This window comes from Vespa velutina, chromosome 1, assembly GCF_912470025.1.
Source record: "Vespa velutina chromosome 1, iVesVel2.1, whole genome shotgun sequence".
Classification (NCBI taxonomy): Eukaryota; Metazoa; Arthropoda; class Insecta; order Hymenoptera; family Vespidae; genus Vespa; species Vespa velutina.
In genome coordinates, this window is record NC_062188.1 from 10,662,828 (window position 1) to 10,734,916 (window position 72,089).

General features: G+C 32.1%; 4 protein-coding genes across 9 annotated transcripts in view; 3 read left to right on the forward strand and 1 right to left on the reverse strand.

The window, feature by feature from the left end:
* Nucleotides 1-382: 382 nt before the first annotated feature.
* Nucleotides 383-15,334, forward strand: LOC124947031 (organic cation transporter protein-like). 3 transcript variants are annotated; one of them, XM_047488621.1, is made up of 10 exons: nt 394-1,174; nt 6,835-6,939; nt 12,654-12,982; nt 13,047-13,150; nt 13,237-13,391; nt 13,483-13,793; nt 13,888-14,200; nt 14,415-14,596; nt 14,692-14,828; nt 14,913-15,334. In XM_047488621.1, exons 2-10 carry the CDS (start codon nt 6,912-6,914, stop codon nt 14,992-14,994), a joined length of 1,641 nt encoding a protein of 546 aa, XP_047344577.1. In that variant the 5' UTR covers nt 394-1,174; nt 6,835-6,911; the 3' UTR covers nt 14,995-15,334. The 3 variants fall into 3 exon arrangements, with proteins under 3 accessions (XP_047344587.1, XP_047344567.1, XP_047344577.1); XM_047488611.1 differs by lacking the exon at nt 6,835-6,939 and having other exon boundaries at nt 392-1,174; XM_047488631.1 differs by lacking the exons at nt 6,835-6,939; nt 14,415-14,596 and having other exon boundaries at nt 383-1,174.
* Nucleotides 15,335-15,890: 556 nt separating this feature from the next.
* LOC124950139 (protein yellow-like) lies at nt 15,891-19,828 on the forward strand. The gene is made up of 6 exons (XM_047496452.1): nt 15,891-16,015; nt 17,578-17,841; nt 17,951-18,150; nt 18,254-18,461; nt 18,726-19,061; nt 19,491-19,828. The coding sequence occupies exons 2-6, from the start codon at nt 17,583-17,585 to the stop codon at nt 19,673-19,675; spliced, it is 1,188 nt and encodes a 395-aa protein (XP_047352408.1). The 5' UTR covers nt 15,891-16,015; nt 17,578-17,582; the 3' UTR covers nt 19,676-19,828.
* Nucleotides 19,829-20,163: 335 nt separating this feature from the next.
* LOC124950143 (torsin-1A-like) lies at nt 20,164-21,855 on the forward strand. The gene is made up of 3 exons (XM_047496466.1): nt 20,164-20,761; nt 20,861-21,126; nt 21,216-21,855. The coding sequence occupies exons 1-3, from the start codon at nt 20,578-20,580 to the stop codon at nt 21,777-21,779; spliced, it is 1,014 nt and encodes a 337-aa protein (XP_047352422.1). The 5' UTR covers nt 20,164-20,577; the 3' UTR covers nt 21,780-21,855.
* Nucleotides 21,856-47,476: 25,621 nt separating this feature from the next.
* LOC124950106 (inhibitory POU protein) overlaps nt 47,477-72,089 on the reverse strand; it is a 40,099-nt gene continuing 15,486 nt past the window's right edge. Inside the window, exons 2-4 of one of the 4 annotated variants that reach the window (XM_047496369.1) lie at nt 64,167-64,223; nt 56,546-56,734; nt 47,477-49,303 (exon numbers count right to left, since the gene is read on the reverse strand). In XM_047496369.1, the coding sequence (XP_047352325.1) occupies nt 48,539-49,303; nt 56,546-56,734; nt 64,167-64,223 (1,011 nt within the window). In that variant the 3' untranslated portion in view covers nt 47,477-48,538. Of the gene's footprint in view, nt 49,325-56,527; nt 56,735-64,166; nt 64,224-72,089 lie in introns of all 4 variants that reach the window. The other 3 variants (XM_047496350.1, XM_047496360.1, XM_047496377.1) reach the window with 3 other exon arrangements.

Sequence of the window (72,089 nt, forward strand, 5' to 3'; positions counted from 1 at the left end):
GGTACACATACACATATACATACACATACACATACACATACACATACACATACACATACACATACAAATATACATACAAATATACATACACATACACATACAAATATACATACACATACACATACACATACACATATATATAGACACATAAATAACTCATATAAAGAGATCCCGTTTCCTCGAATGTCGCGACGCCAAGATGGACTCCACTGGTGGCGACGCCTCGTCGCGTTCTCCGTCGAGGCGCCTTCGTATAGCTTCGATTCTTCCCTCCGTCCTCTTCGCCTTTCACAAGCATCCAGCAACCACCACCACATCACCACCACCACCACCACCTTCTCTATCTCCACCTCTCAATACTCTCCGGCGGCCGCGGATGGTGAACGCGCATTAGTATAAGCAAAAGCAGCACAAAACTCACGAAGAATCGTCGTTGAAAAGCCTTCTCGTTCGTCAGTTTCGCACGAGCTAGCAACGCGAGTTAACGCATCAACTTACTCGTTCGCTTAATCGCATTATTTTTCTTTTTTAACAAATATTAAGTATTCAATCAATTTCTTCTTCTTGTTCTTCTTCGTTTTTTTCTTATCTTCTTTATTTTATCCGTTCTTTTTATTTTTTTGTTGTTGTTCTTCTTCTTTATTTTTCGATTGAATTTATTTTTATATTCTTGTATTTATTTTGTTTTTATTATTTTTTTTTTTTTCTTTACTTTTTTGTTTGAATGAAAGAAATTTTATCGAAGACAATAACTATACTGGTTGATACACTGTCGTGAACCTGAACACTTTCTCTTCTTGCTTTTTTCGAGCAAGGTGACTTTCGTCCGCATTTAGACGCTTTATCGTTCACCAAACTCTCTTCGTGCAGCGTCGTGTTTATATCTTCTTTGTTCACGTTTATTCAAAGTTTAACGTGCGATGAATTTAAGAACTTGAACGTATAGCATGTAAACTTTCTTCTACGTAAAAAAGAAAATCGATCAAAAGATACATTAGTATTTTGATTCGTAACTTCGGTTGAATCAGAATCGGTTAATCATTTTCTACAAGAATCAATCGAATGTCCTTCGTTGACATTTATAGTGATCTTCGGTCTGAAAACAGAAGAGGAAAAAACCTATCGAAAATAAAAAATATTTGTGATCAACGTTGGTCTTCAAGCAATAAATCAGGTGATGTAATATCGTATAATATTTTATCTGTTCTTCAATATTATTGATGCCACTGGAAATTAAAAAAAAAAAAAAACACGTGATTAAAATCATATACATCATAACAACTTTTTTTATTCACCCGAATTACGTACACAATTACGTTTCAAGCTTACGTTAAGCTGATAATAAATATTTTTAAACGGGCACATGATTAAATCTACTTATAAGATAAATTTCTTAATATATTAACTTATAATATACTCTGATAAAATAAAAGAAAGAAAACATTAGATTTTCTTAACTAATCGATCGATCGAACATGCGTAGTATCATAGATACATGCAAAGTAAAGGCATAAAGTTGACCGATGTATTACAGAAAAAACAGTCGTTACTACTTTTCTAATTGGCTGTACGATAAGTTGCACGACTGAAGCAACTGTATACACTCGAAGAATAAATATAATCGTTGAATGAGTCAGCGCGTTCCAAAAAGTGTAATTGAACCAATCGTTTTCTTCGAATTCTTTTCCAGATTTTACCATTCAACTTATTTAGATCGTGGCTTTTCCGATATAAAATTACCTGAATAGATCTTTTGCTTTTATTAAATAATATAACTGTTGACGATGTAACGTAATTATCTCATCAAATTATTTATTAGATAAATTTTTTCAGTATGACAATGGACTAAGTTAAAAAATTGAAAAAAATGATTTCATTGTTTATTTCATATTATAATTATTTTAATAATTTAAAAGAACTTAGAAAAAAAACATTTTTTAATGTACCATTTAATAATTGTAGGGTCGGTCAATAAACATCAGTTTTTATTTATTTTGATAGTTGACTGAGTTACTTACTTTTCAGTATACTTAGTTTTTCTAGAAAAGTGCTTGTACTTACCTGGTTTTTCTGATCACTTAGACAGGATAAACATAAGAATATAATAGATCTGTTATCATACATTTCACCAATTATCCATGAATATTTTTGCATTCTTAAAACATTAAAAAAAAGGAAATACTTTTATTGAAGAAGATAAAAAAATCTCTAGTATCATTCTAAATTAAGTTAACATGATTATAATTACAAAATACAAGTAATATTAATTTTGTTTATAATTTTCTTTTTTGAATAACAGTGAAATATTTTTTGTTATAAGTCATTTCAAGATGTTCGAACAATTTTGAAAATAGTCTGTCATATGAAGTATCAAGGAACATATTTTTTGTTTTTACATGATACTTGTAAAAATTCATAACAACTTTTTAATTCGTAAAAATTTATACTTACATAAAAGATTTACATTATAAGACTAAGTACTTCGGAAAATATATTCTTACATAGTGAAAGTATATTTTATTACACATAAACGCAAAAATCTAAATATATAAATAAAAAAAATTAATCCATTATCATAATTACAAGCTCAATTAACAATAATATTATTTAACTCAAGCGTATTGATAGAAACGATAACACTAACAATTTCGCAAAATGTTCTTCCCCATGTCGCGTGCAACCTCGATATTTAAAAACTCAGCATGTGACTATTTGGATGAATGGAATGATAGAATAATGAGTGCCAAATTTATCTGCCACCATCCGCGCATTACATCTCGCGAAACTTGAACGAAACATTTCATTATATATATATTTTTATAATTTCATATTATGATAGATTTTTTTTTGTAATAAAACTTGCGATATCTCCTTCTCTCCTTCTCTCCTTCTCTCTCTCTCTCTCTCTCTCTCTCTCTCTCTCTCTCTCTCTCTCTCTCTCTCTCTCTTTCTCTCTCTTTCTCTTTCCAAATTTCGTTTAGCACATATTGCCAATCTCAAGTAAGTCGTCTCAGTGATTCTATAATTATGTTTATTTTAAAGTTTCGTTTATAATCTGTTAATTAATGAAAACGGATTAATTTGTCACGAAGATTTAACTTCTTTTATAATAAAAGAATAAATCAATTTTTTTTTCTCATTTCTATTAAATCTACAATCGTAATACCTTTTAGCATATTGGTTGAAATTATATTTGCTCACAAAGCCGATGGCGTACACTGAATTAATTAAAGTTGTACCTAAAATAACTATCTATTTTACAAAAGAAGAGAAGTTATGAAATAAAAAGAACACTTTCATGGCATGATATTACTATATGTTTAAAAAGAAAAGAAAATATGTTTATTTCGAAATGAATAAAAAGAAAACGAAAGCTTCAAACTTGTATTACAAGTTTCTACGTATAGATCGTCAGTGTCTCTACAGATTTCAAAACGATCTGTTGCTTCTCGGTATACACGTTCAAGTATATCAAGGACTATCTTCAGAACAACCTTGATTAATTCTCAAGATCAGCTACATTTCTTATTCTTTCAGGATAAACTTCAGAATTAATGAATTACCAAATCTTAATATAGAAAAATCCACGTAATTTCCAAGCATATTAAAAGACATTTCTTATTGTTTTGCAAGAAAATGAGATTGTTATTGAATCAAATCGTGTGTTAATCATTCGATTAAAAAATTTTTGCTTTAATTTAACATATTAATTACATACATCTGTTTTATCATGTTTTTCCTTTTACACTAGATAACAAATCCACTAATTTATAACACATCATATACAAATACTTTTGTAAATAATCTTTCTTCATTCTTCTTGGTTATTACGAAATTTGTGTATTATCGAGTAAGTTTCTCGGAAGAATAAGTCGTTTTATCGAAAAACCAACATCAATCGATGAGCATTATTAAATAGCTGTTGATGAGAAATTTCATCTTTTACACCACTACTAAAAAACAAATCAACTAATCATTATTTCGGCCTTATCATTGAATTCTAAGAAATATGATATCACTGTGCAAGAAGAAATTGCAGAGAAATAAATTTTATAATATAAATTATTAGGTTGATTAAAAAATATGTAACTATTATAAATAAAAATTTTATTAAAATTAAACAACACTTATTTACGAATTAGTCCAATATATACGATAATTTATAAATAAAATTTCTTATTTTACCATTTCGTATAAATATTGAGTTGATTCGTAAATAACTATCATTTCATTGTAATAAACTCACTTTTTGTTACTTATTACACTTATAAATTAATTATATATAAATCATATATAGTATACTTATTATATAAATCAGCATACATATAAATCTTATATATAAATCTATTTTAAATCTAACTTTAATTTAATCTAATTTATAATTCGTTTATAAATAAAAAATATTCAAGTATCAAAAAAAAAAAAAAGAAAAAATATAAGAAAAAAAGAAATCAAAAAACAGTCAATTATCACCGTTACGATACAATACTTTCATTGTATTACAATATTCTCAGTACATATATTCGTTTCGATTCTTATGCTTTATCATTTATTTATCAGATATTTCATTAATAAACTCGAAAAACGTGCTTCACGAAGGTACTCAATATGAACCGCATAATGGATACGCGCTCAAGATTACTTTACGCATCGCACTAAACATCGCGTCGGAGTGCAAAGATATTCTTTCGCATAGATAAATGTATTAACGAGTACATTTGATCTAATCTTGTATATATGTATATATATATATATATATATATATATATATATGTGTGTATGCATGTAATATTTGTCAAATGAAATACGAGGCAGGTCGATGTAAAACTTCGCTTTAACTCGTGTCGGTCAAGATGCAAGGACGTAACTATACGAACAAGATTCTAATCAAATATTGCGTTATTACTTTATCTCTCTATTTCTATCTGTTGTTCTTCCTCTGTCTCTCTCTCTCTTTCTCTCTCTCTTTCTCTCTCTCTCTCTCTCTCTCTCTCTCTCTCTCTCTCTCTCTCTCTCTTTGTTTGTCTCTTCATTTAGTTATCGTATAACAACGCATTTAATTAATAAAGCGTATGTTTTGACGAGGTTAATTACGTCTTGATCAATTACGAGTTGTTCGTCTTCTCTTAATTGATTCTACTTTGAACGAAGTCTTGTTTAGAATAATATCTGATTGAAATTTTCAAGATAAAATATTTTTTAAATTTCTTCTTTTTTTCTTTTCTTTTTTCTTTATTTCCAATTAATACGTATGTGTGTAATATTGATTGAAAGAATTTTTAAATAAATTTTTTTTAGTAATTAATTTTATTATATTTTACTTGAAAATAATTTTATATATATTATAATTCATGCGCTCAAAGAAGACAGAACTTTTCGGTAAATCTGATATATTATTTTTATTTTAAAATAAATTATATATTAAATTTTAATTTAATAAATTATATAATAAAATTTTAATTTAACAGAATTATTTTCAACTTATATATATCTTATAATATATTTATAATCTATATTTATTATAATATCGTTTTCTTTTTACATTTTTATATCATAAAAATATCAACATTTTCTTTAGTGAACGGTAAGTAAGATCGAGGCGCCTACCTCGGAAAAAGCAGGACATTAAAGTTGTCTGCAAAAATTCACTGGAGTACTAGGGGGGCTTTGATTGTAGCTCGACGCCAATCTTGCACAGATTCCGCGCTAGTTGTTAGTCGTAATTAACGTTCAGCGGGCGTGATAACTGTAATCAAGAAGTAGGTAATAACGGATGGAACACCTTCCTTCGTTGGGGATTGTTAAGTGTTGCCATTCGTTGGTGTCTGCAGATAACTGCAATTGTAAAACCGTCTCTCTCTCTCTCTCTCTCTCTCTCTCACTCTCTCTCTCTCTCTTTCACTTGTTTTTTTCTTGTCCCTTTTTCGCTCTCTCTCTCTTTTTTTTTCTTTGTCTCTTTTTTCACTGCTATCCAACGCTTTCGAATAGGTCGTTAACTTCGAGCTCGAATGAATGAAGCGTTCGTTGCCATTACTGAAGTCCTTCACCACGTTAAATCGATAACGCTTATGTATATAATTAAAAGGAAAAAAAAAGAAAAAGAAAAAAAATTAAGAAATTCTTCGACTCGCAAAATAAATTGAGAAAGTACGATTATTTTCCAATAAATAAAAAACAACTTGTCGATTAACATATATAACATATATTAACATATAAAGACAACAGTAAACAAAATGTAAATGATTCGACAGAAGTAAGCGTTGATTCTTTCATTACAAAGAAAATAAAGAAAAACAAATATAGATAAAAATTTATTCAAAGGTCAATGTGATGTTACGACAAATAATATTTTTCATTTTATAACACTCCTTCGATGTTGGGCAAGGCACCGTTAGAATTATCGGTCACATCACTTTTAAGAAACTCGTTTGCATATACATATTTATATAATGAGTCCTGCTTATACAACAAAAATGTAACTTGTTGTTTCGTATGGGATAAAAAATAAGATAAATAATATGCAAGTGTAGGTAGGGCTTCTAATAAAAAATTCAATATTCAAATAGAAGAAATAAATGAGACTTAATGAAATATAGAACTTTCAAAACAAAATTAAATATAGAACTTTGTACTATGTCTCTTTAAACGTTAGACATCGTTTCATTTAAAACACATTTAAATATTTAACATTTAACATTTAACATTTAACATTTAACATTTTAAACATTTAAACATTTAAGACATTTTTATTTTTCTTCGTTTTTATTATTTTTTATCTGAAAATACCTGCAGATCATCAATCATTGAACCTATTCGTTCTTCCTTATGTTACAGATAACGAATTATCGTGAAAAGTAGGGCGTGATTTTAACGCACTAACAAGTGAAATATCAACAAAACCAAACAGTGATATGAAGAATACGCAAACCAATGGATATGGTATGGATTTTTTTTTCGAACAAAAAAATATTTTGTTCCTATTTCTTTTCTTCTTCTTTTCTTATCTATAACATTTGGACGCATCGCCGTAAAAAGAAAAAAAAAGAAAAAAATATGTATATATATATGTAACTATTTGTGTCGAATTGGTGGGAAGAAAAAATTATTATCGATCAAATCCAATTAATCGAGACAAGTTACGATGAGAGATCGCGAAGTACGCATCGATTCCAGGAAAATCGATCTTGAATCGAGGAGGAGGACATGCGCAACAAGAATATATATGTACGTGTGTATGTGGTAGATCGACCTTTTACGTCTCCAAAGAAGGAAAACGAAATATGTGTTACACTTGGGATGCGAAGGTTGAGTATTTCGAGGTTAACGTGCATATTATAGTTTGTATGCACCTCGTACATTGCTTTTCTTTTTATCTTCTTTTATCTTTTTTTTTTTTTTTTTTTTTTTTTTTTTTTTTTTATATTTTTTACGACGAAGAACTTTTTTCTTACAAACTATTTCCTATGGATTGCATTAATTTTAAACGATCATATTTCTTTTTCGATAACAAACACTAGGAAAATTCGAATTTTACATTAAACTCGAACTCGATATTTAGAAATACATGTATGTCATAGGAAATATATTTATCTTTTCGTCGAAGGAAATCAGGTTTTTCTTTGTTTTTCTCAACGATTCTTTTGAATTTCTGATGCAATTTCGTTGGAACGTGTTATCATACGGATTATAATCCATTATTATCATTCTTTCTTTTTTTTTTATTGTTAATGTGTTTTTTGCATAAACTATTGTTTTTAATGTCCAGATACGCCTGAAGTTATTTTCCTCTATTTCTTTTTCTTTTTTTGCATTTGTTTAATATACACTTTTTCTTAACATTTGTTACACTCTTGATAGATGATATTAGGCAATATAAAGGAAAACACAGAAACGTATGACATTGATAATGAGTAATGACTATGGATAGCCCCCTTTATTCTTGAACTTACTTTGACAAAGATCAATTTAATTGAATGATTTATACGAATGTTGCAGTATTTTTCGCAGAAAAAAACTAATTATATATGATAAATGATCAGAAATAATCAAAGTATCAGAATATATAGTAAAATAAAATGAAAATTTTTACAATTTACAAACTAAATGCATCGAGAATGTGCAACGTATTGAATATAACGTTTCGTAACATTTGATCGATTACGACGATTCTTCTACTTTGTATTCTTTTACTATAGCTATAAGATATTATGTACCTTTGTTAAACAATACTACGTGCATCGAAAAAGATCTTTTCTATCGTAATTTGAATAACGCGGCCTTACGTTCTGAGTCACGTGGACACGCGTTGCGAATGCAAATTCGATCTACGAGGCCGTCGGACATTTGTCTGGTCTCAACAATGAGAAACACTGTGATTAACGAGTAAAATCGAGTCAACCTTCCGGGAAAGTATCTTTTCTAGATTTATATGGATCATGATTTTTAGATTTATATAGATTTTAAATATCAAACGAACTCGAATTCCTTATTCTTTTTCCAATGACTTCTTCTTTTTCTTCTTTTATATTCCAATAGACAAATAAAGATAAATGCAAATAAAAAGATTTGTAAAATATGAGCAAGGATGGAAGTGAAGACAACAAGTAAAAAATAAAAAATACTCTCTGTCTTTCTTCTCGAACCAAAACTCAATATTGTTACTCGTCACAAAATATTTTTATATTTACATATATTTTTTTTTTTTTTGCACTTTCGAGAACACCATCTTTTGCCTTTAGATAACGTAATAACAATAATAATTATCGTCAAGTAACATTACTCGTTCATACAAGTTATCACCAGTTAATTACTGCTTCCGGCGAGTTTATGTGTTAGACTAGTGGTGAACACTACATCGGCGAGCTCTTTCACGAATGATAAATCGTGGACATGTGCGAAAAAGTAGTCGTGTCAATGATAAGCACTCGGTGGTTATAAAATCGACCAATCCTGAGACTTTCTTGTACGCACACCCACTTGTTGCGCAAGAAAACGACGTTTTCTGACGTCAATGACACTCCTTCCACGCTTCATAATACATTCATCGTATGTACATTGCTATATTATACATATGTATACATACACACGTAGATGATGACGAGTAAATAAAATGCGATTTTAAAGGGCGAATATTCGATAGTAAATAAATGAATTTAGATCATTTTATAGTTATTATATTTTATAAAAGATAATTGTATTTTTCATTGAATCGTTCACGCTGAGAACAATGTGTGCGTGTATATATATGTATGTAATCGATCTTTCGAACGTTAATATCTAGATGAAAATTTATGTTACATAACAAAGCATTTGTTAATTGTTAATATTTGCCAATGATTCAGAATTTTCAAATAAATTGATCATGGTCAGGATAAAAAATTACATTTCAAGAAAGATCGTTGTATTATCTTATGTGGAAATTTCTTATATAGAAGTAATAATAATCTTTTTTCATCAGATCGATCATGTTAAAAACAATGATCCTATAATATATGTGATACATCTTTCGAACGTTAATATATAAAAACAAATTTTGTTTATATACATAACAATATATAATAATATATTAAAATATATGTATATAATATAATAATATATATATATATATATAATAATATAATTTTCTTTATACTTATACAATAATAGCATTGTTAATTATATTATTTATCGATCCAAAGTTTACAGATAAATTGATTGAGATCAAGGGAAAAAAGTATTTCTTAAGAACGATCATTGTGTACTAACATATTGAAATTTCTTATATAAAAATGATAACAAGAAAGTTTTTCTAATAGAAACTATGGCAAGATAACAACAATAAATTTACAATAGATTAACTATATCTTTCATCTATCAAATGATCTTAAATAAATTGATCAGGGTCAAGGAAAAAATAAAATACATTTCGAGAATCATCATAACAGGTTGAAATTTTGTATGTAAAAGTGATAAGAAGAAATTTTTTTATGATAGGTACTTTACTTGATAGGTACTTTATGTTGTGAGGCTTTAAATAAGTTAATCTTGATCGTAGCGTTATCGTTGACACTTCAAAAATATATAGGTGCGTCCTTAATCATACCACATTACAAGGATTAAATTTAATTACTAAGATAATATTTTTAATCCAAGTAAGGGTTCTACGCTTGTCTCGAGTCTCGAATTATTTTTCCTACTATGATACCGAGCGTAAGATTATCAAATTGTACTGAAAAAGTCATTCGATATCGAAGTAATATATATTTACCTAGCATACATTTGCAAATAGTTTTTTTCTATCTTTACATTTACACATAGCTATTGTTAAGCTTAGGAATCTTAATCATAAAATGGTTAAGATGACAATAAATCTAATACTGACAATAAGCCTGACAAACACTTTCTATAATTAAATTTAATCCATTCGAGATTTTACATGCTTAATAACTTTATTACATGGCCGTCATGGGCGCAAGATTGAAATACAGGATTGAAAATCTTATCAGTGCATTCAGACTTACATTTAAATTACCAATATGATGAAAATAAACAAGTATTATATGCTTATTGAGAGAAACAGAATCTTTCTAAATCCTTACTAATTATATAGAACCAGTGTTCGAGCTAAAGTCACAGCTTAGCTACCAAGCTCCAACCCACGATATGGAGTTCCCATCGATAGGTTTACCCATGACTAGAAACAAGATTTACTCAGTAGTCCCGTAGTAGCAGCTTAAATCGTCTTCATGAACTTTTCGTAGCAATTGTTGAGATTCGTACTGTGGTAAGGATAATCCAACTTGGATACGTGGAGTTGCTATTCTCCAAAGACTTGCACCGAAAATAGCCGTAATTTTTAGTATTCAGAAATCTCTTACGAGTTTTCTTTATCTATAGTACAATGTCATAAATACATAAAAGACCTTGCTGGAAAGGAGTTATCAAACAGAAGTCTTTATCGAGCATGCATTATAAATTCTTGCGAATTAAGGGATTTTTTTTAACCTAAAAACATCATTTACGATGTTAATTGCGTTAATACCATAGGCAAGTCCAGTCTGAGTAAAAAAATAATCAATTAGCTTGCACTATTTTTATTTAAATTCTACTCTCACGTCTTTGAGAGAAGGAGGAATAATTCTTGACAAAGTGATTTATTGTACAACTGAGAAAAATTCGTCTGTTAAAAATAAAAATTTAGCGAACGACACAGGCCGAATGGTCATACTAAGGTTACTAAAAAATAACTTTAAAAAAGCAACATTTGTAGGATCCACTAAGAAGGAAAAAACTTATCAAAAAGGAGATCAAACTCGGCAAATCTCTTTAATATGAGATGGAAAAATCATAGTCTCATTATTTTTGAATGCATAACAGCTATATGATAATTGTTGTTTATCTCACGAATTTATAAATTCTTCTTCTTTTATATAAAAAAACAAAAATTGAAACAATTTCCTTTATTTTTATCCATATTGCCTTATTTCTGTGAATTATTACTTATTTTGAATTATAACTTATTTCTTTCAACGATCTCTCATATAACATAATGATGATGAAGGTGATGATGATGATGATGATGATGATGATGATGATGATGATGATGATGATGATGATGATGATGATGATGATGATGATGATGATGATGATGATGATGATGATGATGATGATGATGATGATGATGATGATGATGATGATGATGATGATGATGATGATGATGATAATGATGATGATACGATATAACCTCCATTATCCGATCTAATAGGAAGACTACAAGATCATTCTTTTATGAGAATTTTCGAATAATGAAACACAAGCTTTTCTTTTAGATGAATTATTCCATATTTTAAAGAAAGTAATACGTTTATTTATCACAAAATTGATATAATGGTAAAAAAAAAATAGTTTTTATTATGAATTTAGGAATTGCATTCTTTTTTAACTGTCAAATTGCATAAATTATTTAATGTACAAAGCTGAATATAATTGCATTCCGTCTGATCTTCGAATCAACGAAATCCTTTTTTTAGTATCACGAATGATTAAACATAAGAAAGCATATCTTCACTGTTGATATATACCTCTACTATTTCGCTATTAGAATTTAAAATATTCTTAATAATATCCTTCTCATTATAGTTTTTATCGCATAGGAGTCAACCTTTGACATCAATGTTATCGCATTTTCCACATCCTGATATTCTATGTAATATCATAATATCGTTTTCTAATTTATTAAATATTTCTGCTTTTTCTCCAATAGTTACCACTTTCGATGTCATTATGTGCTATATGCTATGTGAACATGAGTTCAAAATAAATGTGCTACGACATCTATTTCGAATTAAATTTTATTTCTATTGCTGTAATAAAAACAGGTGTCTGTTTGCATTGTTGTGCCTGGAGATAGTGTACAGTACGAATAATAGAAGTTCGTTTAATAGAACGTTTGGATGTTAAGATATTTTGATAATGTGTGTTCGGATAATGGAAGTTTTATTATAACTTATTTTATAACAAAATAAATAAGAAGATAAATAATTAATATTAAATTATCAAATACACACACACACACACACACAAACACACTTATTACAATATTGCTAATTAAAAACACTTTTTTCTTCTTTAAATAACGAATTATAAATGAAACGAAATTACTTTTCTCTTTTCAGTGGATGTGAACGTTAAACAAGTTCCGAACGGAAAAGACACAGGAACTATCGAGGAATATGGCGAAGACATTGACGCGGTGCAACAGGCAATCGGCAATCTTGGAAAATGGCAAATCCTCGTTTGTTTGGCAATCTCACTCGTTAAATTCCCAGTTGCTTGGCATCAATTGGCAATCGTCTTCATGGCGCCTTATCAAGAATACAACTGCACGATACCATTACAAACGGTATCATCGGATCAATGTACGGTCAACATTAATGGAACAAATATGGAATGTACGAAATGGGAATACGACAGAAGTACATTTCCAGAGACTATAATATCCCAGGTACTTTGAAAATTGTCTTACATCGTCTTTCTTGAACATTTTGTATCATTTACTATCGTTTCAGTGGAATTTAGTATGCAGTAGATCTCATTATGCTAATATTCAACAATCGATCTTGATGTTCGGTGTATTACTCGGGAACGTCATTTTTGGAAGTCTAGCTGATAGGTATACAAAAAGATTTATAAAATTGAAATTTGTGATTCAAATAATCAAATTGATGATTACACCATGATTACTATCCTTTTTCGCAGATATGGTAGAAAATTGCCTTTGATGGGCTCTGTCCTTTTACAACTAGCTTCAGGTATCGGTTGTGCCATAGTTCCATGGTTTCCAGCATTGTTAATACTTAAATTACTCAGTGCTATGGCTACAGGTGGAACCATGGTCACTAGTTACGTCATTTGTAAGTTATCTTAAAAGTTTATTCTCTTTTACTATCTTTTTCTTATCTTGATTTTTATTAAATGATATTGAAAATTTTATCATTTTTCTAGGTATGGAGATAGTCGGTACACAATGGCGAGCAGCTATCACTGTGCTTTATCAAATTCCTTTCAGTTTAGGACAAATGTCTTTGGCTGGAATCGCCTATCTGTTTCGCCATTGGCAGCACCTTCAAATAGCTATTACAATACCTTCTATTATTCTTTTAAGTTATTGGTGGATCGTACCTGAATCGCCAAGATGGTTACTTGCCGTTGGTAGACAAAAGGCTGCTTGTAAAATTTTAGAGAAAGTAGCTATTATCAATAAAACGGGAAATAAAGATATTCCAGATACAGTTAGAAGACATTGTCTTCATCAGGTAAGTTTAATTAATCCAACCAAATTTTAAATCACTATACTACTTATTTTCTTGAATGATCTCGAACAATCAACTGATTTACTTATTCTGTTAGAATTCCAAACGGACGGCCCAGGATCACAATGCATCTTTCTTAGACTTATTCCGCACACCAAACATGAGAGTGAAGTCTTTGTCGATCTTCTTTAATTGGATTGTCTGTGGAATGGGTCTCTTTGGAATGTCACAGTACATCGGCCAAGTAGGCGGTGATATTTTCATCAATTTTGCGATCTCTGGAGCAATACAGGTTCCGGGAAATTTTGTAGCTTGGTGGGCGATGAACAAGCTAGGGAGAAAAGTCACTTTGATCAGTAGCAATGTGATCGCTGGTTTTTCATCTCTCGCTCTCATCATTGTACCGCACGGTAAAAATTCATAAAATATACAGGATGTTCCATTTTAATTTTTTATTATCTTTTTAAAAATTTTAAATTTGTGATTTTAAATAATAATCTTATATTTACGATTTAAATTGATTATTTCTTGCAAAACTTGGCATTTAAATACATCAATTAAGATAGAATATCCTATCTTTCGACAAAAATTAATTTACCTAACTAATTACCATCATTTTTGTAGATCTCGCATGGCTGAGGCTAATCCTCGTTTGTTTTGGCATTGTCGGCATGTCGGTAGCTTTTACCTCGGTTTATCTTTTCTCCGGTGAATTATTCCCTACGGTCGTTAGGAACATGGGCGTAGGCACTAGCAGTATGTGTGCAAGGATAGGTTCTATTGTGGCACCTTTTGTAGTATCTTTGGTATATCGAAACAAAATAAATTCATTTGATTGTATGTCTATGGATATATATAATTTATATGAATAATAAATAACAATATTATTCACGTTTTTAAGAATCACATGGCAGAATGGTTCCCACCAATTATTTTTGGAAGTTTACCGATCATGGGAGCTATGCTTTGCCTATTGTTACCAGAAACAGCAGGATGTACACTTCCGGAAACGCTTCAAGATGGAGAAGATTTTGGCAAGTAAGCAAAATAGGCTTAGGCAGTGAATATTTTTTATTATAAATAAAAAATAATTAACTTAAATAAACGTCATTTTATTTACAGAAAGCCTAAAATATCGAAGAAGAAAAAGAATCTAAAGGACGTAGAAATTGAACATTGTGAAGAGGAGAAATCTATCGTATAAGAACATTCGAGAAATTTTAATTGACAAATTCATTATCGTACAAATAAATATATAGATATTATGAAAACTATGGTCATTCCATGTCCTTATTTATTACATTACGTATACGTACGAATTTAAGGTCGTTAACGAAAGCACTCTACATTTCGCCTCGTTTAATCTTCGAAAAAAGAATTGTTTAAAATCTAAATACACTCGACTTAAACATCGCGATACTATTACGCGTGTGATAATTTATAATTCGTATAAAATATTACTGCCAAGTAACAATTTGAAAGGACAATGTTTTGTACTATTTGTACGAGAACATGTAAATAGAAATTCCTTTTTTATATAATAATTTTCGTTTGTATTTTGTTTTTATTTCCATTCTTTTTTCTTTCCTTATTTCCTTAATTCCTCGAAACAATTCAATTCGACTATTGATATTTTTAAAACGAACATACTCTACTATGTAATATTTTAATTATGAAATTTTTTTATAATTTTTAATAACATATTTAAACGAAATAATAGCACGTTATCTACATTACATACACATGCGACGTCAGCACTCTTCGCGTGACATAGGTGCGCCCATTTATCGAACATGTTAATGTGAAATGAAAGTAATGTATCAAATACGATACTAAATACACTTCCGGCTTTAAATTAATAATCGTGAATAATTTTACACGCTCTTATAATATTTTCATAATCTAATAATCCTTTTCTTTTTTTTCTACTTTATGTTGTTCATAGAAAAAGATAAAAATATTTTTTAGATTATTAACAAATATACCGACAAGTATAGAAAATTGTATAAATAATTTAATTGCTTAATTCATTATTATCTCAATTACATGCTTTTTGAAGTGACGCATTGATCGGATCGTTCGCAACTTATACACGTTTTCGTAGTAAACACACATATCAACATATACTACACTATGTCTCCTGCTTATATAGGACTACTCGTCGTACTATACGGCCATTCTACCTTGTACCATTCTCTGAAAGACCAGTTCTTCGCTGCCAAACGGTGAGTATAACCCGTCTAGCGGTTTATAATAATTTATGGATCGTGAAAATGTATAAACCGATTTCGGCGTTTAAGAAAAATTTTTTATTAATTCATATTTCTATTATATATCATTCACGTAAGATAGTATTTCATATACGAAATTCATAAATAATTTTCATTTGGTAATTCAATTAAGCAGATAGAGTAATTAATAAATGTTAATTCCGAAATTATTCATTTATTTTTTATTAATATTGAAAAAATTGAAAAAAGAATAAAAAAAATTGATGAACACAAATCCACAAATTTCTTTGAACTTTTATTTCGTAACAAAGAATTTATTTTTATTCTTAATTATTTAATATTTTTATAGATTGTCACATGAAAACCAAAAGATATTGAATTTTTTAAATAACTGTATTATTTTGAAATTCTCTATCGTGAAAAGTTATAAAAAAAGATGGAATATTTCATGACATTTGCTCATGAAAATATCTATATATACAACACACACATGGCTAAACTACGACTTTATAAGATTTATCAGTTTCTTTCCAGCTCTTGATTCAATAATTAATTTTTCAAATAATTTATTCAAGAATGTCATATAAATCTTTTTTTTCCTTTAAAATATATATAAAATTTTTTTTATAAATTTTCTTATTTTCACAATTTTTTTTCTAGCTAAAATAAAAAATTAGATAAAGAACATTGAATTATATGGCTTAATGTTAAAATGAATATTATAATATATCGTGTTTCTTAAAAAACAAACAAAAAGAAGATATAATTATTAGAACCGTTTAAACTGTTTCAAAATTAAAAAAGTAATAATTATTAAATTAAAAATTATAAAAGTAACAATTATTCTAATAATTGGTGTATAATATTTCTAATAGAAACATTAGGAAAAATAATACTTCAAATTTCTTTCAAATCAAGTATAACCTTCTTCTATTTTTGAGTCTTCTAAACATGTGGACATTCCTATATGGCTCTCAACAGTGTTGAGCTTCTATATAGTAAATCTTTAGTATATAATAAAGTTTCTATTACGTTCCACGTTAAAGTTCCACGAACTTACATAATTAATTATTCATGCGATGGTAAAAGCAACGTGAATTATCAGAATTTAAATCTCGATATCACAAAATACTTCTTACGGAAACGTAAACAACAATTTTGTTCGCAAGTACTTTTATTTTTTGTTTTTTTTATGTTTAAACATTGCATATTACGAATCAATGAAACATGACGTCACAGAAATCAATGTTGTTAACGTTTTTAAAAGAGAGAAAGTGTACCTTTCAAATCAGATGTATAATAAGGAAGTTACTTTCACATTCGGTATACTGAACGGTTTGATGTACACTAAATTAATGTTACCTACTTTATAAGAGATCATACCTTATGAGAGAATTAACATAATTTTTAACGAAATTATTTTATTCATTATAAATTATACTTTATAATTTATTCGCTAACGACGAATTCAAAGTTAATTAATCGAATAAAAATGTTTTAAAGATAAACTATGCGAATTTAATTTTTTTTAATTATTGTTCTTTTTTTGATTCTAGGTAAAATGTATATTTTATTGTTATCATTACTAGCAGTTGCTAATGGCGTAACCTTTAACAAGCTCTATGCTTGGCAACAATTGGATTTTAATTTTCCAAATGAAACCATTCGAAAAACATACGTCGAATCAGGAAATTACATAGAAAAAAATAATTTGCCTCTGGGTCTGGCAATTTCGCAAGATAGAATGATAATTACTGTTCCTAGGTGGAGGAACGGTGTGGTGGCTAATTTAAATTACGTATGGATGAACGACACTAGTGGTAAGTTATGAAATAAGAAAAAAATATAAATAAAATCATATAATAAAAAAAAAGAAAAAAAATACAAAGAAGTTGTATAATAATATAAAAAATAATTCATTATTTATAGAATCACCAAGTTTAAATCCGTATCCTGATTTTGAAACTAACGATATACATTTACCAGATAGTATAGTAAACATTTTTCGTGTTAGAGTCGATGAATGTAATCGTCTTTGGGCTGTTGATACAGGAATAAGCGATATTTATGGCAACACTACAATCTTACAACCTGTTAGAATTATAGTGATCGATCTAAAAACAGATAAGGTTTGTAATCTATACATATATATTGATTTGATGTAAATAATAACGTAATACAGATTATAAGAAATGTGTCTATTACTATTATGTAATATTATTTTCAAAATAGATCATCCGAAAATACACTTTAAAGGATTCCGATCAAAAACACAATTCCTTTATAGCTGACCTCGTCATAGATGTAAAACCTGATGCCTGTCAAGATGCTTACGCTTATCTTTCAGATTTTTCAGCCTATGGTTTAATAGTTTACAGCTGGGCCAAGAATAATTCTTGGAGAATCGAACACAATTATTTTTACTTCGATCCGTTACAAGGTGAGGAATTGTATTATTTAACGCTCTATAATATGTCATTTTTAAATCCAACATTCGTACATCTATATTTTTTGTCTTATTTTATTATACAAGTAACATTTTTCACATTATAATATACTATAAATTTTTCACATTATACAATTCTTTGTTAAACATCACAAAAATTGGATTATAGAAGATAAAAAAAAAATCAAATGCAATATAAAATCGTAGAAAAAAAAACGTAAAGAAAGAAATAAGAATTATTTTCATATTTTTTCGCAGGTGATTACAATATTAGCGGTTATAATTTTCAATGGACCGATGGTATTTTTGGGCTTGCCTTGACTCCGTATCAAGATGATGGATACAGGACTCTTTACTTTCACGCTATGTCTGGAATAACAGAATTCTACGTGTCTACTGAGGTTTTGCAAGACGACACGTTAATCTTATCAAATAATTACCATGCGTTCCACGTTGCTGGAGACAAAGGACCAAAAAGTCAAGGACCTTCGTCGGTCATTGATCAGGAAACTGAAATAGCTTATTTCACGCAAATACAAAAGAATGGGATAGGCTGTTGGGACACCAATGTGAAATTAACTCCGGAAACGTTTAGTAAGTATACTCTAATTGTATATATTATAATATTACATTATAATTATAATTATTAATAATATATTTATGATAATAATTAATAATAATTATTATCACTGATATAAAAATAGATAAATTATAGGATTTATGACTAATGGAATTAATGACTATAGAATTAATGATCAATAAATGATAATCGTACGAATAAATTGATTGGAGACGTCAGTGCTATGTTCACATGAAGAAAATTACAATGTTTCATAATATAGAAAACTGAGATCCATATATATATATAGATTTACATACACTATTTTAATTCTTTGTTACGTAAGATTTTTCTTAGAAGTCTTGGAATATATCAACGATATATAATAAAATATTGTTTCTACGTTTAAACAAGAGGTATTTATTACTGCTCACGTAATAATAGATAATTATTTTTCCTTTCAGTTCTGGTAGACCAAAACAACGAGACAATGATTTATCCCAATGATCTAGCTATCGATTATGATTCAAGAAAATTGTACGTGCTCTCTAATAATCTACCCAAATTTGAACACTCTGATTTAAGTAAGAAAGAAAATAATTATTTCATTACGGTAGCTTCTTTGGATTCATTGGCCAAACATTGTTAAACTTATTGATATGATGCAATCTAAATTGACATAAATCTCTATTTTTTATTTATTTCAATTATTATACTGCATATATAAAATATTTAATTATATATAAGTTTTTAAATAGGAGAACTTTAATATGAAAGAAAAATAAATTTATCTTTGGCTGTATATTGTCTTTCCATAAATATTAATAATGTACATCCATACATTAATGAAATATTATTTTGAAAATGTTCAGTGAACTCAAACATTTGCATATTTCATCTGATCTATGACATTTTTGTGTATGAATGATCTATTTTTATGAATAATATGTACGATTATAAATATTGACGTTTCATGATATCATCTAATAAATGTATTATGAATAAAATACTGTATAATCATTTATAATCATGTGTATCAATACATATTTGTATAATATAGTCCATATAGAATTGTATTGTAAAATATGAGAATTCTAAATTTAAGATTTTTTATCATTGAATACTATTTTTATTAATTATACTTATTATATATTATATAATAATACTTATTGATTAAAATTATTTAATTCAATTATAATTATTCATAATATCCTGAAGTGTCCTTATTAATTAAAGTTCGATAAAGCATAGTCGATAAAACAAAATATACATACATATGTATCGACTGTGCGATCTACTAGCGCCATCATGTGAGCGTTTCGTTCTAAATACATTCTTCTTACAGTATTGTAAATTTGTAACCACTCTTGTATCCATTAATCCTGTCTTCTATTAATATTACTATATTACGTTGGCTAAAAATTTTTTATAATAAATATATTTGATCATTAAATATAAGTAAATCTTTAAACAATTGCATTTTTAAAAACTGTTAAAATAACAATTTTATAGTACAGATTATATTTTATAGTACAAATTAATTCATTTAATATGAATATAATACTATATATTACTCTGTTAACATATTGGTTTACTTTAACATCATGTGAAATATTATCAACGGTAGCAATTGTTAGTGGTATTAGCAGCGGCTTGGGAGCTTTTTACTATAATTATATGCATTGTCGTTATAATGAATGCTGCAATGATGAATATGTCCATTTTAATTTTCAAAGTAAGTATGGTCTACATATTATTTATTTTTACAAGTTATAAAGGAAACATTAAGAAAAGTTTTCTATTTAAACCTTCCTGTACTCATATTTTTTCTTAGAACTTCAAAAGCTTATGCAAAACAAATTGTATGGACAGCATATTGCTTATAAAACTATAATAAACGCATTAAATGGTTATTTAAATCAACAAGATCAAGGAAAAGCATTAACGTTCAGTTTTCATGGCCCACCAGGAACTGGCAAAAATTATGTAGCAAAGTTCATTGCAGAAGCTTTATACAAAAAAGGTTTAGAAAGTAAATACTTTCATTTTTTTAATGGTAGAACTGATTTTCCATTAACACATGCAGTTGAACAATATAAGGTAAATAAAATTAATATTGATATTCTTGTGTGATTAGTTATTAAAGAAATAAAAAATATTAAATTATAATATTAATTTGTAAAATATAGTTCCAACTGCAAATAATGATCAAAAATGCATTACAAGATTGTCCACAATCATTATTTGTCTTTGACGAAATAGATAAAATGCCTGAAGGAATATTAAATGCTCTTGTACCTTTTTTGGATTATAATATATGGTCAACAAAAGGAAGTACAAATAAGGCAATTTTTATATTTTTATCTAATACCGGTAGTAGACAAATCGTACAAAGGTTATTAAATCTTTGGGAAAATGGTGTAAGCAGAGACGATACTAAGCTTCAAGATTTTGAAAGCTTAATATCTATCGGAGCATTCAATGAAAAAGGAGGATTTCATCTTAGTGATACTATAGAAACTAGTGTTATTGATCATTATATACCTTTCCTCCCACTAGAAGAAGAACATGTTAAAAATTGTGCAAAACAAGCATTCTTAAAAAGAAAAATCAACCCAACTTCAGAATTAATAGAGGAAGCTTTATCGCATATGACATTTGATCCACCACCTCATAATTTATATTCGAAATCTGGTTGTAAAAGAATAGAACAAAAAGTGGCTACTATTGTGTATTCTCGTAATACAAAATAATTACTATTTATTATATTTATTCCAACATTTGTATTCAAAATAATCCTTTATAATTAAATAAATATTATAATTGAAAGATTTGACTATCTTAATTTTAAATTGTGTATACATACATTATATTGATTTACTTTAGAGCATAAGCAATAAAAAAAAATTTAAGTTCTTTAAAATTGTTCAACTATTTAGAACATAAGAAATATGATAATAAAGATTAAATTGATACAAGTAAGCTGATATGTACGTAGCATTTACTCAAGCTTTATCAAAAACTAATCGCAAAAGCTAAGTTTTATTTCTATTATAATTAAACGAAAGAACAATTGAAACTACATTTCTTCAGTACTGCTTTAGTATTATATATATCTCTAGAAGAGTACTCAACAATTATTCTTTTAAAAATTAATCCTCAAAATAGATATATCAACTGAATTTCTACATAAAAATCTTTTATATCCTTTTTATGATTGATCAAGTTTTATCAAGAATGTGAATAAAAAAGAAAAGCATTTTTAATTTTTTCATAATTAATAGATGTAAGAATAATAGAAATTATATTTCTTCGATATTGCTTTAGTATTATGTTGCTAGATGTCTCACTAATCATCTTTTTGTGATGACATCATCGCGACTGTTACGTCTCCTCCGGCAAGACACATAACTAACACGCCTCAGCGTCACCGAACAGACATGCAGGAAACCAACCAAACAAAGTAAAAAAACAACAAAGACCCCAAAAACAAAGGAAACAACAAAGACCTCGGGAACACAAGAGAAATCATTTATTCTTTCTTCGATTCTACTAGAGACTACAGTTATACCTGCTAGAAGCATAGTCTGATAGTATCTACTGTATACCTATTATATGTTTGTATCTACTATATTCTATTGTATGAAAATAGTTAAATAAACATATCACATTTGTTACTTGATGTTTTAAGTTTCTTTCTACATAGTGGGTTGTCTATGATAAAACTCGTTTTTCAGAACTCGTTTTTCTCGATATCGCAAACTTCTTTATCATTAGTATGACTTATACCGACAGTACATTTAGAAAATATAGAATTTAACATTCATCGATAAAAAACGTTATTTTAAGGTAACAAAATATATCAATCTTTCTGTCTTTCAATAAAACTGAATTACCTTAGCTCGCTAATATATATTGAAAAATACGCATGTAACAACGTTTTATGATATATTAGATGTCCGAATTAATCGATACGCATACATCATATTTATTTTTTAATATAAATTATAAAATTTCATTTCTTTGTTGAGAGATCTTTGATATTTAAGATTTTTTCTAAAACAATGTTCCAAAATATTTTCATTATTTTTTAATCAATCGTATGAGATCGTGCAGTGGCTCCACGTAACGGATAAATATTGTAGATTATAGTGAAACGTTTAATTTACCTTAAAATATTTCGATCTTACGAAACTACCTTTAAAAACCGATATTTTCCGAGAGTGTAAAATGTTTGACATACATTATACAAGATGAAGTAAAAATAAGCTTTCCATATTTCTACAAAACAATAAAATTTTTTTAAAAATTGTAAGAAAAATATAGGAGTTGAAGAATCGAAGACTGAAAGAAAGAGAGAGAGAGACTATGTTTCTTCGGAAAACGTACGAATTAGTATGATAGGGCCGCTTAAACATAAACCATCATAATAATATATAGAAACAAGCTCAAACGAGCGTTTGAGCGGTATAGAATAGTCAGAATTGTCATTAAGCCCCACGGATGGTACTCCATTGGGACCCGTGGGATCACCCGGCTGCGTAACGTGCTCTCACATATACGTATATATATACATTCACATAAACAGAATTTATACGTACGTATGTATACATGTACATATGTATATGATCTCGGGTTCAGCCGATTTTCCTCCCTCCGATTCTTACTTCGACCCCGACAGATCCGATATCATCCGGCGTTATCCCAAGGGCTCTCACTCATCTGCCGACAAAAGAGCATCTGTGCGATCCGATCCGTAATGCTCGCTGCAACCTGTTCACAAATAGCTCACCCAGTGGTATAGCGAGCACCATGAATTCATTATCAATCTAGTATAAACATATTGCTACTAGCCTGTTAGTCAATGAAGAAGATGCTTTTTGGATACGAGTCATGTTCATCCCTATTATCACCGTCCCATTCACCAATCGGAATCCTATCTGTATTCTTGTGACGGTATTGGACCGAATCAAGATATTTTTCGATAAAATCGATCGTCGATAGAAATAAATTGAAAACATAACATAACATAGTACATAACATACATCGTAACGTACATAGTATCGTTCTTATAAAAAAAAATAAATCATTTTTTGATTATAAAAGAAACTATTATCTTTACAATATATAATACTTTATTATAATTCTTATTTACGTCTTATATCGAAAGAATTTTAAACGCTTCTCTCGTAGGAGTGCGTTGTAAATAAGACGATATCGTTGCTCTCGATGATTATTGATAATAAATGACTCGCTTCAGGTATTGGCTTAAGAAATGTTTCATCGTTGTGCCATAAATAGAAAACGATTGGAAAACATTGAAATGGATTCTATTATCTCTTTATTTCTCTTTCTCGGTCGTGATTCTCTTTAACATAGGCTTAAAAAGACACGTTCCATTATCTTCCTGGTGTCACAGAGACACACAGAAAATGGAGACAGACCACACGTACAGTACACGTATGCGGTCAATGCTAGCACAGCGGCTGTGTCTATGCAGGACTGCGGTGGCAGGTGACGGCGTGTTGTGAGCTGCATAATGAATAATGCCGAAGCCGAACCACAAGCCGTTCCTGTCCTTCCACTTGGCTGACTGAATGACAGGCAGTCTAGGAAAAACCGCTGATTGGCCGTACATGCTTCTGGCTCTCGTGCCTGTCACATCCTCCGTGTCTACTTTCGTGTGCCACGATCGAAATCACCTTTCTATATGACCGGAACCAATTTTAAAATCGTTGAAAACTATGCCGAATATTCGAACGCTAAAGATATTATTCTTATACCATTAATATTTATCTCGATTAATCTTAGATCATCGTTAATTTTATTATATTCCATTATTTTTTTTCTTTCATTTCTTTCGATTCATTTAGTATTGTTTTCAAAGTTTACTTAACGTTGGAATACCACTTGCCATCTTCTATGATGTTCTGGTACGGTCGATGTGATGTTGTTACTGCCATGATATAAATTATAATTAGTGGAACCCGTAATACCCTTTGAATAAATAATCAACGAGCACCGGCAACTACCCGTACGCTCGCCTCCATTTAAGTCAAGGTCTCGCTACTCATTTCTTGTCACACCTTTATGCCCCCGTTAAACATGAATTTATACGATGCTCTTTCTCTACCTCTCTTTCTCTCTCTCTCTCTCTCTCTCTCTCTCTCTCTCTCTCTCTCTCTCTCATACAAACACATACACATTCTCTCTTTTTCTTTACGTGAGAAAAGTTATTCTGGAAAAAGAATCAACATTGTCGGAACATTCAATTAAATACTTTTTATACTTATTTATGAATGTTTTTGTCTTTTGTTTACAATTTAAAGATTTATATATATTTGAGAATCGTCGAAATGTACATTGCTCGAATTGAATTCAAGTATTCGATTTAAAAGATTTTTCAAATGTCGCATTGGATTCCCCTTCGATAAGCCTGACGCTCTTCTCGGGGAAACGAAAACTACTTTAAAGTAATTAGAGGATTGTCAACCCATCCCGAGCCAGTGCTTGTTCCCATTAGAAATGTCCTTCGAGTGGCGGCTCGAGTGGGATGAAATCGGAGAAATCTGCGTGTGGATACCTCTCCCATCAGAAATCGATTTTATCCTATGCGATATTTTTTTTCAACGAAAATTCAATTCAATTAAAAATATTTTCAGATTATTATCAATATTAACACATTGTGTACCGGTAATTTTATTGGTAGCTTTACCCAGTGTCCAGCTATGGTTTTGGTGAATAAAGCAAATACGAGAATTCTCGTAATCGACCATTTCTTTTCTAGAAAAGAAAACACGAAAATTCTCATGATCCGTCCACAATGTGTTAATTTATTTGATCGCAGACATCGTGAAAGTATAAGATTAAATGATTAAAAAATAAAAAATTGCATCAATGATAAAAAAAATATTCATTGACCAAGTCTTTTTTAATACTTAAAAATTACCATTAAAAAGAAAAGGTCATGTTAATACTATCATGAATGAATTTTTATTTGCAATATGTATATTATCTTTTATTTTTGAAACCAATAAGAAAAAGAAATACAATTACATAAACGTTTGTATTATTATCTTATATCAGATAAAAACTATACCTAGAAATTAATTATTTTACAATAATTGCAAACAACAAGTGAAGCATTACGATGAATAGGATAATAAATTTATTATACTTTATACTCTTCGCTTTACGTTTCTCATTTTTTTCGATTGAAATTTCATCGATGATAATCTTTAATGTAATTGTCAAACACTTCGATCTGAATTATATCGATCAAAATTAGTTCACTTGATCAAAATGCAAAAATTACGCGTATCTAAAAATAAGAAGTTCTTCGATTATTACCAATGAAAAAAGGAGGGTAGAATTTTTTGGAAAATTCACCATTTCAAAATTGTGGCGGGAGAGCCAATTCACTTTCCTAGAATGCTCCTTGCACGCAAATTGGGTTTAACGTGAATACTTAATGCGAAACTGTGGTCGAGCAAGAGTCAAGGTGCAGCAATGGGAGACAGAGAGGAAAAGGTCGTTTGCCGTCCGTCCAAGGTGTCAACTAAGTTAGGGCCATCTAACCGAGCGACTTCGCACATTATCTATAGGTATCACCATAGCGAAAACGCTCAAAACATTTCTCTTTCAGGCACTAAAATTCTGAAATTTCCATCTACGAAACAACCTAAGGGATACTATACAAGATCCTTTTCACCTATTGAATCCCAATTACTGATCACGATAAAATTTAGATTCAGAAATTCTCATATTTGAAAAATTTCGTATTGAAAAAAGTGTATATACGTTTTTTAAATCGAAGAAAATTTTCTTCCTGAAATATTCTTCTTCTTCTTCTTCTTCATGATATTCCTAGCAAAGCACTCGGCGTTTCGTGGTCACTGCAGTCGCATTAGTTAGGACTAACAACGCTGGCGGACAATCAAAAGCTGATGGGCCATGATTCGCTATGATAATGAACCATGAATACGGCATGAGGCGAGCGAGTTGGGGATGGCGAGTCCTCGCTTCGTTCGCTGCCTCTCATGCCGTGGTAGCTCGCTATGCTCGAAGGGATGGGTTAAAGGGAGCTTCAAAAGGGCGGGAAGGGAGACATTGAGAAAGATATATATATATATCTTATATATATATGTATATATATATATATATATATATATATATATATAGAGAGAGAGAGAGAGAGAGAGAGAGAAAGACAAATAGATAGATAGATAAAATAAAAAAGAGAGATGAAACTAGCGATGCATGGTAATACCTCTATTGACGCCCGAATTTAAGTCTTTTCCGATATAGAAGTAACTAAAGATTGACTATTTCCTCCACAATGTACAACAAAAAAGAATATATCTAAATTACTAAGAACATTCTAAAGACTTTATCGCTGTTGTCCTTGAAACGCAAATAGGATCCTTATAAACTTCATATATATTATTTTTTACCAAGTCGATTGAATTCGTTCAACACTTATCAAATTTCATTGGACTCTATAAAGAGATCAACTAATTCATCCGATCATGTATTTAAGAAAAAATTCGTTAATTATTACCCGAAAAAGTAGAAGAAAAAGAAGAAGAAAAAGAAAAGAGAAATATAGAAGAAAATATGCAGTCATGTAGAAAGTAGGAAGGCGATTAATCCTCCAAGTCGAGAGGAAGAAAAAGAAGAAAAAGATGCCCAGGGCTAGAAAGTAGAAACGTAAAAGAAGGAAAGGGTGAAAGCGCGAAGGGCGCGTGCGTGAGGAGTACCAAATATATCTCTCTATATACGAAGTTGCAAAGAGAGAGAGAGAGAGAGAGAGAGAGAGAGAGAGAGAGAGAGAGAGAGAGATAAATAGAAGAATAAGTGGGTTAGAGAGAGACAGGTATGGGCGGATGGGTACCGGAGAAGGGAGTAGAAAAGCTGGAAAGAAGAAAAACGAATTGGTCGGCTGGAAGGGAGATGAAACGGTGGTAGAAAAGGAAGGAATATGCGTGCGTACGTGCATGTCTGGCTGCGTGCGTGCGTGCATACGTGCGTGCAGTGCGTTCGTGCGGTGCGTAGGCGCAGAAGTTCGCCGTTCGAGAGTTTCAGAACCGAGTAGAGCCGAATGACTGAGCGAGGGTGCGGGCCCGCGTGGCCCGCATTGGCTGTTGAATTATAAATGAATGGAGCGTAAGGGCTGTTGCCTAGCAACCGCATACACCGCGTTAAGACAAAATGGAGAAGCGCGCAGGCAGCATCCGCGCGGCCTTCCTCCAACTTTCTTCCCTCTGTCGAAACGATTTCTTCTTTTTCTTTTTCTTCTTCTTCTTCTTCTTCTTCTTTTTCTTCTACTTCTTCTTCTTCTTTCAGAGAATCTCGGTTCGACTTCTTCTCCCTTTCTCGAACCTTTCCCTTTTCGGTCATCTTTCCTCGTCTTCGTCATCGATCGCTTTCCGAAAGGGTTTTAACCCCTTTCGAAGCTTTTTCTGGGTCATCAATCGTATCTCTTAAATGTAGAGAAATCTTTGCTGATAATAATACGTGTTTGTATAAATGAAATGTTTTCCTTGATAATGACTCTAACGACGAGGAAAGAGAAGAATTATAATTTTTGGAAAAAGAAAAGGTTCGACAATACAAAAGAAATCGAAGAATAAATAAATATGAGAAAGACAGAGATAGACAATGCTAACAAAAAGAAATAGATTTTCTTTCGAAATTGTAAATAACATTCTCGAAAGTTTGTTTTATATAAAAGAAACATTTTTTACACTTTTACATTCTTGGTATCATTTTACCAACTCTCTTTCTCTTTCTATTTCTCTCCCTCTCCCTCTCTCTCTCTCTCTCTCTCTTTTTCTCTTTTTCTCTCTGATTTTTCATGCGCGGTTATTAAGCTGATAAGTAGACGTATCTTTGACGTGAAATGGACGTCCATTAGCAAGCACTGCGTCGATCTGTGCAGCTCTCATCCCTTTTCTCCTACCCCTCTCTATCCTCGAACATTATGTCCCCAGCTCCCTACCTCGTGGTGAGCCACGTACTGTTCTTCTTCCCTAGAGCACCATTCCTCGTTCCTCTTTCTTCCGAATATACTTGAATTGCTTCTTAGGTTGCCCCGTTTTATGTACACGATCGCGTCGCAGATCACTCCGAGCTTTTTTTTCTTCCTTTCTCTCTCTCTCTCACTCTCTCTCTCTCTCTCTTTCTCTATCTATCTATCTATCTATGTATCATCTATCTATCTATCTATATATTTATCTATCTATCTATCTTTCTCCATATCTTTTCTTTTTTTTTCTTTTCCATCCTCTTCTACCCTTTTCTTTTATTTCTTTCTTCGTTCTCTACCTTGACGTAATACGTATGAACTTGCTAGTAACAAAAATCTTCGAATCTTCTTAAATTATTCCAAAACAAATACCATCGGGTGTTTTCGTTGTATGTAAATCGTTCTTTAGAAAGGAATAGTAAGTACTCGAATTCGAATTAACGCGTGATATTTATCAAACAAATCAGATATTGTTAATTTAAATTATTATAAACGAAAGTAGACAATAAACATAACTATACACTAGTGATATAAGAAAGTAGATATATTACATATATACTACATGTAAGTCTGTCATAAAAATTCTGTTTATCCTAATGAAAAACTTCTTATTTATATAAAAATAATTATATACTAAAGCTGATAGAATTTTCTGATAGATCTAATTACTAATATATTTGATTTATTACGTTTGATTAACTTTAAGATATAGAAAATGAAAGAAGAAACTATATTTTTTGTTGACAAAGCATACTTACTACATCGATCGCTCGTATTAAACTGTGATTTTTTGACTCAAGTGGCTCATGTATATGTATTGTTAAAAAAAAAAAAAAGAAACAAAAAGTCAAACAAAGATCGAGCCTTATCTTCTTACATAACAAACAAGGCCAAAGTTGATAATTGAAATATTATCGTTACATTTTGCTAAAAATTATTAAAATTCCCATTATTTATTAGATATTATATAGGTATATATATCACATTTATTTTGAATAATGTATTACACGAATTATATTATTATTTATTTATAATCTTCGATTTGAAATTCTTCGCCTAACGATTATTCCTTTATTTCGAATTAATGGCAAGATTTTCAACTTTCGACTTTCTGATGGAAGTCGATTGAAATCCATTAATAGATTTCATTGCAGATTAGATTCACAATTACACATACGGTTATATTTTACGTCTGTATATCAGCTATAACACGTATTTTTCTTTCTCCCAAGGGCATCGTCCTTTCTCCTTCACCTTTGAAACTTGCTTTAAGTCGTATCCGTTTTCCTTTTTGTTTATTTTTGCTTTCTTACTTTTTCTTCTTCTTTTTCATTCGGAAGATTACTTCGGTAATCATTTCATATCAGTTATCTTGCAATTTTTACTCATGCAGGTCTTTCAAACTACAAAATATTTGTTATAATTTGTAATTTGATAATACATAATACATAAAACAATTTTTGTAATACAGTTGAATAATACAAAAGAATCTTAATATATAGTAAATAAAACATTTTCTTTCTTATAATGTTTCTTATATTATTTCTAATGTACATAGTTTTGTAGAAATATATATATATAATATTAGATGGTTTAGATATACAATTAAAAATATTAAGTTCGTTCGAAGGAAGAAATTGTTATCATTTGTTACTAATTATAATCAAAACTGTTAATACTAATTTGTAATAATAATAATACGCATATATAAAATACGTATAATAGAAAACACGATATATATTGTAATTTGTTTACAATATGTTAAGATACATAAGAATCTACTTAGATATAGTGTTTTCAATTTGAAAGTTATGTCTCGTTTTTGTCTTAAGATCGAAGCGACCACGTAGATATTTTTCTTCCTCCCAGGAGCATCGTCCCTTCGTTCGTTTTCTTTCAGAATCTACTTGAACTGTCCTTCCCGTGAACCTTTTTCACCCACTGAAATACATCGCAGATCATCGCTACTTCTGGTGACACGTGTGACAGTGAACCGGAGTCCCGATACGCTCGAAGCAAGCCGATCATCTCAAATTACAAAGGGTATCGGAAACGGATTTATTTCGGCACCCTCTTACAACCCATTATACGCTTAATGGTCTATATAAGGCAGAAAGAGATTGTCTTGACGTATTCTTTATGTTTTCTTTGGTCAGATCGTAAAACAATTGTAAATATTTATTGTATACTTTTATTATTAAATCTAGATACTCACCTAAGAAGAAACGATTTTTCTTTTCCATTAGATATTCCTTTTTTTGATTTAGAGGATCAAGTTTTTTCACGTTCCTACTTTTCTCCAATCGCTACGATATTAAATCATAAATCTATGGAGAAAATTCGAGGGAGAATTCTTCGTAGCAAAAGTTCTCTACTCCACTTAAACAAAGGCAAAACGTTCTTATTTGGCTACACGCTCTTCCGTACTCTTTCAAATTTTCACGAGGAAAACTTCGAGCGAGAGATGACTTTCAGTGAAAAAGAGAGAAATCAGAATTGGACATCTCGAACATAGAAATCCTCCTTCCTTCGATCGTACTAACTAATTATAAAGTAAAATGACAATTCAATGTTATTCATCGAAAAAGTCTATTAACGTATTTTCCAACATATTCTTTCTTTGTATCTTTTATTCATTCTTTTCTTTTCTCTCTCTCTCTCTCTCTCTCTCTCTCTCTCTCTCTCTTTCTCTCTCCTCTTTTCCTGATAATTGATAAAATTGATAAAATAACAAAAGTATTGACAGTACCGAAGCGAATAGTTACTTATACATTTTGACCTCTTTTTCTCACACAAAAGAAGATAATATAGCGAACGATTTTCATTTCGGAAAATGCCCGACCCATAGTCAGATTAAAAGGGTAATAATCAAATATGGTACGCTTAATTCCCTTGTATCTCTCCATAATTTCATAGAAAATATATTCCACCCTCGATCTAAAGACCCCACCCAGGCTGTTAAATATAATCTGGTACCGCGTTTGTTACTTCTTACTCTTCCATCTCCTCCTCGCAGTATTCAACTTCCCAGTTTCCTGGTGTAGGCTTTTGTAGGCGCGGAACAAGGGGTTAACCTCCTACATTATTCACACGTTCATTATATATGAATAAATTTTCGAGTAATGCCGAGATAAAGCTGCCAAGTTTTAGGTGCCCGCTTCGCTTGAATATTTAGGAGACACTGTCACGCAGTACCGTTATGCCCCGTCTTCTCCTTAACTTTCCGAGATTCGTATATAGTCTTCTCTTCGTCGATATGCATTATGATACTTTATATTATGTACCTTAACCCTTATAACTTTTAGAAAATTTTCTTTTTGTGTTCAAAAGAATGATCTATTATTATTAATATGTGGACTAATACGATGATCATTCGTCATCATTGATTGTTTTCTTATGTGAGTCTATGTTTGTCACCGATATATTTATAAATTGATTACTGTATAGATAAGCCAAATGGCATTTAATAAAAAACTTTTAATAATGCAGATAATTAGATAATAGTCAAAAGTAAAACGTGCGTTATGCAACAATTAATAATTATTATATTTAAAGTATTATTTCGAATATTTGTGACCAGTTAACTCGTTTTCGTTAGTTTGAAAGTAGATAAATATAATATTTGACAAAAACTAGATTTTACGATGAACTTTATTAAAACAGTATACCCAAATAAAAGTGGAATTGACTATCGCAATTTTTACAATATATTGTTTCTTTTATTCTACACTTTTTTGTAATTTTCTTGAAAATTTTTGTTATTTGTGATTTGATTTTTATCATTTTTATCATTGAAATAAACATACTATTGATAAAAATATGGTCTTATTTAATCATAAAACGTAATAATTTGTCATTGTAAACTTGTAATAACAAAACTTCTTTTATCCGAAAGATAGATCACTCGCGGATTTACAGGCAGTAGGAGTAATTTATATTATAATCGAACTATATCGAATAGTTCGGCGATCTGTACTATTAATCAACTAGAATTAAATTGGACCACTGTATATCTTATTTCATCATTTAGATGAACAGTTGAAGTGAGAAAATTTTTGTATAGTTGATTAATTTTTAATAAACGAAAAAGCAAGAAAATATATATAATTGATTAATTTTAACGGGGCCAAAAAAAATTGTAACGTCTCTAACCCCTTGTAAGCTTAATCCACTCTAGTAGTTAAAATATATAATAATGTGTACACTTATTTTAATTTTGATTATATGAAAAATATTTATTTTTTGTTAAGAGTGAAATGTATTTAAATGTGTGAAAATAAAAAAGAAAGAAAAAAACAAGTTATCATCTGAGTGTCGATCACCTACTTACATCTATATATATATATATGTATGTGACAGGTTAAAAAAGTTACTTTTCTTAGATCCACGAATATACAAACAATACTTATTTACTAAAATTAACGAAAATCAATGTAATCGAACAATCAATGTAACTAATTGGTTATATTTCGATCGATTGAGTTCGAAGCCATAAACAATCTGTCAGCTCTCGATATTGTTTCGACAAACATACGCGCGAGGATTCATAGGGTAAATCCACGAGAAATATTTATCGTACAGTAAATAAACACACGTAGGTATCGTATAGAGACGACTCGAAGCGCGAGTCGATACTCGTTACTCTCGACTAATTTAACGTGATAACGGGATGGCAGACGGGTCAATAGGAATTTACAGTGTTTGCCGACGGAAATCAAAGCGGGGCACTTAACTGTGTAGACAGACGACAGGTGAAGGTGGAGAGGTAAAAGAGATAGGAAAGGGTGGAAGAAAGAGAAGAGATTGAACGAGAGTTAAAGAGAGAGAAAAAGAGAAAAAGTTAGGAGTTAGAAGACGTCCGTCGAAGAGAGACGAGACAGAGACAGAAAGATAGATACACATACACGCATACATATACATAGAAAGTGAGTGGTAAATGGAGAACAGCGTATCTTTTAAGAAAGAAAGGAAAAAGAGTCACGAGTTGGAGCCATTCGAACTCCTAGCCGTCTAAAAGTAGAGCGAACGATCAAGCAGCCAACCAGAAGATCAGAGGATATCTTTCAATGGCCGACCATAGACCAAACGAACAAGCAAAAGACAGATCGAGTATCGAGTGAGGATACCAACGACGACTTAGATATCTTACTAGCTGCTGTTTCTCGAGCCAAGTCAACGTAGTTTCTTCTTTCTGATGTCACGTCACTACCTAGAAAAGGAACGAGTTAATCTTTTAAGAGTATTCGCCGACTGGCTCTCCCGCCAATTCCCTGGGTGAACCGCAACCGCCTCGATTGACCACTCCAACGAGTTTTATAGACAGACGCTCGATGCTATACCCTATTCTACTGTTTCTACATACATACATATATATATATATATATATATATATATATATATATAATATATATAAAATATATATATAAAAATATATATGTATGTATATATGTATGTTTGTATGTGTGTGTATGTTATTATGACATCAATTCTGACTTCTTTTAAAGTATCCAGAAAGTATATGACTGACCTTTATGTCGACTAGGATGCAAAGTGTTAATGAGAACTGAACTAGAAGAGAAGATTAAGAATTTCATAAGTTCCTTATATTTTTCTTTACGAAGATTTATCATTTTAAAAAATATTTCAAAATCCTTCTCACGTGTTAAATACAAGAGAAAAAAAAAGAAGAAATGGAGATGAACATGGCAAAAAAAAGTGTTAATAAGATGACAGTACGTGGGGGTTAGAACCTGAACGATTCGAAGTGGTTAGAGAAGAATGGAAGAGGGGTGAGCGTATTTCACGATGGGGCGACTGTACGAGTTTTTATATTATACGGAGATTATCAACCTGCTCGGCTTCCAATTCAAGCATACATAGAGAGGGAAGTATTCTCGTAGACGAGAAAAGGAAAGAGAAGGAGCTAGAGAAAACGGGTGGAAATGCGAGGGTCGAAAAGAGAGCAAGAGAGATGAGAGAAAGAGAAGGGGGTTTGTCCCAAGTTGGGGATCGCGAATAGGGCATGCAAGCACGCACACGCTGCATCCCCTTGGGACGAGGCCGCTCTTTATGCTCGATATAATACCGCTCTCAAAACATACACACTTCGCTCGTTCTCTTAACGTGTGTAGCCGACACTGTAGTCTAGGGTGGGGGAGAAAAAGAAAAAGAGGGAGAGAAACAGAGAGAAAGAGAGAAAGAGAGAGCTAGAGAAGGAATAAAGAGTAAAGAGGATAGCTCGATGGAAGTAGGAGGGTTAAGGGGTGCAACGAGCGAACATAGCTACGACAATACGGCTCTACATGTTCAGGAATAGACGCGTGTACGACCAAGTGTACCTAACTTTGATCCATATGCACGGAACACGCTCACAAACGTTTTGCGCATGCGATAAGTCTGTCTCTCTCTTTCTCTATTTCTCTCTCTCTCCTTCTCTCTCTCTCTCTCTCCCTCTCTCTCTCTCTCTCTCTTTCGTTCGTTCTCATATTCATATTTGCTTTTTCTCTTTTTTCTCTCTCTGTCTGCCTGTCTCTTTCTCTTTTTCTCTGTCTTTGTCATTTTCTCTCTCTCTCTCTCTCTTTCTTTCTCTTATTCTCCTATTCATATTTGCTCTTTCTCTTTTTCTCTGTCTTTATCGTTTTCTCTCTTTCTTTCTCTTTTTCTCTACCTTTCTCTGTTGTCCCATCTGATTTTCTATGTCTATCTCTGTCAATTGTTTCTTTATCTTTCTTTCTTTCTTCCAACAGCTTCATCGGTTCACTTTCTCTTTCATTTTTGGCTCCCACGTGACATTTTTCCTTTCCGTCTCCTTTCTTTCGTCCTACCCCTCCCCATCTTCCTATCCACATACACATACTTTCCTCACTCTTCCACTCTCACTATGATCAACCCCATGGCACTCGATTCGTTCCCGCGCACGTCATTGTCCCGCATTGTCACTAATTATAAGGCGATGCCTCCTCGAGTTTCGCGTGTCGTACGCCGTACATTGTCATCCAACGCTTTTCCTCTTAGCTTTCCCACAAGCGTTCTCTTCGAGTTTTCAACATTTTATTTCAACTATTTCGAAGAATCTCCATTCATGACAAAACGTCGTTTGTAAGAATGTCTTATCTAGCAGAGAGCTGCTATATACGTACTGGTTATTTAAATAATCTCTTTCAACCTTATTTTATAATAAAAAAAGAAATATATATCTAATTTATTCTCGGAAAAATAATTGAACGTATAGTATAGTAGATGTTTTGTATATTAAACTACAATATAATTTTTAATTTTTAATCCATAAATATATTAATTCCGTGATTATAGAACTACAATATATTTGTATTTAATGTTGTTTAAGAGTAATATAACACTATATGTTAACAATATAATGGTATAATTCTTTATTAAAAAAAAATGTACTATTTTGTAATAAAAAGTATTTCATTACAAAAAATTATAATAAAATAATTTTCTTCTTTTAATCGTTTTAATGTTTATTTAACATCTGGTATACCTAATATTTCTTTTTTCTAATAATTTCTACAAAAATAAATTGTGCGTTAAAGTTTCAATCTGTGTACAAATTTATACCAGATAGGAAACGTAAAATAAAATACTTTTTAAGTAATAGGATTTTAATAAACTTTGCCCTAGTACTATTTGCTTATGTTATTATGTTCTTGAAGTTACGTATGATCTGTTTTCTAATTGTAAAACACTCTACGATGTTCTCCAGCCAATATCTTTGGATACTTTGAAGTTAACCATAATATACAAGGAAAAAGAAAACTCCTTTTCAGTCTTATCCTATTACAACGAAGCTCGGCACTTCCTAGCTAAGCTGAAGACAAGACCCTTCATCGCTCCCATTTACTAATCCTCGACATTGGCCAAGAGTTTACAAGGAATATTTAAGTCTCCGCTAAGCCAGGATTAAGGCTAAGACGAAGGCGAAGGCGAAGGCACTTTGATTAGCAGAGACAAGCTTTTGTTTTTATCTACCACGACGATTATGAAACACAAGACATGCTACTACCATCATGGCAATTAAGTAAGATCCAACTTGATTTCAATGTTGAGAATAAATGGCGAACGTTTACAATATCATTCATATTCTTATATCGAAAGTAACGTAGATTCAGTTTACTTTTCTTGCATAACGACATCTTCGAACGAATGGATTTATCGATAGCAAATCGACGTTTCAACTCATTTAATGTATGACTACATATAATCATACTTGATTCTAACGTTCTCTCTCTCTCTCTCTCTCTCTCTCTCTCTCTCTCTGCTTCTCAATTATTTCGACCGAGATCCTTTTTCTTTAACCGAGAATATGAAACAAGCCAGTACCTACAAGGCAATCGATTCGATGAAATTCATGTTTGCGTTGAACAAGTTCGTCTTTACGATTCGACTGTCGAGCGATTATAGATATCGATCAAGAGAACTAATCGATCATACTGAACTAGTTCTTATCCAGTCGTCTTCATTCGTTACACTATATTATTGCACCTTATCATTTCTAGAGTGAAAATTACGATACTTGAATCAACATTACAGCTAGTATTATGATCAATTCCAAAGTAGAAATTGTTTTGGTCGTCTCTCAAGAATCGTCTGCTTTCATTTTGTTTAATTACGCTCGACGCCTCAATTTTTCCGTATCTTTCCGCGCTTTTAAAACTGCAATATTTCGTAATAACACAGCGGTGTGGAAGTATACGTGTAAAATGAAGTACTCTCAAGCGACGACGACAAAAAAAAAAGAAAAAAGCGAGAAGTTCGTATTTTTTCAATTAAAACGAGGGAAAGAAGCTAAGGATGGGTGGGTAGCTATCTCGACGCGAGAACGAGTAAGAAGAAAAGCAAGAAAAAGAAAGGGAGACAGGTCTTTCGACTCCATTAACACGCTTGTAAAAATACAGGATAGAATGAGGGAGAAACAGAAAGACAGAGTGAGAGTAAGAGAGAAAGAAAGAGAAAGAGAGAGAAAGATAAAGAGACATTCAACGTCGCCGCGTACTAAAATAAATCCTTACCGCTTAAATATAAGATCAAGGATTAACAGGGGCAGGAAAGCGGCAGCCTTTCGTATTTAACGTTAACTTAAGTTAAGTTAAGTACGCTGCAAACGAATCGGTTTACTATTTTGAATTTATTAGTTTTCTTTTGTATCTCGCTTGTGAGATTTCCCATCCTCATCTTCTAATCCTGTGTTTTTTAACAAACAACGCTTTCACCTTTATTAGGTATAAGTACAATATATTCTGTTCAAGGAAGGCTATGTTATGTTCACGTTCGAAGCTAAGTTATCGGAGCGTATCACAAATATAATACGTCGAAAGCTTTTAAGCGACCATGTATACTTATACCAATATACGTCTGATATATATATATATATATATATATATATATATATATATATAGAAAGAGAGAGAGAGAGAGAGAAAGAGAGAGAGAATATAGTAAAGAAACTTTCAATCGAGAATTCCCCATTAATTCCAACCAGTTAAGTTATACTATCTATCGAGTCGATGATTGCAAACATCTCTCGTACATATCTACATAGATATGTACATAAATGCTTTCGTTGATAGTATAAACCTTTGAACGAAAGGTAGGAAAGCATGGATGAGAATCGACATCGACGGGCTTTATCCTCATAATATCCATCAACTGCGCAGCGATTTTCGGTCGGCATCGAAATTCGCGATCAGGTTAGCGAGACCGATAGAGAAAGGGAAAAAGAGAGAGAGAGAGAGAGAAAAAGAGAAAAAGAGAAAGAGAGAAAGAGAGAAAGAGAAAGAGAAAGAGAGAGAGAGAGAGAGAAAGAGAAAGAGAGAGAGGGAGAGAGAGAGAAAGAGAAAGAGAGAGAGAGAGAGTTCGCGACAGGTCGAATGACAGCAGACGGGTGGAGCTCTAGCCAAGTGTTGGTATCCGCATGGCCAGTTGGATGCTGCGGGGGCGGTTTTCGGGAGGGCTAGAAAGGACGACGCCGGCCGTAGGAGTGGGAGAGGGAGGGTGATTGTGTTCTGTTTCATGTATAATTCACCCCCATCGCTCGGGTCTCGCGTCAGCAACTCTAGTGTGTCGTGCCCGTTATATCTGCCGCTGCAGTGGCTCATAGAATGGAATATCCGACCCTTCACCGTCACGACATCTTCGAGACCCTCGGCCTTCTCGTTTCTTTCCTTCCCTATCTTTATTTTCTCTTTTTTCCTTTTCTCCCTTTCTCTCTCTCTCTCTCTCTCTCTCTCTCTTTCTTTCTCTATCTGTCTGTCTCTATGTTCCTCTTTCCACTACTCACGTTCGTTTCTCTCCTTCCTTTGGTCAATTTCGCGTGTCAGGACGCCCTTTGTCCGCGATACACGTATCTCGCGGCCGAACAATGTCGCAAAACTCTGGCAATTCCGCGAAAGATGCATTATTTATGGGTCGGTCATTGTATCGCAATAACTTCTATGATGAGGGAGTCCATAGTGCTCGGGAGTTCTTGGAAAGTTGCAACTCGTGCTTCTTTCCTTTTCTTATTCTCTTCTTATTCTTATTCTTTCTTCTTCTTCGTCTTCTTTTTCTTCTTCTTTTTACCTTCCCAATAGTTGTGTCCTTGTGTCAGTTTGTTCTCTCTCTTTCCTTTTCTTTCTTTCTTACTTTCTTCCATTTCGATCCCCCTTTGACCTGCAAACTATCGAGTCTCAAGAAGAGCACCTCCAGAGACGGTCAATCGAAAGTTGGAAAACATTTTCAAGTTTAAGAAAAAACTTGAAATTGTTCACGTTTAAAGGATGAACCAAGAACTCGTCGTAGCGTTGTTTTATCGTCTAGAACAGTAACGAGATTCGATTCTAACGGTTAAACGTTTCATGTCCAATCGATAATTCCTTCGACGAAGAAGCCTAGCCTACTTTCGATTGAACCATCTAACCGTACTGCTATGACGGTAGCATTATTAACATCGAGGCTATCATTAAAACAATTACGTTTCTACTGTTTCCATCTCCATTCCCGTAATTACCTCTTGACAGTTGCACTTTCAACGTTTGCCAGTATACTAATATACTACACTTTGTATTCTCCTAAGCCGACTACGTATTCTCTTCTATTCCCTGTAATCTACCAGCTGTCAACCATCTAATATTCACATTTCTTCTTATATAGATATATGTCTCTCGCACTTCAAATTATTACGTCTTGTTCTCGTTCCGGAAACGTTTTCATACATACCAACAACGTTTTTATATATGTAGATACATCTTCTTCTTCTTCTCCTTCTTCTACTTTTTCTTCTCTTTCCTTCTTCTCCTTCTTCTCCTTCACCTTCTTCTCTTTCTTCTTTTTCTTCTTCTTCTTATTCTTCTTTTTCTTCTTCTTCTTCTCCTTTTTTTTTCTTTTAAATGCTCTCTTAGCTCCTCCTAATATTGTCAATCAAAACAATTGTACAGCAAAAATATTGAAGTTTTCTAACAAATGAAATCTTCTAACAAAATAGTTCTACTGCATTTTTGATTCCCGTCAATTTATTGATAGCTTTTAGTGAGGAAGCCTGTTTCCTTCCAATAACTCATCGAGCTTCAATCTTTCCTTTTAATATAAACTGCAAAGTTCAATAACATTCATCTAATGTTCTAGATAGGATAATTATCATTAGGATCAATTTTAGTTCTATATTGGTTATTCTCAGAACTTGTCCATTTGTCTAACGAACAACTCAAGGGATATTTCCGGTATTCACCGATGAATCCATATATTTCGAATGTCTCTACTCCATTTATTATTAAGATTTTCTACAGTCTAGGATTTTACAACATAAAATAGAATTAACCATATATATATATACATATATAACAATTTATATATATATATATATATATACATATATATATATATATCACATTTGACGATAGAATACTGTCTGAATTCCAGTTTAAAATTATCATTGCTAGAGAATATATATATATATATATATATATATATATATATATATGTATATATATATATATATATATATATATGTATATATATATATATATATATATATATGTATATATATATACGAACTTTTTCTAATTTATATTTTTTTTAATTGAAATTGAAATTATCAAATACGAATCTTAAAAACAAACTAATCAACGTGCTACGTAGACGAACAAATTGGCTACTGATTCTCCTCGGGCTATTTTATCGGCAGGGAAACGAGTACACTCGGCTCGTAAGTGTGGCGCTAATGTAAACATGATTTGTAACACAAAAGCTATATGAGTTAGGCACGCCTGCCACATGTTCACCGAAAGAGAAAGAGAGAGAGAAAGAGAGAGAGAGAGAGAGAGAGAGAGAGAGAAAGAGAGAGAGAGAGAGAGTATACGTCGCATAAGAGTGTTCGTGTCGCGCACATTCACGTATTGAACGAGACTCGTTGCGAGCATGGGTCCTTACCAAGAACTGCAATGCTGCTAGCCGAGCTAGCAGTAACGCAACAGCAGCCAGTATGTATATATACACGAGCAAACAAGCCTTAGGTCTCGATAGTTGTTTACATGAGATGCCAATTAATCAGCAGATACCATAAGTTCGTTTCGCTCGCGGCACTTTCGGCCTCCTGAGTTTTCGCGATATCGTCCTATAACGTCGACTAGAGTTCTTTTTTCCTCTTTAACAGGTACTTCGATAGTGATTCTTGTTCTTGAATGATTCTGAGGGCTGTTTGCCACATATACCACCTGGACATCTTAATTTTCGAGGATCTATATAAATATATCGTTGATAAGGAAACTAAACTACTTTCGTATACATAGGTATGTTTTCAGCAACTCGTAATGGGTCACGTGGAATCCCGAAGCGTGATGAACCTTCATAAACGTGAGAGTGCCCAAATGATACGATCCAAGTTCGACAAATTTCAAAGAGAACGCGTACCACTAACCTAATTAACTCTCCGTGGTGATATAGAGCTCGTAGTAGCAAAGACTTTTGTGAAAGTTTAAAGAGACTTATCGTTAGCATATATGATATATATATACATATATATATATATATATTTATATATATATATAGCTGTATACGTATGTGGATGTATGAAATGTTGGACGTTTCACATGAAAACCCAGCACGATTTTCTGATTTGGATAAATAATCTTTTTAACGGTGTGTATTCGTGTCTTTCCTATAAATTTGTAATATCATGCACCGACTGATAGTCGTGGAACACGCAACCTACTCGAACCTAGATTAGGTACAATAAAAGAACATTGCATGAGGTGATATTTCCGCTTAGGAACATAAAAAAAATTCTTCCTCTTTTTGTATTACTGTGTTAAAGTGCATGTGAATGGTAGCATCGTACTTGCCTGAATAGTTCGATGTTACGAACTATCAGATTGCTATATGAGAATATCTTAGGTATTTCTATATTGTCACGATGGAGTTGATTTACAATGTAAAAAAAAGATATAAACCGATAAAAATTTCTATGTAAGTATTACGCCAAGTTTGAACCAATACTACGGGATTAAAGAAATACGAAATTATCAATAACATCAAGGTTTACTTTATTATACTATAATATTTATAGTTGAGTAGGTACTTGGAACAAAGTTGGACACAAAGTATGGTAAATGAGTTATGGCACATGATATGTACAATTATGGAGGATTCTTTCTTTCTCCTTGTTTTACATTGCGCGCAATTTGGTGTAATTAGAAAACGGATATTAGATATTATTGACTCAACAGAGTTTTTTCTTTTAATTTTTCTTTTTTTCCTTTTTTGTTCTTTTCATCGAAAACCCTGCCCTCTCCGTTTTTTTCTTTTTCTTCCTTTCTTTCTTTCTTTCTTTCCCTTTAAACTTTAGTTTTATATTTTGTTCATGATGTTGTCTATCGAATGGTTATAAGGATTAAGATCATGTTTGTTATTTATTTATTCATCGATGAAATCAGACGAGAAAGCTCGAACGATCGTAAGTTTAGAAAAATATGTCTCCTTGATATGGGACAACACGAACGAGATGTCAAGTTCTCCGTGAAAATGCGTTATATATTTATGTGGATACATTAGACTAAAGCGAATAGAATTTAACTAGTGAATTAATTATTATATAACAATTTACAAATAGATTTACATTTTTTTAATTATTATTTACAGATTATTGAAAGTGCCTACGAATGTAAGACAATGCAAGCTCAATCGAATGAAAACAAATATTAATAAGGATAATGCGAAGTAGGCAACTACTATTTCGACAATTGTTTCGCTAATAATTTTATCGTAACCCTTAGGAGCTTTTCTCTCCAAGTTGCACGCAACATATTTACATATAAATCTCTACAATGTCAGGCAATTAAACTAATATTTTATGATATGTCTTTATTATATTATTATATCGCTCCGCAATTATAGTCTTACTCATAAATGGTGTTTCAATTACTACGCTGTGTCGATAGGAGAAGTTTAACGATAATTTGAAGAAAAAAATCAAAGAGTGATATATATATATATACATATATATATATATATATATATATATATATATATATATATATATATATTTATATACAATACGTAATATAAATCTGCAAGGAGAGATTTTATTTCTTTGTCGATGTAGTATCTAGTTTGAAATTACTCTTTGTAATACTCATTGTCAAAATTATATGTATTTCAACGTCTTTTACATCTTTCTATCATCATACTTCGCACACTATATCGAATAACGAAAGAAACGAACGAACGTAATTGTTTTCTCGCGAAGATGTTACGTAGAGAGAGCACCTATGAGTAAGACTTTAAAGTTTAACAATTCATTTTGGCTTCTTTTAAATTTGTATAAACATTTAAACTAATTACCGATAATAATTATTTATATTAATTAGTAGTTCTCGTAATCTTTTATACAAATTTCATCATCGTACGCTTCAACGTAATACTTTTTCGGTTCTATCTTTTATCTTAGCTCATTAGCAAGCTTCCTAAAATGATTCTCGAATTACCGTTACGAGATCATTTCTCGCAAAATAAAGAAGATACGCGTGTGTATGCATTTTTAATCATTTTTTCCTCAGCGTATTGAACAGACACAACCTGATCAAATCGGTTTTCTTAGAAAATTAATTAGTCGCCGCCTATCCGTCCATTCTCTACAAATAAGCGAACCTTTTCTTTTTTTCTCTCTTTCTTTCTTTCTTTCCCAACCGTTTTTACGTAGCTTTCAAAAAATCAATAAATAATAATGCAAGAATACATACAATAGAATAGAATGATTATATTCGATCGATGTAACTGTATCATGGAATGTGCAAGGTAAATATATATTATCATCTTCGCATGAAATTTTTTCGCGTTTGCTTATCGCTAATCTTGAAATTCGTAGGCTTGTTAAAATATATAGTTTGCTTTTCGTTAAGAAACGGCAGAGACAGACGCTGCTTTTTAAATGGACTTGGCACACAGATTTTTTTGTTTGTTTATATACGCGGAAGGACCAAGACTTTAAGAAGTTTCTCAAAGTTCTTCGCGAACGAACGAAGGAGAAATTTCAAAAATTTCACGAGCCGCGAATAGAATATCTTTCTCCTTATATAAATTCATTTTTAAGATAACCGTAACTCCACGATTTAAAAATCCACACACGTTCCATTCTTCTTATCGTTTCTTTCTTATTTTTGTTCTTCTTGCGAAATCATTTTTCCATCACTTTTTTATTTACGGAAATATGCAAAATACGTGAGTATTTGTGTATACGTGATTGTGAGCTCGTTTATACGCGATTTGTTTCTTCTTTTGATTTCTTTCGATCGAAAACCGAAAGCTTTTGGAAATTTCACGTTACTCGCGCCACGTTGTCAAGGCTTTTAGGTGTACCTCAAAATTATGTGATAATGATGATGACAATGATAAATAGTGATGATGATGATGATGATGATGATGATGATGATGATGATGATGATGATGATGATGATGACGATGATAATAATAATAATAGTTATCATTAGAGAAACTTATTGCGATATGACTTGATTACCCTGTGTTTAATATCTACAGAATATCTTTTTCATTTTTTATAAAGTATCATCTTTAAACCGTAAATACGAATATGCGAGCATATATCGGTTTCTACATAAGTTAACCTTCCTTATCGCATTACTGCCAACAGATTTTTATTGTACAATTTGTGACAGTTAAATCGGATTGTTTACGTCTCCGATTTGATATTATTATTATTATTATCATTATCATTTTGAAACACGCCCAAGAAACGTGTCTTTCAACTACGTGGATCAAACGGAACGTGGATCGTATTTTCGTACTCATATTTCTGCTGGTCTTTAAAAATTCACAAAAGGAAAACGAAATAATAACAATGAGAACATCAATTATTATAGTAATAGACGGTTTCTTTTTCTTTCTTTCTGTCTTTCTTTTTTTTCTCTCGATTAGAATGCTATCTTTTCAAACGTTTACCATGAAAACGTGGCGAGCCAACAACAATTTCTTGGTCTTGAATTGGCGAGAAAACGATCGCTTGATGTTCGAAATGGAAAGCAAAGAAATTACCAAACTGGAATTCGATCTGTGCTGTCAAACAAATATCTGCAATACGAATATAAAAGAAAAGTGGGTCGGACTAATTACGAAGTTCTTTAAGCTTGTATGCACGTTCATGAAAAAATGGGCTAACAAATAATCTTGATTTCGATTCGGGCTATCGAACGAATGCATAAGAAAATAACTCGTTTTGTCGTCGAGAAGTGTATCTATATCTATATAATATCAATTAACTCGAGTCGAAATATCGTCCGTTAAAAGAAAAAAGAAAAAGAGTTAAACGAAAGAAAGTAAAGAGGGAAGATAGACAACAAAAAGGAATAATAATTATGATCGTAATAATAATCATAATAATGATAATAATAATAATAATAATAATAATTATAATAATAATAAAAATAAAAATAATAATAATAATAATAATAATAATAATAATAATAATAATAATAATAATGATAATAATAATAATAATAATAATAATAATAATAATAATAATAATAATAATAATAATAATAATAATAATAATAATAATAATAATTAAGAACTTGACTAGATACTATATTGCACTAGAATTTTTCATCGATTACTTAATTGAATGGTAATTAGACTATTACTCCTCTAGAAAATACTTATCCCTTTTACTTATTTACACGTATTTTTAAAAATGACTACCATTTTTCACCCACTCTCTCTCTCTCTTTCTCTCTCTCTCTCTCTCTCTCTCTCTCTTTCTCTCTCTCTCGTTCGTTTTCTCGCTTTCTTTCTCTCTCTTTCTTTTTCTCAATCTATCTCTCTTTTTCTATCTTGTGTCTTCGTTCAGCTATTACACAACGACTCGTATTAAATTCTCGATTTAATACTTATCCTCATGATATTGCTTGATGCACGCGATAAATTTTAAGAAACAGTCGAGCTATTCGTTGATGGTAAATTAATCGCTTGCAAGTTTCTTCTCTCTTTCTAAGTTCGATACAATATAATGTCAGCAAGCATAGATTTTTTGTATCGTTTTAAACATTTCCTTCTTTGTCGATTTTGTTGTCGATAAATGGATAAAGTATTTCATCGAGAATAAAATATTTATATTTATATATACATATACATTATACATATATGCATGTATGTATTTATGTATGTACTCGTGTATACAAAAGACGAAGTCGCCTTCATGAAATTCGAATCGGCCGATTTCTCAAATATTTTTTTCTTTGCAACCGTCCGAAAAGTTTTCAAGATATTTTCAAGACGAGATTCTGAAAACTTTGTATATACGTACAAATGCATGCGTGTATGTGTTTATGTATATAAGTATGTACGCATGTATTTTAGAGAATAGGAAGTAAATAATAAAAAGAGAGAGAGAGAGAGAGAGAGAGAGAGAGAAAGAGAAAGAGAGAGAAAGAAAGGGAGAGAAAGAGAGACGATCGTTACCGACATCTTATTTACGATTCCTGATCAGGTGAAAGGGGAAATAATAAAAATCGATCGGCTATAATCGATCTTCTTACTCGTCAATTTTACCTTCAATCGAACGTGCACGTACGATCGCGGAAAATACGAGGAACGGTTATATGTATGGTTCTTTCTTGGTATCTCTTATTATTTTCTTTTCGTTTAATTCGACGACTAATACTACTGTGTATTGCTTTAATATGATATGATACAGTCTTTTCACTGATTGTCCAACATCACTACGTAAAACATATTCTCCTATTTTTGTTTTCTTTCTTTTTCTCCTTTCGTCTTTCATTCTGACAGATTCTCTCTCATTCATTCTTCCTTCCGCACATTCATTTTCTCTCTCTCTCTCTCTCTCTCTCTCTCTCTCTCTTTCTCTCTCACTCACTCTCTCTCTCTCTTTCTTTCTCTCGCATACACATTCACGCACACATACATTCTCTTCCTCTCTCTTTCTCTCTCTCTCTTTCTCTCTCTCTCTCTCTCTCCCTCTCTCTCCCACTCTCTCTCTCTCTCTCTCTCTCTCTCTAGTTTTCTTTTCGTTCACTTCTTTACAACACTTCACTGAGCGTCATCATTAGGATTAATATCACTTTTTTTTACTTCGCCGCGATATGAATGCACGACGATTTTATAACAATACATATTTTATATTTTTTATGTTTCGAATTGTACTTTCCGAGACGCATTTATTCCGTTTCCGGACTTTTCTTTCTTGATTTCTCGATTTTCTCGATTTTTTCGATCGATTATTCGAGGGAGGATTCTCTCGCACGTATCTATGTTTTTCATCGTAAAAAACTGAAGTAGTCAGTTCGGAAAGATTCGATTTGTTGATGGGGAAACACATTTTGCTCGAGAGAGGCGTATACGATGACGGCGAAAGGGGTAAAACGAGCTCGTAAAACGGTTTATCGTGCGATCGCTTCGTAAAATCGAAGTGTTCGCTGTTCTGGTTGTTATAGAGAACGGAGATTTCTTTGAATCTTATTTACTTTGTCGATTATGAGCAAGATAGTATTGATAAAGAAACGAAAAAAAAAAAGAAAAAAAGAAAAAAGAAAAACAAAGACAGGAGAAAATCCCCCCTTTTTAAAAGAGCCAAACAAAATCGTCCTTTCATCGACACATCGAAACAAGGTAGATTCAATGTCACAACGCGTCGAGAGAGACCGTCTAATGCGGCTTTTCGTAGCCACTTTTCGATATCAGCTTGCAACAGTGTCACTGACGACAGCTGGTTTGTTGCACCAGATGGTCACAGTATCAAGCCATAGAAATCTCGGGCCGTTTTTTCGAGACACATCGGAGAAAAAAAAGAAGAGGAAGAAGAAGAAGAAGAAGAAGAAGGAGATCAGGATAAAGAAAATAGATGACGAAGAAAAACTTTTTTTTGAATCTTCACGGCCAGCCCTGAAATTCAGTCAGGGGTTCGGGTTTCGGCTCGAGACTGGGCAACTGGTAGGGTCAGTTCTGCTGTCACAAGCCACCCTCGGGTCAATGCTGAGCCGCGAACTTCATCCTCTTCTGCTTCTGTCGTTGATTACAAAACCAGACCCTGACGACATTCTTCTTAAGATCGAGCTTCTCCGCGATCGCGGCAATTTTCTCACCGGATGGTCTGGGCTGTACCGCGAAGTATGCTTCGAGCGAGCGTTTTTCCGGCGCGGCGATGCTAGTCCTCTTACGTTTTTTTTCACCGGCTGGTAAAACGGATGGTGCGTCTGGATCACGTCTTTTGTTTTTTGCTTGAGCCTCGGCTTCTTCCAGCCAGGCTTGGAGTATCGGTTTTAGTGCTATCATATTGTTATGTGAGAGAGTGAGCGATTCGAAACGACATATTGTCGATTGAGAAAGTGCACCCACACCTGGTAACTTCAAATTCGCTAAAGCCTTGCCTACATCGGCTTGTGTCACGCCCAATTTGATACGTCTCTGCTTGAAACGTTCTGCGAACGCCTCCAACTCTCGTGGATCTGTATCAGCGTCAGGATGAAGACCCGCTGCTGCTGCCGCTGCTGCTGCTGCCGCCATTGCTGGATGATGATGAGCAGGATGCGGTACACTTCCACCTCCACCCCCAAGATTACCGTGATGATGATGATGTCCCATCATCCCGTTCATTCCACCATACACCGAAGGTCCATGTATACCTGCGTGATGACCCGGACCACCACCAGCTCCTTCAGACATTGGCGTCAAGGTCGTCATGGAATTTGCTGGATCCAACATGTCCAGGCTTTCCATTCCAGGGTGACTCATCTGCAACAGGTAATTTATGTACTTTTAATTCGCGTTCCTTTGTACTCGATACAACCTGGAGTCGTTACGGCTCGCGTCGTTATTCTTAATGATCTTTCTCTCTTTTTATTTCGATTTTGTTTTTAGAAAGTTCACCAAGTTTTACGACGGTCGCCGTTTTTATATGATTTTTTATAAGTTTATCCAAACTGCAGGATACGATATGAAATATAAGATTGCACCGCATTTTCTTCTATTCTCTCAATGATCTGAAAATAGACGTTCGGTAATGGAAAGTATCAAGAAGACGATCAATTCGAATACTTTCCCAATTCGTTTTCATTTTGACCATTCAATGAAATCAGTCGAAGTTAAAAAGATTTGACGAGAAATCGAAAGTAATGTCAAAGACTTATTATGTAAAATTTATGGGAAGAGCAGAAACAACGTTCTACTTGATCTATGACTTTATTTTCTTACATTTCATCCCAATCATTATTTTTTAATTAAATCGATAGTATGAATCCTATTAAAATTATTTTTTATCTGCAATTCCAAATTAATCGTGTCTTTTAATACAGAACTTAAAATATATTAAATGAGTAAAAATGATTACGTTGTGCCATTCACCTGCCATTAACTATGAATGTTTTCAAAAAAAAAGCTGATATTCGGTAGACTAACTTAATTATGTATTACGATCGGATCTATTCGCAGTGTGATTAATATTATCGGATTATTTAGACTATTTGTGACTATGTCCACGATTGCTTGTATCATGGTTGTGGTTTTAAATTTTCAAGCTATTAGTAAATAATTAAACGACCGTGCTTTTGTATGCATGCTCCGGTTTCAAACGATCATGAAAGTTCGTAATTATCTTAAACGTCTAACCACTTGGAATCTTCATCAACGAGATAAATAAATATATCTGTAGTGAAAGAAAAATCGTAACGAAAGTAAAAGGAAGGTCGCACTAAAATTCGAGCAAACGAATTATCTCAATATCTCGTAATAAAGAAGAAATATCGATATTATCTCGATATGAAACGTCAGTGAAGATTAACTATCCTCACTAAGAGGTCACGATAGCAGAGTAGAAAAAAAATCAGCATAAAATGCCAAAATAACGTTGTCCGGAGACGGCTTTTCAAGGAATCGATTGTCACGAGTCTGCGCGTGTCGATTTATGAGCGTATTATTAGTCGAACGATATCGGACCATTTTGTCTTACAAACTAGAAAATTTTTTATGGAATAAACGATCGAATATTTTGATGAAATATAAGACAGAGAAAAGAGAGAGAAAAAGAGAGAGTGGAAAGGAGAGAGAGAAATTGTTGTGGTAATTCTTATTTTAATCTCGTTTTAAAGAATTTAACGTAATGGACGCGTACATTATTTACATTTTTACTACAGTATACGTGAAAAAGGAAGAAAGTAGAAAAAACAAATATATGCATTCGTGTATTTATATGTAAAAGAAAGGAAAGATGGAAAAAAGAAGAAAAAAAAGATAGATACATGAATAACGAGAGAAAGATAGAGAGAAAGAGGTAAGTGTCTTGGAGGGTGAAGAAGAGAAAATGTATACAAGGCAGCGCACACAATTATGCAGCACATGCCACGAGCGTCGTCACAGAGCGCAGCAAGCGCGACCCCTTACAAATTATTTATGAGCTCCCTTCATATTTTTCACCGCTCTGAGTGGCGCTACCCCCGTTGTGAGTAGCACCTCGCATAAAGTCTTCCTTCCTTCCTCTTCCTTTTCTCCTTCTTCTTACTCTGTATCGCTAGGCTTCTTTGAAATTTCGCGCCACTGATTTTCTTTCATGTACATCTCGCGAAATCGAATGATCCTCGATTCCTATTTTTTACTTCTTGAAATATTTCTTATTTGATTATATCTTCAAAAAAGAAAAAAATAATATGTTTCTACGATCTCAAGACATTCAGAAATAAAGATTGATCTGTGCTCTTTATTAAAATTCTAAATTTATCTTCGAATCCATTATTATTACGTATAATACTCTAAATTTGATGTTAATAATTTGTTGACAGAGAAAGATTTAATAAAAAATATTGACATAGATTTATTAGAATTGTTTGATCAAATATTTTCTCTTCAAAGCCAATGTTACTCCGAATGTTGGGTTTGATATTATCCGTTTATGTACATACCTACATGCATATGTATAAGTATACATACGCATGTATACGTGGATCGAATCCAAAGTGTTTTCAATTGGTAAGTTGAGATAAATTGGGCAAGAATAAGGTCGGTACGGCATTGGTGTGTAAACGGTAGCACTCCGCGGCCTACTTTTACCTCTGAAGGATACGAGCGAAGAATAGAAAATTCAAATATCCTGTTCAGATATGAAAAGGATAAAGTACTTTTAATGGATATTCTTGTCCGGCAAGATAAAACGATGAGCACGACGTGGGGAACAAGTGGGAAACTTCTATAGCCAGCTTGCTCATCATAAAAGTCGACGACTCGCGCGCACAAACGAACGACAGAATCGACTTTACAAAAAGGTGAACGTGAGACCAGATATAACTCACTTTCTTTCTTTTTTTTTCTCTCTCTCTCTCTCTCTATATATATATATATATATATATATATATATATATATATATATATATATATATTATATATTATATATTTCCATGTTTCTGGATGTGTTAACGGAAAGATTATTATCACTAAATGAATATTAACAAACATCATTATTATTATTATTATTATTATTATTATTATTATTATTATTATTATTATTATTATTATTATTATGATTATTATTATTATTATTATTATTATTATTATTATTATTATTATTATTATTATCATTATTATTATTATTATTATTATAATTATTATTATTTCGTTGAATTAATGACTAAATATCATAAACGTCTAAATGACTAATAATCATAATTTTATTCGAAAACGCTCATGCCTTTTTCTACCCTTTTCTTTTTTCCTTTTAGAAAAGATGAATAAACTTCGTATAAGAATCAAATTAATTCTACTCAACTTAATTCTTAAATAAACTTTTTATTTTTTTTTAAATTTTTAGAAGAAAAAAAATATACTAATAACATAAAACTTATAGAACTTATAATTTCTGAATGGAATAAAAATTGGTCAAATAATATTTCAAAAATATAAAACAATGCGATAGATTAATGTAAAAAAATTGAGTATTTTTTATATTGTTAAAAATAAATTATTTATCTTTGCTAATAATTCTTTTATATTATTTAAAATTTTATTATTTTAAAATGTTCAAAATAAATTATTTTCTTATTTATCGATTACGTCTATAGAAGGATTAATTCATGATTATATAATTAATGAATGATAGAGACATACGTATCTCAAACGTTTTCTTCTCAAGCTTCTTTTATTTTCACCTTCGAAACATAAATAACGAGTAGTATCGTGACGAGTGCTCGTTCGCAAACATCTATTCTCGCGAGAATAGAATAGTACGATAGTCTACGAGCCGATGGTACTGGTTCAGCACGAATTTTCGCGAGATAGTTGTTACCCAGGCTTGCGAGGACTACGATAGGGCCGCCAGAGAGAGTTTGACGGCAAATATAGAGTGGGTAAGGGACCACGGAGCAACATAGTGAGCGTAGGGCCCTAGAGACTCGCTGCAATATTTCATCATTAGACTGACACGATGCTAGGGTTAGTCGTCTCTCTCTCTCTCTCTCTCTCTCTCTCTCTCTCTTTCTCTCTTTCTTTCTCTCTCTCTCTTTCTCTCTCTCTCTCTCTCTCTCTCTCTCTCTCTCTCTCTCTCTCTCTCTCTCTCTCTCTCTCTCTCTCTCTCTCTCTCTCTCTCTCTCTCTCTCTTTCTCTTTTCCTCTTTTGGTCCAGGGTTATACGAAATTCGTTACATGCGTCCGTGAACGTAATACGTTACCAGTTACACCACATTGCCGCAGGGATGGCAAGATCGTTGTTATTGAATTCGTCAGCGTCACAAATAAAAACAAAGTTTATGGGAGGCTGGACCATCTGTAGTAATACTAGTGGGGATAAAGAAAAAAAGAGAATACAAGTCAAAAAACGGGACAACGCCTGGTTGCTTAATGATCAACGTGCTTACAAATAAGGGAGGCGTTGATCTCATCGAACAAATAGATTAAAAATTTTCACTTATCACATCTATATCTCTGATCCATTTTTTAATTTAATTTTTTTTATTTATTTTTTTTCATTAATAATGACAAGATTATAATTTGTATCAAATCGATAAGATAATATTTTTATAAAGATTAAAAGAATTATTTTTAAGAAAAAAGACTTGAAAAGAAAAAAAATATCTTGAGTTAATATTATACAATATAAAAGTTTAAAGAAATAACAGAGAATATAAGAGAGTTTAAGGACAATTGTACGGAAAAAACCAAATGAATATGCCAAAAGCTAATAAAATAATTCTTTTTTTCTCTTTCTACCTAATAATTCGGACGAAGTCAACTTCATGAGTATACGTTGTCGTAAATCCGTGAATCCGATATATCCGGGAGTTACACGGAATGTATTTTTAACCTTCACCGTACGAATGCGATTCACGATCCCCAAAGTTTATTGTATCCCGCAGAGAGCATTACAGGTCGTCCCAGAGCCGGGATATTATACAAGGAACGCCCCTACGCGATCATTCCGGTTCGAAGCACATTGGTTAGGACACCCTCTTACCATCCTATTCGTTTTTTCTCTAACTCTCTTTCTATCTATCTATCTCTCTTTTTTTTTTCTCTTTTATACACTCTCATGGAGCCTCAGATTGAACTTGAATTAGCATAAACACCGCAAAAAGACGATCAATTGAAAACCAGAAGTTGAATATTAGCGGAGCTACAAATCATACTCTCTCTCTCTCTCTCTCTCTCTCTCTCTCTCTCTCTCTCTTTCTCTCTCTCGCTCTCTCTCTCTTTCTCTCTCTCTCTCTCTGTCTCTCTCTCTCTGTCACTCTCTCTCTGTCTCTCTTTCTCTCTCTCTCTCTTTCTCTCTCTCTCTCTCTCTCTCTCTCTCTCTCTCTCTCCCTCCCTAGTACGTACGTACCAGCATTTTAACCAGTAAAATTGCTTCTGCATTACAAACGAAGTCGCTGAACGTGGCATTCACGGCAATAATTAAATCGGACGAAAATTAAAATTTTCACTCATTCGTTTGTCTATTATTTAAACTCGCCGATGAACATACTGCTTAAGTTACATTTTTCAACAGTACCGATTAATTATAGACCGCGATAAATGTCCGAGTCGATTAATTATTCTCCGCCATTTTAACTCACTGTCGGAACTCATTTCATTTTATTGTTGCATGTGCACGAACATTGGGGACCATAGACGATTCGTACGTACATGTGTATGTATATCTACGTGACTTCACATACTGTATAATGCTCAAGTTCGTCATTAAAGCAATCGTTATATCGATGAACCAAGCCAGTACGAACATCGATATTAATAAAGTAACATTATGCTCGCATTTCGTTTACTATACCCATCGAGTAAACTGAACGAAGTTGCGCTTTATGTCTTTGTCACGAGACTATCTTCAAACATTTCGTATACTTTGAATACATCGAAATTGTGAAACTATTATAATTTATTAATGTTTTAAAAAGTATAAAAAAACTAAGTCATGTCAAATAGAGTCAAATAAATGATACAAAATATTGGAAACGAACATAACAATGTACTTTAAGAAACTAATAATATTTGAGTATTGCGTTTCTAAAGACATTGTCGAGTTAGCGAATGTTTTAACATATAGTAGAGTAAACATTTGTTTACTTCTATCATTTCTTATATTATTTCTAGATAACTATATAATTATATGTAATTTTTATATGTATTTATATTTAATTATATCACAATATAATTATACATAATATTTTAAATATTTTAGATAAACAGTTCAAACTATCAAATTTGTTATTCCCTGTTATATTGATTATAATCAAAATTTATAGCTAATGTATAATATAAAATACAAGATATATCTATTATCTATGTATAAGCAACGTGTTAAATACATTTTAAGACAAAGTAGTATGAATATGCGAATTAACGACTATTGAAAAGCTTCAAGTTCACTTATATTGCAAACAGTAAGGATATAGTTTCAAATAGTATCATATAGTTTTTTACAATATTCAAATAGTATTATATAATATCAAATATATATCTATTATAATATTTGATATATATATATATATATATATATTAAGTTATTAATAAAATATCAATAAACACATTGTATAAAAATATATTACTTTCTTTTTATTTAAAAAATCAACGAAACTTTTACAAATGAACAGAGAGAAGGAAGGTTCCATAGCTTGCTAGTCGTATATGTGTATGGATGCGTAGGTATCCCGATCAAAACATGAACAGAGAGATGGAAGTTTCTAGAACTTGCTAATCGCATGTGTGTGTAAATGCGTGAGATATGCCGATCGACAAATGAACAAAGGGACGGAAGGTTCCAGAGCTAACTAATCGCGTGTATATGTATGTGTGTGATATATCGATTGGTAAATGAATAAAGAAATGGAAGGTTCTACATTAATTAGTTGTGTACATGTGTGAAGTGCATATAGTTATGAAAAGAAAAGATCTGAAATCTCTGGGAGAGAGAGAGAACGATAAAAAGGGCAAGAGTGAATGTGCGACAGAGACTTGAATCGTGAATCTTGAACAAAATAACGTACCAGTGAAACAGCGATAACGTCCAGCGAGTGACGTACCAGCGAAACAAGCGAGAACAATTAACGAATAACGTAACAGCAAAACAACGAAAGAACCGATGGGTTAGCGAACAGCATGTGGCATTGTTTCTTTTATACTTTTACATTTATTAAATATATTTTCAATATTTAACCATTAGTCGAGCACAACATTGTTTTTATCAACATTGCGCCTGCCTATTAGTAGAGTAAAATTAACGTGTCATCAATTTTCAACAATATATTTCTAATATTTTTCCTTACATATATTATTTGTCAATATACTCTCTTGACTATATCATCCACCGATCATTCGTTTTTTATAATCAAAAGCAATATGTTGTTTAAAATAAATTCATATTAATTGAAAATAAGAATTTGATCGCCTTTTTACATATCTTAAATTTGATCATTTTTAGAAAACTCCCGAAAAATATTAGGATCTTATCCATAGGGACGAATGTAATATAGCATAAATGCAAACTCACAAAGAGGTGTGATTGTACCTGATGATGCGGCCGGTTATTTGGATGGGGGGTTGGCATGTGAGCACCATGATGGTAGACGGAAACCGGATCGTGTTTCAAAGGCATTGGAGTGCCCGCGTTGTGCTTTCCCAAATCCGCAGCTAAAGCCTCCGCCCTTGAAAGTAAGCCGTCTTGCAGACCGCTGTTCAAGCCCCCGAATAAGTCACCCTGAAACAGAAAGCATGCCGTGCGTGACGATAATTGAAGATGGGATTTCTTACCTACGATTGATCGATGGATAGGATGAAATGCTCTATAACTAGATTTTGATAAATGGAGCTTGTTAAATTTTTAAAATAAAAACAACGAGAGATTTTAATCCCTACCAAATAAAATTCAGAACGGAACAATTGTTATCTTAGATTTTAAAGATAATAAAAATGTATTACAAGAAATATAAAATCATAAAGATTACCTCAAATTCTGCAATTTGTGCAATATTTTCGGTGTTATCCGATCAATACATCGATTCTAAATTATTTTAAGTAATGGTATTTCTATGATCAGATCGTATGAATGATTGACGTATATAAACGTTGCTACGTGTTACCTGTCAATTTAAGACACATCATACGTATATACATAGGTTTTACCTACAAAATTTCGAATGTCCGATTAAGGAGACATTTTTTTTATTTATCAACTTATTAAGATTATTAGCAAGAGCGATATATTTTTTAAAATCGATTATAGATATATTTCTCAAGTATTTTGAACGTTCATTTCGAAATCATAGACGTTATCTAAAACGTCGACACGCAAATATGAATAAATATTGTATGCATGTAATCCGTATGTATCGTGTAGCTTTTCATCCGCTTTTAAAACTATCCTATCGAACAGCATCCAGACAACAAACTGCTCGAGTATTCTACAGCAGCATGGCCGTACGATCGATATTCCGAAAATAGTTTCTTCTACCAAGACTCAAAATGGTCTACTACGAACTTCTTCAGACTTTCGATTTGGTATAAAAACGTTTCTTTGCATTTTAAAATAACACAAAACTCTTAATCATCTTTAATTATATACATTAAAATTTCTATCGTATGCTATTCGTTAAGATATCGACAAACAAAAATGAAAACGGCCGAAAATCAACGTAAATTAAATAACGATAGTTCTGCGCTATTTTTGATTGCGCTTTTAATTATCTTCTTAGTTATAAATAACAATATTAAAAGAATTCAATAGTGAAGCTACGTGTTTCAATAATATGTATAACATTATTGACATACTTTCGATGTCATTAACACGTATCTACTAAATGGTAGCTATCTTATTTACCAAAGGAAACGTATTCTCTCTGTTCGAAATACAAACCGTACAATATTATCATACGTTAAAGCGTAACGATATCAATTTAGTAATCGCATTCGCAATGGCACCTACCCCAGAATATTCGCAAATCGAATTCATTCGTCACAAGTTAACCAGGAGTTGATCTGAAAGATGTACACTTAACCAGACGACCCAAGGGATAGTGGACGGGACAGTCAACGGTGTTAGTTATGAAACTGGACGATAGCAGGGGCTCCCAGTCCCTTCTATGTATTTCCAAGTAGCACGATTCGAACCCTCCCCAAAAAGTCAACTTTCAATGCCAATGAAAATAGCATGAAACGTGAGCTGAGGAAGATTGCACATATAAACACATTCGAATATATTTTCAAAGAGAAATATAAGTATGAAAGGGTGAAACGATATTAATAATTTTAGATAATAATCTACAATGTATTTTTCGGACATTTATTTACTTGTTATTCTTTTTTTTTCGTTTATTTTAAGGATATAAAAAAGATATCGATACCTTTTTAAGTTATCGATTTATGTTCCAACCCAATATAATTGGATTAATACGCAATACATGTAATCAAACGTAACCAAGATTGTGAATATTAACGTATTAATATATTCGAATATATTTTTGCAGATGATTAAATATGATAAATTAATTGTTAAAAATCATAGAAAAGTTTCAAATTATTAAGTTCTTTGAAGGAACGTTATGTTCCTGATCATACTTAATACATTAATGTCATCGTGCTTATTGATTTATATACTTGCGTCGTCTAAGATCATTAATTTTGATTGTTTCTTACGAAAGGATAAGACGTAAAAGGGATGCACTGAAACAGTATCCGACGTGGCATGATATACGTTCTTTTTCTTCTGAACGTCAAGAGTTTGTTTCATCCATTTCGATAGGGGTTCTCTTAATAACGGTTATACGTTGGATTCATGGTCGCTTTTTACTCAGATACGCTTCTATAACGTGGCAATCGATATTATATGGGACATTTCGCGTCAACTACATCTGTCACTCGTACCTTCGGACTCGCAAGACTGAAACGTTATTCGGAAAGTATAGTGCATTTCTTTGACCAAGAATATATACCAAATTCGAAGAAAATTAGCTTGTATTAGATATTTTTTCCCTGTCCAATTAATCCTTCATACTTCCGATATTTATTTTATTAAAAAAAAAATTATATAATATAAAATATACAATCCTTGGCGAATATTTAGTAACAATTAATTTTAAGCTAGCAAAAGAAATAAAAGTTAACAAATACTGATATACGGGGTTAGTGTATTAACTGATTAGAACTTATTTACATTTATTAGCTTTTTTATTTATCAACAAAAAACATTGACTCTTTTTATGCAACAAATCTATACCTCCACATTTTGAAAAAAAATCATTCTATTTTAAATGAAAGGTTTCACTTAGTTTTCGAGTACAAAACAATTGTTGAAATTAACGCTTCAGTGAATGTGATTGCTAAAATGTATATTATGCGAATCGTTTGTAAAATGGGAAAAATTCATCGATAAAATACCTACCCTCACGGACAAAAGCATTTCGTTAATAAAAGAAAACTGTTAACGTGAATGGAGTCGGTCTCTCTTTTATCCAAAGAATTATGAAAAGTTTAACGTTATAAAGCGGTATTGCTGATTATTTTTGTATTTTATTACTGCATTGTTTCAAAACTCGTAGTCACATTATTAAACTTAAATTGGGTACCAACTAACGTGCGGAAAACGAGTCTTCAATGTTAACCTCTCGCTCTGTGGAATGTTAATAATTTAACACGCCGATGAAGTCAATTCCCATAACGTTGTTTCTATAGAGTTAAATGAAATTACCAATAGGCAGAGATTATGATATTCTTTTCTCTCTCTCTCTCTCTCTCTGTCTCTCTCTCCCTCTCTCTCGCAATCTCTCTCTCTCTCTCTCTCGCAATCTCTCTCTCTCTCTCTCTCTCTCTCTTTTGAAAACAAAAAAAATTTATTCGCCAAATTCACACAGAACATTTATTAAAAAGTCAAATATTTTGTTCTATATTAAAGTATTAACAATTATAAAACGTAATCTTCTTATAGTTATGCAAATACAATAAAAAATATTGATTAATTCTTTTCTAAATTCGCAAAAGAATGCTTACAGATAAATAAACACAATAACAGAAAAGAACGAAACTAGTCGCATTTAGAATTTCTCAAGTCGACCTTGAAAATCTTTCAAAAAGAAAACCGATTGTTCAGCGACTCTTAAAAGTACTCATCAAATTACGAGTATTGTAATGAAAACGGCCCACGAAAATTTATACGCGAGAGTTATCAAAATATCATTAGCACGATGTGCTCGGTAGGACGGGGCCAAAGGTGATTCACTGCTCCTATATTCATTACGAGCGGTAACGTCCGCATTGCTCGATCAATGTTTCATGTGAAAACCACCGTCGTACTCCGGCGCTTCGATTATTTATGAACTTCTCGTGTCTTCGTCGGGTACGAGCACTACTACTACCTTATATGCCCTGTTCGCTGTCTCTAGGTTGCTGAACCACCGCCACTTTTTCTAATCTCGTGGCGGCAGCCCCTTTCACCGTTCCTCCTCCTTTCTCTTTCGATCATCCCTAGATACACTCCGATTCCCTTGCGACGTCGACTCGTACGAACGCGAAAAAAGCGATTATCTGGACGACTCTTACGAATGGAAAGCTTTACACCTGAACGAGTTTATTCGTCGAATATATAAATCAGCATTATACTTACTAATGTATATATATATACATATATATATATATATATATATATATATATATATAAATTATTCAATAAAAATTGATCATTTAATAATGTCATATCACAGACTATTAGAATTATCGCGAGCTAAAGACAAGATTGTAAATAAAATTTTATTGACCCAAATAAAGTCGAAAGATTAGAATCGATTAAAGAGAACTCTAGTAACTATTTCTATAGAAATTAGAAGAAGATCAAAGGCTCCTCGTTTCTTCAGCAATCTATTTACTTAATTCCATTTAACATTATTCAGAAGCGAGCGATAAATGCTAGCCATTTGCGAGAGAAACGTTGTTACAAAGAAAACAAATGCCTCGCCCTTGGAAAGTGTTAACAGGGCGATAAATCATGAAGGAGCTTTTGTTTCGAAAAACCTCGAGTTCTTCTTCTTTTCCATCTTCTTCTTCTTCTTCTTCTTCAAATGTAAGACTTGTTTAGGGTCGGTCAAAGCACCTGAGATGATCATACGTTCTCTCGAATTTCAGGAACGATCCTTCCTATCCTGTAAGAAATGCCAAGGACAGAACGAGAACGATAGATGAAGAAAGAGAGAGAGAAAAAGGGAAGGAGGGAGAGATAGAGAGAGGGCAAAGATACAGATTGCTCTTGTTAGAGCACGTGGTTAACAGCTCGTAGAGCTGTTTAGCAAACTTTCTCTTCTTCCCTTCTCCATGTTTCGCTTCTCCACGTCGCCGCGGTTAATAGAGTCATTTTTCTGAGCTGCCTGTAGAGGCAGGACCCCACGCAACAGCTAAATACGTCTTCCGAGTGGAGCCACCGTTAAGGATTAGCCAATTACAATTGAATTACCGCACCCTGTCGGAAGATAGAACGGGAGTTAATTTATCGATGCCCTCTTCTTGCTGATGCGCCCACGAAGGCGATTAAATCAACGATATACAATTTATTAAATAGATAATCGTAACAATTTCGATCAAATTTTTCAATCAGAAATTTTAATATTTTATCTGGTAAATGTTTATAACCATCGATGCAAGGAAAACTAATTTGTTATACCATGGAATGTTTTTAATAAAACTTAGATCAGTTAGATAGCTATTTTAATTAGGATAGATCCATCTCCTTGGAAAATTTATCGTAATTCGATATATATAATTGATGTTGGTTATTAAAATCTGTTTACGTCTGTCGATTATCGTTTCGTGGAATTATTCGGTTGCCGATCGAATAATCATCAAAGTTGCATTAAAAGCTTGCGCTACGTTGTTATGCATGGAATGAAGAGAAAAAGAGAGAGAGAGAGAGAGAGAGAGAGAGAGAGAGAGAAAGAGAGAGACAGAAAGAGAGAGAGACAGAGAAAGAAAGAGAGAGAGAGAGAGAGAGAGAGAGAGAGAGAGAGGAAGTGAGAGAGAAAAAAAGAGAGAAAGAGAGATAGTTTCCCTATTTATCTTGTTTTTCTGTGTTTAATCGTTTTTCATTTCCAATAAGAGAAAAAGATGAGCATCGGCGTATATCACACGTAGCAGTTGAGTATCCGAGTGAATTTACGTCATTAATTACCGATCCAATCGTGGTTACACCGATCTGAATACAGAGCATACTCGGGACCGACGAGTATCGGATATCGCAAATTGGGACGATTACGTTATTTCCGTCCGATAACCTACATCGCGGAGTAGTCTGAGCCATGAATAAATGAATTCTTCCAGAAAATCTGACGTCTGACACGAAAACAAGCAGACTGTTCAAATTATCACTTGCATGGCGGAGTACCTACTGTCTAGAAAGGAATATTATACCGCTCTTCGTTATAGCGCAATTAAAATTTGCTTAACTTCTCCTCCCCCGCCTCCTCTTTTTCCTCCTTCTCCTCTTCCTGGGTAAGAATCGGATTCAATTAATACAAAATTTGGATTTACATCGAACTTAGTATCGAATAATAAAAGCAGTTCTCTCTCTCTCTCTCTCTCTCTCTCTCTCTCTCTCTCTCTCTCTCTCTTTCTCTGTGCTTCTTCGTTTCTCTTCGATCGATATTATCGCAAAAAGAAATGAGAATTCATATATAACTGCGACGTTTTCTGAAAAAAAAAAGTAATCAAACGATTTCCGATCAAACGTCGCAGATGTTCTGCTAAAAACAGAAAGTAATTCTTTAGACCGAAAGAAAGGAAGGTACAGTTTGTTAGGGTAACACGAGTTTTTATATACTCAAGAAAAGCATACTGCATCAGTGGAAAGCATAATTGACACTTGGGTTCTTTTTATGACACTCAAACTATCCTTGTACTAGCTCATCGTATATCTAAATAATCATTTTACTTTCGGCCATAATCATAACCACGAGTTAGCGAATTTATGCGAACCCAACCACCGTAACTACGTGACTCTATTAAGATATAAATATCATCGGACATTTTCTACACAACGAATTCTCTTTCTTACGTTCATTTTTTATTTAAACTTCTGTTTCTTATCTCATGATTGATCCAAAATTGATCAAGAACTTCTCAAGAAAATCTTACAAATTTTTTTTCCAATGCATCTAAATCTTTTTGTTTCGTAATAGTAGTAATGATAATAATGATAGTCGATAAGAATTTTCTGAGATCTTACAATAATAACCTACCTCGATGTAGGTTATCTTACATATAACGAAAAAAGGTATCGTAAAAGAAATAATCAAAGTCAGCCTCGTTAGATTATCTTCTATCAAATATTTTGTTTCTTACCTCACAATCCAATCAAACTTTACATTTATCTATAGTAAGTACAAGAAGTATTCTTTTATTATCTGAATAATAAGTATAAGAAGTATTCTTTTTTTCATCATAATCTTCCATAAATGTATATTTCTTTGTTTTATCAAAGATTTTTTTATAAAAAAAGATCTCACGAATATTGCGAACTAACATCAATAATAAAATAATTTTTAGGGAACATTTTAATCACCCTGTATGAATACTTTACACGCATAAATTTTGGCAGATATATTGAATTGTTTATATTTCCCTATAAACTAATATTTATTATAAACGTGTTGTTGTTGTTGTTGTTATTGTTGTGTATATAATAGGTAAGAATTACAATGATTGAAAAAGAGAGAAGGGAATTACTTTATAAAAAAAATTATACAATCCAACTGTTATATATAGATTAATGAAAAATTATAACGAGTGAATGAAAGCTTTTTACGGACGCTATCCTTTTAAAAAAAAGTTTTATATATTATATAAAAATTTAAAAAATTTTATTTCAAAAAAATCATTTTTTCTATCTGTTTATATATAACGAAATTGTCATACAACGGTCATTATTTAATGTTAATCAGACATATTGCGAAATAATTCGGGACGATATCAAGCAACTCATTCACAGATTTCGAAACTAATCAAATAGTAGTATTACAATTAAATCGACAAAGAAAAGAAACAAGCTAAGAATTTGACTAATTTTTTTCTCCAACTTCTATTTATTTTCTCTTCGCACATTCGCATTTATCTTATAGGTATATACATTTCTTAACACAGATTAGTAAAATACTCACGTTATGCCTCGGTGACCAAGAATTGCACATTATGGATGCATCTTCCAATATACGACTCTGCAATATCAAAAATTTCTTTTTTAAAGAACGTGACATATAACATGGACAAAGACATAGAGGAATGCCGTACATTATTGATTTCTTTCGAATAAAATTCAAGAAGACATGTAAAAAGAAAAAGAAAAGAAACGCGTAATCCTTTAAACGAAATTGATATATGATTAACGATAATTCAAACGAAAAATAGATTCGTTCGACGCTTCAATAGAATATAGACACTGAAATTGGGGTAAAAAATACGCTAGTCATATAACGAATTGTCTACTCTTTACGACCCCATTACTAAATCCAAAGCTTTTCCCGACATCCTTTCTTCTCGAATATAGATCGACGCGACGGCGAAGGATGGAGGAAAAATATAAAAAAGAAAAAAGAAAAGAGAAAATCCTATCGTTCGATAAAAATTACGAGTGCCAAATCATAAGTTGTTAGAAAAAAATATAGCTCGAGATAAACATCTCCTACATTTTTCTTTGAGATTACTTCGAACGACAAAATTGCGTATCTATCCGTCAATTTATCGAATTTGATGAATGATAGATAACGATAGACGAAAATATGGATTGTAAAAAGGGAAAGGAAGAAAAAAAGAGAGAGAAAGAGAGAGAGAGGGGGGAAAAAAGAAATTTTCAGAGAACGATAGTTTCAGTCATTATTATCCTTAATTACATTTAATATGAGTTTAATGACCGACGCAGACGAAATATTTTCGATCGCAACGATTTTCGAAGAAGTGAACGCGGAGAATTTATCTGTCAACGCGACTTAATATTCATCCAATCTGCATATTTCATTTCCACCGATCGCATAATATGTATATTTAAAGCGAACAGTTAAGATTGACAGAACCGGGGCACAACGGCGTCGCGACGCCGTCGCAAATTAAATGAGTCATTTCGGGATACGCGCACAGAACTAGGTAATTCAATATCGTCCTTATTAAAAAAGCGTCGGGTAATTCTCCATTCCCTATCGTCTCGCCCTCCTCTTTCTCCACCACTCTTCCCTTCCTTTCTACTGTTTCCCTCTTACTCGTCATTTCACTTGCTGGACTGATGACGATGATCGCGTTATTACAATGAAGCACATCACTCTACTAGATCAGCGCAGCCAATCAACGTGTCACGAACCTTCTAGACTCACTAACTTCTGAATTTTTTTGTTATTTCTCTCTCTCTCTCTCTCTCTCTCTCTCTCTGTCTTTTTTTTTGTCGACTACAGTCCCCTTTTATTCGGCAATATTATTCGTTCTGCGTGTATTATTTTTATTGTTATTGTTGTTACTGTTGTTGTTGTTATTATTATTATTATTACCTATTTAGTTTTTCTCTGATATCTTTATGTATGAAACGTAAGTACGAAAAGGTCTTTTCAAGCATTTATGGGTCTCATCTTGTAAGACGTTATACATAAATCGTGTAATCGGAAGTGTATTTTACTTAAAGTAGATATAGAATAAGTAACTAAGCTATTGTGGTGATTATTATTATTATTATTATTATTATTTGATTGTTTTCTTTTGTCATTCATTTTCTTCTGAAATAAATATTATCATCATCATTTATTATTATTATTATTATTATTATTATTATTATTATTATTATTATTATTATTATTATTATTATTATTATTATTATTATCGTTATTATTATTGTTATTATTATTATTATTATCATTATTAATACTGTTATTATTGCGATCAAGAAAAAAAAATATAATTGAATAAAAGAAACATGTAATGAAATATATTATTTATTTTGTTATCGTTTTTTATTCTATGTATTTGTGTTGTCGTTTAAAGAAGTCGTTTATCTCAACTCATTCATTCTTATTAATTTTTAAGTAGACATCGTCACGATTAAGAATGTGTCACAAACCGATCTCAATTTTTATCTATGTTTTTAATACAACATATCGTTAATTTAATTTAAATAGTGGCAATCAATGTCTTATTATAAATTTCCGGATATCGAATTTGCCTTACTACAATTTTTAAACAGAACTTTATTTCAATTCGGCTATTCGAGTAGGGCTTTATATTTATTTAATTGGCGTAATTAATAAAATCACGTATTAGAATAAGAAATTGTTTACTTTTTTCAAATATGATATTATAATAATATTTTATTTAATTCGGCTATTCGAATAGAATTTTATATTCATTTAATTGGCATAATTAATAATATCATGTACTGGAATAAAAAACTGTTAATTTTTTTCAAATATAATATTATAATAATATTTTATTATTGCTGATCACACATAAGATATTTGCATCACACTGTCAACGTATCTTGGAATAATTTTCAATGGGAAACAGACCGACAGAATTGTCATTTCGCGTGACGTTTCCAAGGATGTCCCTTGAAAGCAGGATAGAAACTGACAGGAGAAGTAGGATAGGGTGATTGTCAGGAACGCGCCGTGTTTCAGGCTCTACGAATTTTCCATCTGAAAGTGGTTTTACCCTTTATCTTTACCGATCTAATATAGGGTTCGCTATGATCTATGAAAAACATCGTTTTAAAAAAAAAGAAAAAATATAATAATTTTTTTCATTCATGATTTAATTTTATTGATTTGTAAAAAAAGAATATTATATCAATTATAATAAATATTAATGTAAAAGTAATGGAAAGACAAAATGCTTATTTGTGTAATAATATAAAAATTATATTATTACACAAATTGTTATACATATATTATAGATATACATGAAACTGCCTTTAAACATTGATATGTTGTATTATGTAAGTACATGTATTTTTAAGGATTAAGAAGAAAAGAAATCTCAACGAGGAAAAAAAATCAATTCATAAACCATTTCGATCATATACATTGCAGACTTTTTATGATCTAGCAGATAAAACTTGGCAACGGTACTATCTAACGTCATGATAATACTCTACAAATATTCGAAGAGGTCATACAAACGTTTCTCCATCTTCTACGAACGAACGAAACACGCACATGAAAATATCTATAGCTTCACCTAACACACGTATGAATCTACATACATCTACGCGTTTCTATGTACGAATGGATAGATCATAGATCGCTCGTGTGTACGTATGTACTTTGCTACTTGCTGTACACATTGACGGTAAATACAAAGATCTATCGAATCGTCGATGTATGGATGTATATCCATTCACACACGAATATATATATATATATATATATATATATATATATATATATTATATATATACACACACAACATAATATGTGTGTACATGTGTGTGTGTGTGTGTAGAGAGAGAGCTGTCCGTCAGTCATTACGAGTACATCTATTTGCTGCATATACATACATACATGGGCACATGCACATACGCTTGAAGGCACAGGACAGAACATTTGCGAGTGAGCAAACAGCCACGACCGGATCAGTTAGCTCGGCTAATTGATTTTCCTTCGCAATACGAGTTGGTAGTAGTGACACACGGTATTGCGACGCACGCTACAATATTGGGAGACAGTGCCGCGCACAACGGTCAAATCCAATCGGAAACTTCCGTTTGATTATCAGAGAACATGCATGGCCGATTGTAAATCAACCACAATCGTATTTGGGAATGATTCCCGATCCTTTCCGCATGTGACGGAACTCACTCTCTCTCCCTCTCTCTCTCTCTCTCTCTCTCTCTCTCTCTCTCTCTCTCTCTCTCTTTCTCTCTCTCTCTCTCTCTCTCTCTCTCTATTTGAGTAATTTTCTTTATCTCTAGCTTCAAACTTGACAAGAATTTCTTTCAAATTTCCCATAAAAAATTAAATGTTATGTTATCAAATTCATTGTCTTTTTTGATTAGTAAAGATTTATTAAAGATCAAAACCAATGAGAAATTCATTGAAATTATGCTTTGGAATATATTTACAAGATAATATATTCGTATTGTATTTTCAACTCGTAAAATTTTCAGAGAAATCATGGTATTTACAATGTATCCGACACATCCGAAATTCGAAGAGATCGTCGTGTATATTCCGATTGTGAGAGAGGAGATCGATCAGTAAATTCGGCCATTCCCTTGTTTAACCATGGCAGAATGCTGCGCTGGTGCAGCCACAACAAAAGGTACTTCTAGTCGATAAATCCAATCCGAAACTCACGATTGATTGCCAGGAAATACATCGGTAGAGTTCTATATTATACGTGCCGTTAGGAATACGAGTACATTCCCGAATTTCATTGCTTTTATGTACATACGCAGATATATATATACGTATATATCAAATATATGTATATACGCCAACGATTTATATTTATGTTTATATTTCACAAGTTAAGATTATAATTAAGTTAAGAATATAATTAAGTTAAGTTTCATATAATTAATGTAATGATTAATAAAAATAGATAATTATTTCTGTTGCAGTATTAGATATATTTTTCTATTTATATTATTCTAAATCTTCAAATAAGGTTATAGAAAAGAGTAATATCGATTAATAAATAAAGGAGTATATAAATTGTCATTGAGTTCGTAAAAATGATTTCGTTCGAAGTTCGAATTACATGGATGACATCTTAGGATAAATCGAGTTTAAAATGGAATAAAATAAAATATTGCAAAAAACACTCGAGGACCGAGGGTCTTCGATCGGTCAGAGGTTCCTGAGAAAGTTCCCTTCGTCGGAACTTCAGTTGATAATTATCTAAATTTACCGGGGACCCGGAGTCAAAGTGTGAAGTCGTGTTCGAAATCTTTCTGCACTTCGGGGCTCTCATCCGCCGGTTAATAACAAATGAGGTTACGTCTCTCCTCACTTTTGTTATAATCGGACACACTTGCCCTCTCCCGGTTACTGTCAACCATTCTATATTATTCAACAGACTTGTTTGAGCCATTCTAAACACATCTCAAGCTTACTTTCACTTTATCCTTCTAACCTTTGTTTTTGTCGTTCATCTTTCGTTAAAATCAAAAGTCATAGCGACTTTTAAATTATTCAAACATTTCCTTAAAATTATAGTATATAATATACAGAGGAATTCATAAATTCGTGTCAATATTTTAGGTGGTAAACCTACACACTAAAAGCGTCATCCGAACGTATGCACTATTTATTTTATTTCTCGAGTTATACATAGATGATTAAAGAAAATATTCGAAGTAACGCCTCGTGTCTTAACAAACGTTACTGTACGCCATAACATTGAATTTCGCACTCGCTCGATTAATAAATACCTATATTTATAAATAGGTATTCTTCGAGTAGTATTAAATCCATTTTGTATCCTTTCTCGTAGACCCTGCACATTATTCACTTTCATCGAATCACAATTTTTAAATGACTACAAAAGTAAAAGTCTAATGAGTTGAAATCAGAAGATTGTGGTGATCATGCAGTGAGTCCACCTGGCCCAATTCATCGATTTCTAAAGATGTTATTCAGGATTGCTCGCATTGTACGAAGGAAAGAAATTAGTACGCCATTGCGTATAAATCATAAGCTTAAATCATATCATGCAGTAGTTCCTGAAAGTCGTTAAAAAATCAAAACACAACAGATCTCATTTAATCGAGACGAAAAAAGTATAATCCCCAAAAGACTGCCCTCGCAATTCTTCTTCGTACATTATTGGGCATTTCGAACATTTTCTTTAACTCGAAAATTAAGATATATAGGACATATGTTCATATGATATTATAGTAGCGTACAAATTTATATCCTAAAGTATTGACATGCATTTATAAATCATGTATAATATATAATATATATCTATGTATGTGTGTATGTAATAACTTCACGTTTTTCGTTTTACGTGATATCATGTATTACATATATACATGTACACATACATGTACACATATATCTCAACAAATTCACCGAGAAATTTTCCCCTTTTATATCTCGAATAATGCAAAACACGAGTAGAAGGCCGTTACATACCGTCACACTTCTCGAGAGTTAATTCGAATCTCAAAGAAGACGTTTTAACGCGAGCGCAAGTAGCTCGGGAGTAAATCTTTTCGATCGCGTTAGATGCAGCATAGGAAGGTAAGGGGATACGGTAGGCAGCAGACAGACGGATTTGCGTTGACTCCGTCTCATAATTATTTCAAGAGAAAAACGCAAGCCTCGGCGAAGCGCGAAGCGCCTAAGAGCTCTCTAAAGAGAATTTATGAAATTTTGTAATGTAATATTCTGATTCGTAGACGCCATAGCCCGTACTTCTCGTTAACTCTTTCCCTACTAACAATTTTTTTGCTTTTAATATAGAGAACGCTATTATGTGATTCTAGGAAACGTCATTGCGCCGCTCACTTTCAAAGGAGGATATGAAGTGAACTAATGCAATCTTGAAAATTCAGAAAGCGACAGTAACAGGTAATCAGACGTTGTAGATACCAGGCGAGAGCAGTTTATCAGCTTTCACAGTTGGAATTTCTAAATGCCGAGAGTTTCCCAACTGATCGTATAGCAAACATTTTTCACAAGATCTTCTTTTCCGTTTTCGATCTAAATCGAGGAATTAATAGTTCCTCCTCGTTGATTCTCAGCGACGAAACGAGTGAGAACGATAATAAAGCAAAGTCAAACTGCGAACGTTAACTCTGTCATAATTCATTGGTATGTTTACTTTAACCCTCCGCCTTTCGCCATTTGATAACGTAACGCTAATTCGACAATCAATAATGCAAACTGTTGAAATTATCGCTTGAATCTGTACATTGATTGGCCATTTAGTTTCTACGAGTATCATCACAGATTTACATAGGTTTCAAATTTAAATATATGACTTATGAAAAAAAAAGAGAAACATTCAGAGATCCCGATATTGTCGATCTTTGACGTTTCATTCGAACCAAAGAAAATATTAAATCGTCAAATGTTCGGTCTGACACTATTTAGAAAGAAGTCATCAAAATCGTGGCTCGGTTCGAATGAAAAATCAGTGATTTCGTAGGCACACTATACACATATATCGGCGCTAGCCACGCTCATTGGCTACGTACCGTTCCGCCCCCGCAGCCCCGCCAATCAGACCGGCCGCTTTCTCTCATCGATCCACACCATCCACACTATACTCAGCCGCCATGCTCAACTTGCCTGTTCCGGCTATCCTTCTCCGACCATATACCTTCACCAACGTGAAATAGCGAACATGAGCGAATCGAAGGGAAAACGTAAGGACAACCGATCGAGAACGAAGGAAATATTTCCGAAGGAAAAAGCCCGATACGATTGCTTCGACGGATGTAGATATTTTCTCTCTCTCTCTCTCTTTCTCTCTCTCTCCCTCTCCCTCTCTCTCTCTCTTTCTTTCTTTCTTTTCTTTTTCACGAATGTTTATATATAGCTATATGTATGTATGTCTATGTATGTATCTCACGTACACACGACAAGATACACGATCGATGTTGGGAAAAGCTTAGAATTTTGAACGTAATTCCTCTGTTTCAGAATTGAAATCAAACTTTGTTGTTATATTCATTATATTTATTATATTTATTATATTTATAATGTCTTTATATACTTAATCCCATATTTTACAGATCTATTTACAGTTTTTATCCTTTTTGAAACAAGCGAATCGAACTAATAATCGTCATTCAAACTCGTCATTAAGCACATCGTTAAAATGTTTTAAAGGATTTCAAATAATCGATAACAGTACTCAAGAGTTACCGTTTAACTCCTGCACTTTTCTTTCGAAATTCAATGGATTGTTGTTAAGTATGATAAAGCGAGGTTCTTGCACAATCATTTCCCATCCATCATGTGTTCTTCGTCAACAGCAGGGTGTTGATTCTCAGACCAGAGGATCGACTTTTCTTCCGAACTTGGGTAACTGTAGCACAACAATTAGGATAAAAATTGACAAACGAGAAAGACCGCAATGAACCGTTCATGATG

Bases quoted from the DNA above. Each gene is read 5' to 3' on its own strand.
- LOC124950139 (XM_047496452.1), top strand. From the start codon at position 17,583: ATGTATATTTTATTGTTATCATTACTAGCAGTTGCTAATGGCGTAACC. The intron at 18,151-18,253 runs GTTTGTAATCTA...TTTTCAAAATAG, and splicing joins TCGATCTAAAAACAGATAAG to ATCATCCGAAAATACACTTT. The intron at 19,062-19,490 runs GTAAGTATACTC...TTTTCCTTTCAG, and splicing joins ATTAACTCCGGAAACGTTTA to TTCTGGTAGACCAAAACAAC.
- LOC124947031 (XM_047488611.1), top strand. From the start codon at position 1,063: ATGTCCTTCGTTGACATTTATAGTGATCTTCGGTCTGAAAACAGAAGA. The intron at 13,392-13,482 runs GTAAGTTATCTT...TCATTTTTCTAG, and splicing joins GGTCACTAGTTACGTCATTT to GTATGGAGATAGTCGGTACA. The intron at 14,597-14,691 runs GTATATCGAAAC...CACGTTTTTAAG, and splicing joins CACCTTTTGTAGTATCTTTG to AATCACATGGCAGAATGGTT.
- LOC124950143 (XM_047496466.1), top strand. From the start codon at position 20,578: ATGAATATAATACTATATATTACTCTGTTAACATATTGGTTTACTTTA. The intron at 20,762-20,860 runs GTAAGTATGGTC...ATTTTTTCTTAG, and splicing joins TGTCCATTTTAATTTTCAAA to AACTTCAAAAGCTTATGCAA. The intron at 21,127-21,215 runs GTAAATAAAATT...TGTAAAATATAG, and splicing joins ATGCAGTTGAACAATATAAG to TTCCAACTGCAAATAATGAT.